The following is a 72,089-nucleotide window of genomic DNA, read 5'->3' as shown; positions in this document are numbered from 1 at the left end:
AAGGCAGCGTAACAGCACTTGTAAAAATAATACCTCATTCCCCTAGTGCTTTTGCTAAAGCACAATAGCTTTTTTGAACCTTAAGACAGCTGAACGTCTTCAAGTGTTTTCCTCTCGTTAGCAAAGCCGTTAACAAACCCATCAAAGGTGATCAAATTGTTTCTTCTACCTTACAGAGTGCACACAGTCCATCTTGATCTATTTATTAAAAAATATTTTTAAGGCATAATGACCAGTTAGTACTCTAAACAAAAGCACTTCATTAGTCCTAGCCAAGCCCTGAAGGAAATCACCAAACCCCCTCTGTCTAATAGTAATGTAGCTAGTATTGACCATTTATGTCGAGTTATTAGTCAACAAACAGATGCATCCATATGCTTAGTGGTATATCATAGGCAACTGAAGAGCAAGTGAGGGGTGAGGACTCAAACTCACAATTTATACTGGCTACTGACCTTCTTCAAAAAGATCAGTAGCAAATAGTTCATGGAGCATATTTTGATAGGAATTTTTTTCAGTCCCAAAATTTAGACCAGTTCTAATCACTAAAGCACCATAAGCATTTATAAGGCCATACTGTCCTTTACAATAAGGCTCCTTTACATCACTCGGGCAATGTAAAAGGAGTGTAAAATGTAAAGTAAAAATGTTTACACCTGTTTTATACTCCTGGGGGAATTCAATAAGAACAATGGGAACAAGAGGAGAGGCTGAGGGAACTGGGATTGTTTAGTCTGCGGAAGAGAAGAATGAGGGGGGATTTGATAGCTGCTTTCAACTACCTGAAAGGGGGTTCCAAAGAGGATGGATCTAGACTGTTCTCAGTGGTACCAGATGACAGAACAAGGAGTAATGGTCTCAAGTTGCAGTGGGGGAGGTTTAGGTTGGATATTAGGAAAAACTTTTTCACTAGGAGGGTGGTGAAGCACTGGAATGCCTTACCTAGGGAGGTGGTGGAATCTCCTTCCTTTTGAGGTTTTTAAGGTCAGGCTTGACAAAGCCCTGTCTGGGATGATTTAGTTGGGGATTGGTCCTGCTTTGAGCAGGGGGTTGGACTAGATGACCTCCTGAGGTCCCTTCCAACCCTGATATTCTACGATTCTATGATTCTATGAATTCACTAAGCAGGCAGGCTGCTACATTCTCCTCTGCCTGAGAGACCAGAGTCTGCCCTATGCCTACCTCTTCAGAAACACCCCCAAAGCCCTGCCCCTCCACGCCAAGCATGCCACAACAGCAATTGAGAGGGACAGAGTGTCTCTCTCACACACATGACTACCCAGACTCCCCCCAGTGGTGATTTACATCTCTACTGGCTGCTCTGGGTGCCCAAACCCACCTGCCTGCACTACCGGGGAGGTGGCGCATGACCATTCTTGCGGTTTCCCTTTGCTTCCCCGTCAGAAGCCATTTTTCTGCGCGGAAGCAAAGAAATCTGTGGGAGTCATGAATTCTGTACACACACAGTGATGCAGAATTCCACCAGGAGTAACAATTTTCAAAAGCTAGTCTTTTCTATACAGATAGTGCCACATCCTGAGGTCTTCACTAGGAGACTGATACCCCCTACTCTTGTTCTGTAGCCTCTTCTGCCTTAGGTAGTCCAGCTGATTTCAGTGGGACTACTCATGGAGATAGATGATATTCAGTGTAAGTAAAGGTTTGACCAGTTAAACATAGCTACCTGTGCAAAAAGTTTCTCTCCATTTATCAACTGCAATAGCCAAAAGTTACCAATCCCTTAAATTGAATAATGTCAACAATAAAGACAAACTGGAAAAACACAGATGTGTTTTATTCACAGATCTAATTAAATCAATGGGACCACTGATGGAGTAAGGTACTGTTCAGCATGAGTAACAATTTTAGAATCTGTTCCATAATTTGATTGTGGTGGCTTGGTGAGCCTGCATGATCCTATTAAAAAAAAACGGGTTAAAGAATATTTATTTAAGTTAGTTGTATTCAAATTGTCAGGGCCTGACTAAATTCATCCTAGGGTATTTAAGGAACAGGCTGAAGCAATCTTGGCACCTTTAGCAGCTGTCTTTGAGAACTCTTGGGGGACAGATGAGGTCCCAGAGGACTGGAGATGGGCAAATAGCTTTAAAAAAGGAGACCAGTCAGCCTGGAAAGCTACTAGCACAAATTATTAAACAATCAATTTGTAAGCACTTAGGAGATAATAGGGTTATAAGTAATAGCCAACATGGTTTTGTCAAGAACAAATCATGCCAAACCAACCTAATTTCCCTTTTTGATAGGGTTACTGGCCTAATGGATCGTGGGGAAGCTGGAGATGCGGTTTGTCTTGATTTTAGTGGTCTAGATGAAATTACCATAATATGGGTGCAAAACTGATTGAAAGACCTCAGAGTAGTTATCCATAATTTGCTGTCAAACTGTGGGGATGTATCTAGTGGGGTCCCTCAGGGTCATTAGTGACTTGATAACGGATATACTTGTAAAATTTGCAGATGACACCAAGCTCAGAGGGGTTGCTAGCGCTTTGGAGGACAGGATTGGCATTCAAAATGACCTTGATGAATTGGAGAACTGGTCTGAAATCAACAAAATGAAATTCAGTAAAGAGGATTGCGAAGTACTACACTTAGGAAAGAAAAATCAAATGCACAACTACAAAATGGGCAATAACTGGCTAGGCAGTAGTACTGCTGAAAAGGATCAGGGGGTTATGGTGGATCACAAATTGAATATGAGCCCAACAATGTGATGCAGTTGAAAAAATGCTAATGTCATTCTGAGGTGTATTCATAGGAATGTTGTAAGTAAAACATAGGAGGTAATTGTCCTGCTTAACTTGGCACTGGTGAGGCCTCAAATGGATCTACTGATTAGGCCTGAACTGGAGTATTGTATTCAGTTCTGGGCACCACGCTTCTGGAAAGATGTGGACAAATTGGAGAGAGTCCAGAGGAAAGCAACAAAATTATAAAAGGTTTAGAAAACTTGACCTGTGAGGAAAGACTAAAAAAGAGTGGGTATGTGTAGCCTTGAAAAAAGAGACCGAGAACATAAGAATATAAAATGCCCATACTGAGTCAGATCAAAGGTCCATCCAGCCCAGTATCCTGTCTACCGACAGTGGCCAATGTCAGGTGCCCCAGAGGGAGTGAACCTAACAGGTGATGATCAAGTGATCTCTCTTCTGCCATCCATCTCCACCCTCTGACAAACAGAGGCTAGGGACACCATTCCTTACCCATCCTGGCTAATAGCCATTAATGGACTTAACCTCCATGAATTTATCCAGTTCTCTTTTAAACCCTGTTATAGTCCTAGCCTTCAAAACCTCCTCAGGCAAGGTATTCCACAGGTTGACTGTGTGCTGAGTGAATAAGAACTTCCTTTTATTTGTTTTAAACCTGCTGCCCATTAATTTCATTTGGTGGCCCCTAGTTCTTATATTATGAGAACAAGTAAATAACTTTTCCTTATTCACTTTCTCCACACCACTCATGATTTTATATCTCTATCATATCCCCCTTTAGTCTCCTCTTTTCCACGCTGACAAGTCCTAGGCTCTTTAATTTCTCCTCATATGGGACCCGTTCCAAACCCCTAATCATTTTAGTTGCCCTTTTTCTGAACCTTTTCTAATGCCAGTATATCTTTTTTGAGATGAGGGGACCACATCTGTATGCAGTATTCAAGATGTGGGCATACCATGGATTTATATAAGGGCAATAAGATATTCTCCGTCTTATTCTCTATCCTTTTTTTAATGATTCCTAACATCCCGTTTGCTTTTTTGACTGTCGCTGCACACTGTGTGGATGTCTTCAGAGAACTATCCAGGATGACTCCAAGATCTTTCTCCTGATTAGCTAAATTAGCCCCCATCATATTGTACGTATAGTTGGGGTTATTTTTTCCAATGTTCATTACTTTGCATTTATCCACATTAAATTCATTTGCCATTTTGTTGCCCAATCACTTAGTTTTGTGAGATCTTTTCGAAGTTCTTCACAGTCTGCTTTGGTCTTAACTATCTTGAGCAGTTTAGTATCATCTGCATACTTTGCCACCTCACTGCTAACTCCTTTCTCCAGATCATTTATGAATAAGTTGAATAGGACTGGTCCTAGGACTGACCCTTGGGGAACACCACTAGTTACCCCTCTCCATACTGAAAATTTACTATTTATTCCTACCCTTTGTTCCCTGTCTTTTAACCAGTTCTCAATCCATGAAAGGATCTCCCCTCTTATCCCATGACAACTTAATTTATGTAAGAGCCTTTGGTGAGGGACCTTGTCAAAGGCTTTCTGGAAATCTAAGTACACTATGTCCACTGGATCCTCCTTGTCCACATGTTTGTTGACCCCCTCAGAGAACTCTAATAGATTAGTAAGACATGATCTCCCTTTACAGAAGCCATGTTGGCTTTTGCGCAACAATTTATGTTCTTCTATGTGTCTGACAATTTTATTCTTTACTGTTGTTTCAACTAATTTGCCCGATACTGACGTTAGACTTACTGGTCTGTAATTGCCAGGATCACCTCTAGAGCCCTTCTTAAATATTGGTGTTACATTAGCTATCTTCCAGTCACTGGGTACAGTAGCTGATTTAAAGGACAGGTTACAAACCATAGTTAATAGTTCCACAATTTCACATTTGAGTTCTTTTAGAACTCTTGGGTGAATGCCATCCGGTCCCGGTGACTTGTTACTGTTAAGTTTCTCAATTAATTCCAAAACCTCCTCTAGTGACAATTCAATCTGTGACAATTCCTCAGATTTGTCACCTACAAAAGATGGCTCAGGTTTGGGAATCTCCCTAACATCCTCAGCCATGAAGACTGAAGCAAAGAATTCATTGAGTTTCTCTGTGATGACTTTATCGTCTTTAAGTGCTCCTTTTGTATCTCGATCGTCCAGGGGCCCCATCAGTTGTTTAGAAGGCTTCCTGCTTCTGATGTACTTAAAAAACATTTTGTTATTACCTTTTGAGGGAGGGACCTGATAACAGCCCTTAACATATTTGAAGACTGTTATAAAGAGGACTGTGGTCAATTATTCTCCATGTCCACCGAAGGCAGGACAAAGTAAAGGGCTTAATCTGCAGCACCTGTCTGGGGTGGTCTAGGTTTACTTGATACTGCCTTAGCACAGGGGACTAGAACACTTGTTGAAGTCCCTTCCAGTTCTACATTTCTCTAAGTAACTATACTGTTTGGTCTGATTCCTAGTTCATTTTTCAGTTCTAATCTTTCATTTAAATCACGTAGTTTGTAAAAAATAACGCCTGTAGTCTGTTTGTTTTGTTTAAGATTATGTACTGTTTTTAGACTGCATGTTTTGAAACTTAAATCCTTCTGGGCTAGGGAGTTAAATTGTTCTTAAATGCCATAAAGGCTGCAAAGTTATAAAGACTTAAATTTTATTTTAACACCTGACAAGCTGATCTTAAAGCCTTAGGGCTCCTTTCAGCAAAAGTCAGAGTTAGATGATTTTGGCCAAGGAGCCATCAGAGGTTTGTGCATCTTGACTGCATGGGTTCAATTAAGGAGCCAAAAGTCTCTCCAGTATTCCAGTGCAATTGGGACAGCAAGCTTTGATGATATCCCTGTAGTTGTAAAGTACAGCTAGTTGGCCTCGCACAACTCATTTCCTACTGAATGAATGTGTGTGAACAATGATGTTAACAGACAGAAACAGAGGAAGGAAAGGACCGGAGCTCAATCATTGAATGTTAGCAAATACCATCTTGGGGAAATCCTGTCAAAATAATCACCTTTCCAATTCTTAAAATAACTTTGCAGGGAATGGCCAGTTCTAAGATATAGCCCCAAATGGTCACATGCTGTTGTGTTGATCTTCTGTCCATGGGAGAGCTGTTGTTCTTCTTGTACCTTTGGTCATACCTTGCAGAGAGCTTTTCCTTATGCAACACGGGTATTTGCAGTCTCTTTTTTCACATTTGATCCACACAGTCCAATTCCTTCTCTTTGCTAATTTGCTGACTCACTTTTCTTTAGGTCCTTTGGCTAAATTGCGTATATTTAAACTTGTTTCCTAAGATCAGTGCTCAAGACAAGTGGGTGGGCTTTTGGTAATGATCTATATATCAGGGCAGATTCACAGTGGGCAAGGTGGGCAGTTGCCTTTCTATCTTGGGACCATGTGGATTCCTCTCTCACCTTAAGATCAAAGGACTGCAGTCATTCAGTCTTTACTTCAGCCTTTTAATCTAGCTCACTTCTCTTTCCCAGTAGCCTCTACCTTAGAGTTGGGTCAAAGTATTTTTCAAAGTATTGTGAAAAATGTTAAAATTGTTTCTATTTTGCAGAGTTTGAACCAGACCTATTTTCCACTAACAAATTGTAAATTTTTGCAATGAAATTTTGTGTAAAAAAATGTTATCAAGGTCATAATTGATATGACTGACATTTTTAATTTAGCAAAAGTCAAGTTTGATTGTAGGTAACTATTTTAATGATACACACACATCTGTGTGTTCAGAGATAATGTCCAAGACTTTGATCCCTGCAAACGCTTGTACTCAGCTTTAACTCTAACTTTCTTGCAGTCCTATTAGCAAAGCTTTTTCCTATATTTTTTTTGGTCAAAAACATTGACTTGTTAAAGATTTCAAGCCATTTTGTACACATTTTCATAATCTCAAAAGTTAGCATTTTCATTGTAAAAACTTCCTGCTATGAATGTTATATTCTGCTCCAGGCCCTAGTCTTACCCAGCAACTTGTATGAGAAAGGTCCCATTGAAGTGCATTTTGTAATAAACTCTAAAAGTCAATGGGGTCGTGCATGGGAAGAGGTGTCAGTTACATGAAACAGCTTTCAGACATGGGGTCCTATTTATCGTCTTTATTTCCAGGTTTCATGTAGACCAGAATATGAAGCCTTTGTGGTTGTATTTTGCCAACAAGAGCAAAACTTACAAATGTAATGTCATTCATGTTTCAGCAGTTTGTCTATCAAATTAGAAAATTGTGTTTAATTTTTACTTAGATTTTGGACACTTAAATACTGAAAAAAATGTTAATGGGCTTTTTCAAGGTCTCACTGAAATAATGACCACTCCCACTGATTTCAGTGGGAGGAGGATCAGATCTTCTTGAACATCTGTGAAGCAGATGGTGGGAATAGAATACTGCAGTTTAAGGTCTTGATTCATGAAAGCGCTTAACTGTATGCTTGAATTATACCTATTCAGGAAAGCACTGAAGCTTAAACTTAACTTTTAACACACATTTAAGTCTCAGGGCTCATCTACACAGTGTGTTAGTCTGCACCAGAGGGTGTCAGTTCTAGTGTACACTAGTAATTGCTCACTAACTGGCCTGTGTGGACCCTGCTGATATACACTAACATTTCTCTAGCATGCATTAATGTAGCATTGTTTGAAACAGGACTATATTAATGTGCACTAGGGAACTTTTAGTTCACATGAGCACGGGTCTTTGTGGGCCAGTTAGTGCACATCATGCTCGTGTGCACTAGAATTTACACACCTCTAGTGCAGACTAATGCGCCTTGTAGACAAGTCCCCCTTGACTTCTTTGGGAATTAAGTACGTACGTAAGTGCTTTCCTGAATTAGAAAGTAAATGACATTTTTCCAAGATAAGAGTAAATGCCTACAATCATTGTAATCTTTAAAATGAACAGAAAACGTATCATAGCCCTGATCCTATATCTGGATCCACTACTATAACCCAGGGTCCATACTGCTGAGTCCCATTGTCTTTAAGTACGTATTACAGAATCACCTGTGTCCTTTAAAAGTTAAAGAGGTCTTTCTGAAAATATTGTAGTCACTTTAAAATGATATTTTTCTTCTTTGCAGACAAAAAAGCGCAAAAATGGCATGTAAACCTATTTCAAAAGAATATAAATGACAAAAATTAATAATATATTTCTTACCTAGCTATAGTTGCAGCAGATTATTAAGGATCTTTTTATTAAATTTATATCATGTTTCTAATAATGACTGACAGCCATGATAGAGAATTTTAGAGTCCTTCCCCTTCCATTTGTAGCTGAGAGAGCTATTTTAGGACATTGAGATACCAAAATAGAGAAGACAGTAGCGATTGTCAAAGATGTGGCCTTTGCAAAAGAACTTTAAAAATGTGCTTCTTTAGTCTCGTCACCCTTGAAAGAACGTTCACAACTTATTGATGAATATGATGTCAAAAGGTTAAACTGGATGAAAAATAATTCATTAGAGTCACATGAGAATTTTGTTTTAACTTGAAAGCTACTTTATGGCGTCAGCTAAACACAGTTGTGGATTGCCAGACTGGATGTCTTTTCTCTTTGTAATCTCTCTTCATGCATATTAATAGAAAAGGTCCCATCTAGTCAGATCAAAGTTCCAATCAACAAAATTTCACATTACAAAAAATTAATTACTGCGTTTAGCTTAAATAATTGGCACCCTCGCACATACTTGTAGACACCAGCCCTAAGACAAGCAGCAACATTATTTGGAGATAAATTTTTAGATAACAATGGAACATTTTTATTCTAACTTTAATTGAAATTTAATTTTGGTATGAAACAAATACATGCAATTTTCAATAAAGCTTAACAAGTTTAATAAAATGATCAGGACAAATAAACAATTTATGTTTGGTGCTGCCAGCAGTTAGGAAAGGCTATTTCCTCATCAAATATACTATCTTTCTGAAAGCTACTTGAAAACCCACAGAAAAATTATTATAATAGTCTATGTTGCTGTTGCACTTATCTTAAAATGGAATTACAGCTTTAGGTTCTTACAGAATATTTTATTAACAAAGAGGTTGTAGTTCAGTGCTTATTTTCTAGTACTAAGATTGAAAGAATGTGAAATCCTATAACTAGAATAGTTACTGTGAACATTGTATTGCTGTCAAATGGTGATGATGGTATTCCCATCAGTGTAACTGACTACCACCAGAGAAGTTTATTTCACAAATAGTTAAAAATATGGTAGTACATTCATCTGTTACATAAGTGGGCAAACTGTAGTGAAATCCATTGAGCGTCACCCACTATATCAAGAGTGCATTTGATCCAGTGATTTTATAACAAGGCTTTCAGTTTTAACATTGTTTGCTGAAAATTCAATTTTTTTTTTAATCAAAGAAAAAGTAGCTGTAAAGCAGCCAAATTTATAATTTCATAGAGTAAACTTCAGAAGGGACCATTGATCCTCTAATCTGACTTCCTGTATATCACAGACTGTTAAATGTCACCCATTACCCCCTGAATTGATCCCAGTAACTTGTGTTTGACTGAAGCATATCTGCTAGAAAGGCATCTAGTTTTGATTTTGAATACACCAAGAAATGGAGAAGCCACCACTTCCTTTGGTAGTTTTTTCCAATGATTAATAACTTGGATTGTTAGAAATGTGTGTCTTATTTCCAATTTGAATTTGTCTGATTTCAGCCACTAGTTCTTCTTATGCTTTTCTTCACTAGGTAAAGAGCCCTGATATTTTCACCAAGTGAAATTATTTATACACCTCTCAATCTTCTTTTTGATAAACTGAATAGATTAGACTCTGAAAATTTCTCACTGAAAGGCATTTTCTACAACCCTTGAATCATTTTTGTGTCTCCTTTCTGCACCTCTTCTGTAAAAGCATTACATACTTTTTAAAATGTGGATACCAAAAAGGAAGACCGTATTCCAGTATTCAACTCACCAATGCCAAATACCAAGTTCAAAGGACCTTCTTTCTCCTACCACTGCTCCTTGGTTTATACTCCAATGATTTCACCAGCCCTTTTTGCCACAGCATCACACTAAGCTCCCATTGAGTTGCTTTTCCACTATAACCCTAAATCCTTTTCAGAGACACTGCTTTCCAGAATACAGTCCTCCCATTCTGTAGGTATGGCCAGCATTCCCTGTGCCTAGATGGTGTAACTTTGCATTAAACTGTATTAAAACTCATTTTGTTTGAATGGGCCCATCTTACCATGCGATCAGTTTACTCTGCATAACAGCCCTGTCCTCCTCCCTATCCGGTGATGTCTCCTCACTGTCAACTACTTTTTGAGATCTCTCAGGCTCCATCTACACTACAGTTGGGATCGACGCTCTGAGATCGATCCACAGGCGGTCAATTTAGCAGGTCTAGTGAAGACCCGCCAAATTAACAGCAGATCGCTCTCCAGTCGACCCCTGTACTCTACCCTCAATGAGAAGAGTAAGGTAAGTCGACAGGAGAGTTTCTCCCGTTGACCCCCCCCCCCCGCGGTGTAGGCCCCACAGTAACTTGACCTAAGGTACATCGACTACGTAGATTACGTAGCGTAGGTTGACTTACCATGGTAGTGCAGACAAGTCCTCAGTTAGTCAATTTTTAATCCATTTAACTTGTGCTTTATTGATATTGTATAGTGCTAATTTGTTAATCAGAATGTCATGTGGTACTAAGTCAAACGCTTACAAAAGTCAAAGTACGTTACATCTGAACAGTTATTTTAACTCATTCTGTAATTTTATCAAAGAATGAAGTAAGGTTTGTTTGACATGACCTATTTTCCATAAAATCATATTGATTGGCATTAATTATATTCTTGTCCTTTATTGACTGAATCCCATATCAGCCTTTCCATTATTTTGTCAAGGACTGATGTCAGGCTAATTGGCCTATATTAACCTGGGTCATTCTGCTTGTCTTTTTTAATTACTGACACAACATTAGCATTCTTCCTTATTTGGATATTTAGAAGAACTATTCATGACTCCCACCTGCCCATCAAATATGGGCTTTTTCTTACCTTTAACATGACTGCTATGAAAACCATAGAAATTGTTTTGTTTTTCCAATTGAAAAATCCCATCAGCAAATAATCTGGTTAATGTTTGCTTAAATAAACAAATTGGAAATCCTAGCTATGACATTGTAAAAGATACTAATTTTACTTTCATTTTTTTAATCTAAATTTCATACTTGTGCAGGAATAGAATGGATATTACACAATTTTACCACAGATTTACAACATGGTCAAGATGTGTGCTCAAATTAGAAAGAAACGAAGACTTTTGCAGTTGCATCCGTAACTCCTAAAAATTATATTTGTACTCACAACTGGCTTGTGAATGGAAAATAAATTAGAAATACAGTACATATGAACATGTGAGCTGATGGGTCAAAAACAAGACCTAAACTTTCTCCAAAGTTTGGGAGTGTTTGGATTCAAGGTTTCGGTTCAATTCAAATCATAACATTCAGTTCTGGGTTTGGGTAGGGATTTTTAATGCCTTCAGTGTTCAGGATTTGGGATTCTGGTTCTGAACCATCTGATTATGTAATCCTACCTGGAGTAGGTAAGCAGAATCAAGGTAGTGGGCAGGAGATGAAGTGTTCTCTGCTAGAACTTATGCCAGCTTTCATTCATCCAAAAGTCTTAGCAATAATCGGCCTGGACTGACTATAACAGCTACAAAAGAATGTCTGGGAGGAGAATCAGTTCTGGCTCATCTGCACATTTCTGTTATCCTGAGTGTTTACCAGTAACATTTTCAAAAACATTTAAGTCACTTAGGAGCCTAAATCCCATCCCATTCCAAAAGTGAGTTAGGCATTCAGTATAATTGAAAGTCAATGGAACTTAGGCTTCTCAATGCTTAACAACTCCCTTCTGAAAATAGGACTTACACTATTAAATTACTTAGCTGTAGCTCACGAAAGCTTATGCTCAAATAAATTGGTTAGTCTCTAAGGTGCCACAAGTCCTCCTTTTCTTTTAGCTGCTTTTGAATAACTTACTTAGTCTCGTTAAAAAAATCATTGGGATTTAGGCTTAAAGCCCAGATTTTTAAAGGGATTTTGGCACCTAAATAGGAAAATGGATACTTAAGTCCATCATGTAGGCACCTCTGACATTTTCAGAACTGGAGCTCAGGTACCACCTAATTGCCCCCCACCCTCCCCACCTAAATCTCCCAGGCACCTACATTTTGGCCAGTCAACATTTTCAAAGCAATTTAACTGCTGATGCTCTTACTAAAGTCCACAGTCTTGCTGGTCTCACTCCAGAGATGTACCAAAATCAGGCTGTGCTCCTGTGACCGTGAAGTAGCACAATTTGCAAAAGGCTTGTTCTGGTCAGTCTCTATTGCGAACTCAGGGATGGTGTGTTTGCACCTCAGGGGTCAGAAGGGTTAATGCCGACTCACTGAGCTGCTGTAGTACACCCAGGGTGGTTGCATCTGTTCTCAATAGTGTCGGTTCAAGAGTCTTGGAACAGAGAGGACAGAGGAAGTTGGCTCCTGGGATTCTGAGATACTTTTTGGAGGACTCCCAGGACCTGAGTCAAGTGGGGCTGCATCTACACTGCTTCTTGAACCTGGGTCAGGGCTTTGACCTGGGCTCATACCTTGCAGCCCATCAGGGTCCTGGGACCCTGGGTTAGTGTGATTTGTGTATGGACAGAAGGGGACTTAGGCTTGAGCCTGAGACAAGGCTTACATTGCCAGTGTAGACACATCTTCAGAGCCCGGGTCAGCTGACTTGAGCTTGGGCTGCAACGCTACAAATAGCAGTGTAGATGTTCAGGCTTGGGCTGGAGCCCAGGCTCTAAGCCCCACCCGCTCTTGTGGGGACTCAGCCCAGGCCCGGGCTCCAGCCAGAGCTTAAACATCTACACTGCTACTTTATAGCCCCGCAGCCCGAGCCCTGTGAGCCTGAGTCAGTTGACCCAGGCCAGCTGCAGCGATGCTGCAGGGCTTTTATCGCAGTGTAGACATATCTAAATCATCTAGGCACTTCTGAAAACTTTCCCTTACCGCTCATCTTTTCCACAATTTAATCATTTACATTTCCTTTTCACAAGTGTTTGAAACAATAAAAATAGGATAAATGTAAACATAGGCCCGACTTCTGTAATTATTTACTTATAGTAGAACCTCAGAGTTACAAACACCTCGGGAATGGAGGTTGTTCTTAACTCTGAAATGTTTGTTACTCTGAACAAAACCTTACGGTTCTTCTTTCAAAAGTTTATAACTGAGCATTAACTTAATACAGCTTTGAAACTATACTATCCAAAAGAAAAATGCTGCTTTTAACCATCTTAATTTAAATGAAGCAAGCACAGAAAGTTTCCTTATCTTGTCAAATCTTTTTATAAAATTTTCCCTTTTTTTAATAGTTTACATTTAACACTGTACTGTACAGTATTTGCTTTTGGTTTTTGTCTCTGCTGCCTAATTTCATACTTCCTGTTCCAAATGAGGTGTGTGGTTGACTGGTCAGTTTGTAACTCTGGTGATCGTAACTCTGAGGTTCTACTGAACATGAGAAACTTTATGCACATGAATAGTCCCTTTCAATGTAATGGTTCCAGTGAACTTAAGAGTTACTCATGGATGTAAATGTTCATTTTGAGCTTGGTTCTAAATCTGGATGAGGTTGTGGGGGATCCCAGGAGCAAAGAGGAATGCTTGTTTTATCCAATGATCCTTTTCCTAACCCCCTGGATTGAGTATTTCAATGCCAATGCCTTTAAATGATTAAAAATGGGCTAGAGCAGTGATTCTCTATCTATTTACCATTATGGGCCACATATGCAGCTGTATATGTGTTATGTGAGCCGCATCCACACAATATATATACTACCTGAATGGCCCTGAGGATGTCGCAGCTATGTGTAGATTGGTTGAGAACACTGGGCTAGAGTGTCCAAGTTTAGATTCAGATTCAAATTTCTCCACAGTCTGTGGTTCCTATCCTTGTGGCCAGGGTTTTGTTCTTAACTGCCACAGAAATAATGAACTATACCCAACAGTTACACTGAAACTCAAAATCAAAATGAAAATTAAATAACTGTTGTCGAAATTACAAACACTAAAGAGTTTATTTTATTCTACAGTCTCAGCTATTCAACAAATCTAAACCGAACATAATATTACTAACATTTAATAATGTGACTCATTCCAGTCTTTTGACATTCCAGTAGAGAATAAATCACAGTTTCCAATCATATTGTGGTTAGTTGCTACATTACCCTCAGACTTGATAACATTTTTACCAAGTCTTGAATTTTCTCTTCTATTTCACTCATGTTGCACAGATATTCTTAATTCTTTTGAGTGCTTGACTTTGCAACCCTAATGTTCTCTTAATATAAAAAGAAAAATTTACGGCCTATATAATAGGGTCAAGATTTTTTTAAAAAAAACGGTTGCCTAAAGATGGACTGGGTACCTTAACTTCAAGTACCCATTTTAAAAAATCTTAGTCTAAAACCCTTCCCACCCAAACAATTTTACTTTCATATTTACTGCTTTTGTAATTTGAACACTTGAGGCCACTAAGAGTTTGAAAAACTATAGCTGAAGTAATGACCATCTCCCACTGGAGGAGCTTTAAATGCTTTCCTGCTTGTGAAATGTCTACTACAAACATTGTTAAGATCTGTTGCTCCCACTGAAAGAAAACCATCCAAGAAAAGCACTGATAATGAGCCTGATTTCTGAATTACTACTGCTCCATGCTTAGTTGATTTTCATTCATGGAAATCACAATGCAATAGGACAGTGACAGAAGTGGTGGTCCAATTCGCAATCGGGTGCCACAAGCGTTCATTGATTATCCTAAAAGCCTAAGAAACAAAAAGAAAGCGTCTTCCTCCTCCACATCATCCTCCCAGGAAAGATCCTGGTAATAAAATCAACTAATTGATTAAATCTCCTTGTTTGCAAGAACAATTTAAATTAAGCCAACATAGACTAATCTAATGAACTGCAAATGCTTTATACATTCCTTTCTGTTTATTTTTTACATCTAGTAGTGTGGTTTCAATATTTCCTGCAGGAATGTTGAAATTTCCAAGCCACTTTTTCATTCATGATAGAGCAATTGTCCTCTCAGTTTAAGAAGAAAGAATATTTGGGCCATGGTATGGAGAGCCTGTGCAAAGTCCTCCTCATCTGTTACACCATGGAAAGGGACTCTGTGGGGGTTCTACTAACAGAACTGCTGAATTTGGGTGTCTGTGCACCACAGGAAGGGTTTCTGCACCAGCCTAGGCAGTGTGGAAGTTCTAGTAGGCTAGGAGAGGGGACATACATTCACTCCTTTGCAGTGGCTCTAGAACCGTTTGTAACTAGTATGGAGGACCTGTGGCTCTTTGTGGAATGACAGCATGAAGGAATGCTAAACAGTAATTCTGTACCCTGGTCCTGGATTGGGGTTAGTTCCCAACCATGCTGCACTCCACTCACAGAGTGTCCAAATTCCCTCGCTTAATGGGCATGGGGTAGATTTTACACTTAGGCCCTAATTCAGCAGTTTATGCTTAAATTTGAACATGGGCTTAAATCCAAATGAAGTTAAAGGGATTTAAGCACATACTTAAGTACTTTGATGAATAGGGATGGATTTAAGCACGAGTTTAAAGTCAAGCATGTCCTTCAGTGCGTTGATGAATTGAGGCCTTAATTAACAGCACCTTACATACTTTCCCAAACTAACATGAAAATTCCAAGCAAGACCTAATTATTTTTATGGGCATACATTTGATCTACTTGGTATTGTTGAAACCTGGTGGTATGATTTACACTATTGGAGTGTTAAAATCAGTGGTTATAACCTATTTAGGAAGGACTGAGTGGGCAAAAGGGGGGCCACTATGTCAAAAATGGCATTACCTGAGTCATTGATAACTCAGAAGAAAATGATCCTGAATGTTTATGGATCAATTTCCTAACATATAAAGCACAAGATGAGGTATTGGTAGCTGCGACAGCCAAAAATCACATCTGGGAAGAGGATGGCCACTTCCTTACATACTTATCTATAATGTATAGGAAAAAAGGCTGTGTGATCATGGGGAAGTTCAGTTTGAGTTACATCAGCTGGAGGTCTCATGCTTCCAATACTAAAATATTCTTGGAATTTCTAAACATTATAAATGACAATTTCCTAACTCAAAAAGCATTGCAGCCAGCACAGGGAAATTCTTTATTAGACCTTGTCTGAACAGATAAAAAGGAACTGACCAAGAACTAAAAATTAATGGAAGCTTAGGTACAAGTGATCATGGCTTGATCAAATTTATAATGTGCACACAGTATAAAGTCCAGACCATTAATATATATATCCATATAGAGATGGATAGATACTTTAATAAGGCCAATTTCACAAAACTGAAAATAATTATGAGCCAAATTATGTAGTAGGAAGAATTTAATGAGAATAATGTGAATGATAATCAGAATATTTTAATAACAGCTTACTAGACTCCCAAAGAGTTCACTATCAAGGAAGAAGGATGTATTAGTTAATAAGTAAATAAATAAATAACTGGTTTCAAGGGGGAGTGAAGGCAGCTGTACAAAATAAAAAATAATATATAACAAATGGAAGAAAGGGGAAGTTGATAGTAACGAATATAAATCAGAAGTTAGGAATTGTAGAAAATTGAGAAGAGAAGCCAAGGGGCATAGATTTGTCCTTGTGATCAGCATAGTTAAGGACAATAAAAACGAGTTTTAAAAATATATTAGGAACAAAAAGAATCCTGACAATAATATTGGTCCATGACTAGATGAAAATGGCAGAATTATCAATAATATTGCAGAAAAAGTGTTCAATACTTATTTCTGTTCTGTATTTGGGGATAATTAGATGAGATAGTCTCATCATATGGTGATAACATTCTTTCTGTTCCCATCTCTGGAGGACGTTAAACAGAAGCTACTAAAGTTAGACATTTTTAAATCAGAAGGTCCAGATAACTTGCATCCTAGAGTTTTAAAAGAGCTGGCCAAGGAGCTTGCTGGACCATTAATTCTGATTTTCAAGAAATATTGAAGCACTGGGAAGTTCCAGAAGACTGCAAGAAAGCTAATGTTATGTCAATTTTTATAAAGGGTAAAGAGGATGACTGGATAATTATAGGCCTGTCAGTCTGACATTGATCTCCAGCATGATAATGGAACAGCTGATACAGGACTCAATTAATAAACAATTAAAAGAGGATAATGTAGTTAATGCAAATCAACATAGTTTTATGGAAAAATAGATCTTGTCAAACTAATTTGATTTTTTTTATGAGATTAAAAGTTTGGATGACAAAAGTAATCTTGTTGACGTAATATACTTAGACTTCTTAAGGTGTTTGACTTGGTACCACACAACAAAAGTAAAACAATATAAAATGAACATGGCACACATTAAGTGGATTAAAAACTGGTTAACAGATACGTTTTAAAATGTAATTTTAAACAGAGAATTGTCATCAAGCAGATGTGTTTCCAGTGTGGTCCTGCAGGGCCTGATTCTTGGCCCTACACTATTTAACATGTTTATCAATGTCCTGGAAGAAAACAAAATCATCACTGATAAAGTTTTCAGTTTTAGAAAAATTGGAGAAATGGAAATAACAAAGAGGACAGGTCACTGATTCAGAGTGATCTGGATCACTTGGTGAACTGGATGCACACAAACAAGATGTGTTTTAATATAGCTAAATGTAAATGTATATCCCTAGGAATAAAGAATGTAGGTCATACTTACATGATGGGGGAACTCTGTCTTATGAAGCAGAGACATTGAAAAAGATTTGAGGATCATGATGCATATCAGCTGAACACGAGCTTCCCCTCTGATGCGATGGCCAAAAGAGCTAATTCGATCCTGGAATACATAAAAAGAAGAATCTCTAATAGGAGCATAGAGGTTATTTTATCTCTGTATTTGGCACTGGTGCAACCATTTCTGGAACACTATCCAGTGCTGGTGCTCATGATTCAAGAAGGATGTTGATAAATTGGAGAGAGTTCAGACAAGAGCCATGAGAATGATTAAAGAATTAGAAAGCATGCCTTATAGTGGTGAAATCAGAGCTCAAACCATTTAGCTTAACAAAAAGAAAGTTATGCGATGGCTTGATTACAGTCTATAAGTACCTATATTGGGAACTGTTAAAGATTCTGTGTGTAGTTCCATTTTGGTGTCCCATCTTTCACCAAATTGTCTCTCCTCTATTTAACTCAAATTTGCCCAGTCTATCAACTTAACAGAAAATGAATCAATCAGCCCTTAACTCCAGGGCTTGCAGTCTTCCTTTACCTCCCTATCAGTTCCCTGGAGCCAGCCTAGGTTTGTAGCCCCTCTATCATCTCAAGCCCTTCTGCCTCCTTTCTCCCTGTTCTCCTTCCTTTATAGCTGGGGTGTTTTCCTTATTGGTCTTAGCTGTGGGTGTGTATCTCTGGCAGTTCTGGCAGCTGTGCCAGTGTGCTCAGCCTGGTTGCCTCTCAGTGAGGAAGGCTCTCTTCTCTCCTCTGCCTATGTCCTGTAAACCCCATTACAGGAATAAATATTTAATAACGGACTTTTCAGTCTGGCAGAGGAAGGTATACACGATCTAATGGCTGGAAGTTGAAGCTGACAACTTTAAACTGGAAATAAAGCATAAATTTTAACGGTGAGTGTAATTAACCATTGGAACAATTTACCAAGAGGTGTGGTGGATTCTCCATCAGTCACAATTTTTCAATCAAGATTGAATGTTTTTTTAAAAAAAATCTGCTCTAGCAGTTATATTTGGGGGAGTTCTATAGCTTGTGTTTTACAAGAGGTCAGACTAGATAATCACAATGGTCCCTTCTGGCCTTGGAATCTATGAATATTTCTTGTGAATTAAATGACTCCAAAATATATATGAATATACAACAGCCATACATAGGACATATGTATTCATAACTTAAAATTATAGGATTGTCTAAACAGCATTCTTAAAATTTTACAGAGATGTTCTACTGAAATGCAATTTAATGTTTTTAAAGCCTATCTCATGTACACTATAGCAATGTATATGTATATTTGTTATTGCAAATCTTAATCTTTTTATATGACTGAAAAATTAGTTTATGGGAGCCACAATTAAAATAATTTGCAAAGTACCAGCATAACACTATTAAAATAAAATAAGTGCTGCAATATTGTACCAAAATACAGCTAATTTAAATGCAAAAGACTTTTTGTGGGCTATTTGTCTGTGCTGATGTATGTTAGGAGAATTAAAAAGAAGTTTATTTAAGTAGAATGAAAAAATAGAGAAAATAAGGGCTGCAAAGCGAGATTTCCTATTGTGGAAGAAATATTAAACATGCCTGCACAAAGGCCGCTTGAGGAAAATTGATTACAAGAAATTTGTGACTAGTCATACCGTAGCATAGAAAGAGAGCCACAGGGCTGAAATGACAGTACAGTTTGTGGTGGCTGAATTGTAGGAATGTGACATTGATCTGAAATGGGACCCATTTGAAGTAGTAACTGTCAATCTGTGCAATTAAAGGATGGCCCAAAGTCTTACTCAATTAGCTCTTTTGGCATGACCACTTAGTTTATAAAGTCCCATCGTCTTCAAAAATAGTCATTCTTCTAGTGGAGCCTGTAGAAGACGGTTTGGTTTGGGGTTGGTTAGTACCCATCTAGGATTGTATCTGGAATTTTCCTTTTGCAAAAATACAAAAATGCCTCATTTGACGGACTGCTCTTATTACAAGGTGAGCCAATCAAATATACTATGAGATTTGATGAATGATTGCCACTGTTTAATTACTCAAACACAGTTAGATTACATGTTGTTTTAGAATCCTTTTATTCATTAAAAGAAAAGGAATACTAGTGGCATCTTAGAGACTAACCAATTTATTTGAGCATAAGCTTTCGTGAGCTACAGCACACTTATAAAACAATATTTTTATTGTGCATACATGTTTAAACATTTGACTGCCATTTTTTGCAGGTATGGTCAGTGTTTTCAATTAGAGATGAATCATGAGTTTGAAAAAGAGATGTACCAGATTATGTACAGTGATTATATTTCTATCCCCTCTTTCCCCCATCCCATCATGTAAACAAATTATATAGCCCTAAGGAAGCAGGAGGGGAATAATGGTATGTGAAGTATCTAATTAATGTATAAGGGAGTGAAATCTACCAAAGATTTGAGATTTATAATAATTCTACAATGCTAATATAAGGGCCAGATTTTCACTTTGTTTAAATCAGCATAGCTCCATTTACTTTAATGGAGCTGCATCTATTTACTCCAACTGAAGATCTGGCCTTTTATGCTCTTCTTTACCGAAGTTATGCTATAAAGCAACATTATGTATAAATAATTGTATTGATAAATATAAATTTCAAAAATTATTTCCTTTTCCCCACAGGTACAAACACACTTGGAAAATCAATCTAGATATCACATACAGCAAAGCCAGAAACATCAAGTGAAACAATACCTGACACTTGACACCAAGCTCTCCAGCCAAACCCTCTCACTGTCCCACTGCCATACAGTCCAGCCTGCAGGAGCTACACCCATACTGAGAAACGGACACATGCCTCCTGCCAGCGATATTGTTGCTCCAGAAAGTCCAGTTACCAAGCTGCTGGGTCTTGGAGGACAACATGAAAATGTGGTATGGCATGTATGTTTAAGATACAGGCAGGGCTGAGGGAAAGTATAGGAGAATGGTGGTTATCTTGCACACCTTGTGTTACTTGTGAATAATAATTAAATGTACATGTACCAGTTCTTTGCTGCAGCACATCAGTGTTCCCTTTCTTATAGCCTCACTTTACAGCCCTTGTTCACTTGGGTACTCCTTGCTTACACAAGCAGTCCCATTGAAGTGCGTGGATTCTGAATGCCAGTGTGACTAGCTGCTTGCAGGATTAGACACTTAAACTTTCAGTTTGCACCTGGATATTTTGTATTTGCAGAACGCATGTCAAATACAAAGTCTGACATTAGTATATTACTGTCCATTTTTTTTGAATATGCACCTGGATTTGCAAACCTTTGTCAAATGGAAGTTATTTCTGTCTAAAAACATTATTTCAAATATATAATAAAGTTAAACACCAGATCAGACTAAATTTTAGATGCAATAACCCACTCATTGATTTTTTCAGTTAATTGCTGTATTTTATATAGGCCCGATCTTCAGCTCGTGTAAATCTGTGTAGCTCCATTGACTTCAGCACTACCATTGACTTCAGTGGAGCTACACCTAGTTACACCAGCTGAGGATCTGGCCTGTACATTTTATACAGTCAGATATAGATCAAGATGTTCTTCAGTACTTCAGTAGATTTCAAGAGATGTTGCATACTAGCAAAAGGAGAATTCATCCAATGGCATAAGAAAGGGAGCAGCTTTATCCCATGATGGGATTTAAATAGAACAAAAAAGACTCATGAATATGCTGTTACCACAGGGTGAAATCCTTTCCACCTACATATGCCCTGAGTAGTTGAGTTCTATGTCAGTGGAGTGTGAAAGGGCTGGGGAAGTGGAATACAGTACCCCAGTGTAGGGCCAATAGGCATGGGTGGGGAGGGGAGGGAGCTGCAGAATAGTTACCCTCTCTCTGGGGATGCTATTGGCTGCAGTAGTGACTGCAGTCTCTCAGTGCCAGTTGCATGGAGCCCCAGATCCGCATAAATATCCCTGGATTGCTCCATTTGTGGCCTTTCATGGTAGTTGACATGTGGGAGCATGGAGTGTGCAGGCACCTCCACACAGCTGCTCCACCCACAGTTCCCCTACCAGCTCCGCTTGTACAAACCCACATGACATGAGTGAATCTTACCTATAGACAACAGAATTAGCAACAGTGTTTGACTATGAGGCCTTCTTCAGGGCTGCTTTGTTAAGAAAACAAGGTATTTGTGTACCAATCCAGATTGTTACTCAAAACTCAAACTGAACCCAAACTGAATCTATATTGAGGTTTCAAAAAGTATTTTAACTGTTTTTTCTGTTTAATTATTTATCAGTGTCACACGTTTCTGCAGTTCCTGATTCTGGCTAGGACCAGACAGGCTGTTTTGGATATGTGTCCAATCTTTGGAATGAATATCCAAACTGAGGTACCATGAATTTCTGTGCTTCAACACACAACACATTACTCAACCTGCTGAATTTTGGCAGCAGCATTATATGCTGCAGCATGAGTGACCAGGATTCTTGAACAACCACAGATTCCTGGCAGCCTTCCTGGACCAGTAGATAAATGTGTTACGGATGTGACTTGAGAGGGGTTGGGATTGATGGTTACTAGTTACCCACAACCCTTCTATCATCTGATCTTGGTGTGACAAGGTGGTAGGCTCAGAAGGGGGGAATGGGTAGAGAGCTGTTGTTGTTCAGGGAAAAAAGTAACTTAGTGAATCACAACCACTTTTACTTTACTCATGGGAACTAATATATATGAAAATCTTGCTCAGATAGGAAAGTTTATATGAGGCTTAAGAATTTGATCTTTGTTTTTAATTCACTTCTGTTGATTGCAGTTTATTTTCTCTTTAGTTTCATATTATCAAAAATATGGGTCATCATTAATAGTTTAAAACTATTATTTTCTTAGATGGAGGAGGTTATTGATGATATCATCAATATGGAATCAAGTTTTAATGACGAAGGGATAGGTTGCTCCGAAGCTACACTACTAATGCAAAGAACTGTAAGTATTTTATGGACTTTCATCCTGCTATTAGTAATATAGATTTGTGATATAGAATTGAATTGTAAACTATAGTTTGACGGAATAAGCAGTATTTTCAAGTGGTGAAGTTTCCTCCCCATTGTCCTGAGTTATTTGTCTTTGTGCCAGGAAATGCCATAGGGGTTGAGGGAATCCACAGCCCCAGGATGTGGCCAGGATAAAGATAGAGGGTTCCAGCACAGTTCCTCTATTGCTATTATTGCAGACTCTGGGATGGAGTAGTAGCTTCAGCTCCTCAATACCCCTGTGCAGGGGTTTTATGACTAAATAGATCCATGAAAACCAGTATAAAGTCTCCCTCCCCCAATAGCATGCAAGAAGTTCAGAGATTCCCCAGTGTAGCAGCAGCTACTCCTACATGCTACTCTGAAGGGAAAGATGGTGGGGTGAGCTCTATTTGTTGCAGAGACCCTTGGGTTTACCTCTAACATTGGTAAACAGCACCCATTTGGAATAATTATAAGCATTGAGGTGAGAATATGAAAAATACCAATTGAATAATAATATTAAAGCAATAGACTCAATTTTTAAAAAATGTGATGAACAGTCTGTTTACATTGTCAAATATGTTACAAGTTTGAGGAAGGAGAGTGGACAAAATTTGGGTTGTAAATAAAATGGAGCATTACGTATATGGGGAAATAATTTGAGTGCTCAAACTTTACTTAAGATATCATCTGTTTTCTCCTCTCAGCCCCGACTCATGTTGTGATCCTTATTTCCAGACTTCACCCTCGAAGTGATAGTGCCCAGATTGGCAATTAGAACTTGGAGTGAGTGTTCAAACATCTCTATGCCAGTTTCAGAGTTCAAATTATTATTTTTATAGCACGTTGTAAATATGCAGAACACTTTACAGATGGTCCTTGATGAACAGAGTTAATACTCTCAGATCAGTCTGATGCATGGGAAGAGCCTTAACTGTTGCAAGATGGTATAGAGGGATGGTCAGTGAGAGTGAAAAGACTCCGTGAAAAGTAGGTTTTCAAGCAGGACTGGAATCCTTCTTTAAAACTGAAGATTTTTCATTAACTAAGTATGCTAATTCCAGCCTCATTAATGTTTAGCTTCAGGCATGAAGTATACACACTCTGTGTATTGTCTATGGCTACTCTCTTCTTGCAGGTGCGAGTCAGCATTTTGGTTTTAATCTGTCAAACACTATGGACCTGAGTTTTCTCTTATTTACACTGTTTTGACTGCAACTCCACAGGGCCAAACAGTGCCATTTACCGGTTGGCTCCTGTTGGAGAAGATGCTGGGAGGCCAGAGAGGTACAACCTCTTTCTGAACAGCCAGGTGTGTGTCCTTTAGGATGGTACAGTCTGCTCCCCATGAAGCACCTGGCCTGCTCCAGGGGTCAAAGTGGAGAGAGGGCAGGCCATGGCTCTGCCTCCTTCCTGCTCCCTTTGGGCGGTTAGATGACAGTTCTTGAGTTCTTCAGATACACTGTTGTCCAGCATCACATAAAGTAGAGGAATATATTATTTTCCTGAGTTAAAACATCTCTATATATTTGGTCATGTTATAAAAAGATGCTCCAGGGACAAGGAGGAGGGAGCATCCAGAATTAAAATCTCAGGATTTTCAGTTTCCCAGAAGAGGCAGGTATCTTCCACACTAGCTATCATCTTTGTGCCCGCAAGCAGAAGGATTTCAGTTGTGTCCCAGCTCCTTGCACAGTGACACAAAGAGCAGTTAGGGAGAATTCTTGTGCCTTCCCCTGTGCTTCTGCACAAGGGCCTGACATAACTCTTACACTGTTGTCAGATGGATCAGAATCAGGCCCTAGGTGATTATGGCTCACTTAGTGGTCTCCCCTCTCCTTATACTCCACTGTGGCAGCTGAGATCTACAGAAGCATTAGAGACACACTTTAAATTTGTGCTTCTGTCATTGTCTATGGTTTGTTCCTCAGTTCTGAACACATTCCCTCTTACGCTCTGCTAGAACTCAGCTAGTTAGGTTTCCACATACCATGTAAAGCTCACCTTTTCAGTGAACTTTGGCTTCACAGGGTCTAATCCACAGACCATTTTCTTTCCTAATCTTAGTGGGTGGTTGATGTGGTTGGGGAATTTGTATTACTGTCCACTGTGTGTAGTTCTAAACTGATGTTTGTTTTAGTTGGATGCATCCATATGCGACTTAAATGTTCACATTAAAGGCTGTGGGACTACTTATGTGAATAATTGATCAGAGGTTCATAATCTGCCCCTTAATTAACGAATTATAGTTGTGGTATTAGTAGGGTCAGAAAAGTGAAAACAGGAACATACTCCTTCCATCCTGTAGGTGCTCATTGCAGCTCCACCTGTGCTAAAGCAGCTGGTCATCTGGCTTTTACTGAAATTTGGTCTAAATTTCCTTATATCAGAAAACCATCTATCCCTGGGCCCCTGATTTAAGAACTACTCAGAGTGGAGAATGCACTAGCTCTATTTCTTCTGCACTTAAGTTTCTACTTTAGATCAGGGGTATCTTTTATCACCAACTTTTTGAAATCACGTATGCAAAGAAAGATAAGGGGACAGAGAACATTTTAATCTAGCTGCCTCAATACTTAAGCAAGTATTTGTAGACCCCAGTTCTGTCTCTGACCATGAAACATTGGTTTCAAATAAAGCATATCTATTACCGTCATGTATTGCTCAAAGGAAATGTAAGACTAGCATTGTTTCAGCAGTACTACAGCAATGAAAGAATAACAAACCCAAAACACCATTTTGCTGATATAACCTAGAACTTTAATTAGAAAAACAAAATTAAAAGTAAAACAGAATATGATCGAGACTCGTTTTTCCATAATCATGAGGATCCAATATGATGAGACCTGTTATTTTGACTGTTGTTAGTGTCAGCAGCACCACCATCAGCAATTCCGGGCCCCAGGACAGAACTGTCAATGGGCCCCCAAGAAAGGGTCGCTGGGGTGGGGAGTCACTGCCACTGTGTATCATGCAGGGCGGGCTGGAGACAGGCCCCACGCTGCTGCTGGCTTGGTGTGGCATCACCACATGGGCGTGGAGCTGGACCACGTGCAGCGGCTGGTGCATGCGCACACAAGCTGTGCCCATGCGGACACGGTCCACCTGACATTTGGGCAATGCTGCGCCTGCACTGGCTGGTGCCCAGCAAGCTGCTGCTGGCTGTGCTCTTCCGGCACAGCCAGGGCTTCCACATGCCCGCCCGGCTGCCTTCGCCTCCGCCAGTACCACCCTGCACGCGCCTAGGAGCCCTGCAACCCGCATGGGCAATTTAAAAGGGCCCGGGGCTCCCAGGACCTTTTAAATCACCCAGGCCCCTGGAAAATTGTCCCCTTTGCGCCCCTCGTCGGTGGCCTGAATGTCAGCTCTAGAAAGTAACATAGCATCCTTGAGCTTTGAACACTGAGGACTGATGCGTTGAATGCAACATGTATATTAAGACAAGCGGCCGACTGCAACTGTAGTAATTATTACTTAGCTGCCACCTGTAATGAAAGAAAGGTTAAATTAACTACAATGTAACCCCAGAGTTATGAACACCTGGGAATGGAGGTTGTTCATAACTCTGAACAAAACATTATGGCTGTTTTTTCAAATGTTTACAACTGAACATTGACTTAATACAGCTTTGAAACTTTACTATGCAGAAGAAAAATACTGCTTTTAACCATCTTAATTTAAATGAAAGACATACAGAAACAGTTTCCTTACCTTGTCAAATCTTTTTTTCTAAACTTTCCCTTTATTTTTTAGTAGTTTAGATTTAACACAGTACTGATCTGTATAGTATTTGCTTTTCTCTCTCTCTCTCTCTTTTTTTTTTTTTGTCTCTGCCGCTTGCTTCCAAATGAGGTGTGTGGTTGACTGGTCAGTTCATAACTCTGGTGTTCATAACTCTGAGGTTCTGTTGTAGGTACAAGTACTGCTATAGCTGGAGATGGTCACAGATGCCAAAAAACTACCAGCTCTCCATCTTCACCAAACTTGCACTTTAACACAAAACCTTAACAGCAACCTCAGCATGGCTAAAGTGTATTAACTTTCCAAATACTTGGAATGTGTGACTGTCACTGTTGATATAAAGTATATGACCTCGCCATTAAGATTTTGCATCAAAATGCAAGTTTGATGAAGTTGGGGAACACATTGCTTTTGGAATCTGTTGGAGATGGAAGTGAAAGTCTTATGGAACCTGTTATAGACAGTGTAGCAGGAAATGTGAAAATGTCAAGGAATGCAAGAGACTTTTTATTTCCAGGCTTTTCAGGTTTTGGATTAACTGAGGTGTCGTGGTGCAATCCTAGCTATCACTAACCATAGCTTTTGTTTGTGTTGCTATATATATATATATATATATATATATAATGCTTCCAAGACTTATGGGAACACTATACTGGTAGTTTGCCAAAAACAGTGGCCTCTATGAAAAGATTGTTATTTGCCAATAGTTATTATACGGGGGTATCTGAAATACCATGAATACTAATACTTTAAGAAATAACTGCAGTATTTTAGATAATTGCAGTGTATCAACTACTGATGAGCACTGACTTTTTTAATGGCTTCTACTTCACATGATTTTCACCAAACCTTACATCATAAGAATTAGAAGATTGTTAGAATCCTGCCATCTGGATTCTTATCTAAAACCAACCATTCTGCAAGGGCCTGAGCTCCACCTGTAAAGTGCTAAGTTGGGCTGGCTGGGAAACAAGAATTCTAACTTGAAAAAAAATAGAGGTTTTGAAATTTTTAATTTCAATACAGAGCAAAAATGAAACCTAGACCTTTTGAATGTCTTCATGAAAAAGCACAGAGACCTACCAAAGAACAACCAATATTCTGGTGATTAGGACACTGCACTCACTTAGGAAATGCAGGTTCAAGTCTCTACTCTGCATCGGGCCAGGGAGGAACTTGAACCCAAATTTCTGATATCCTAGCTGAGTGATTTAACCACTAGGCTATGGAGTCAGTCTCTTTTTCTTTCTCTCTGGCCCAGTGAATATTTAATTATTCATAAATGTGGACTAGCTTCACCAGAAGAACTTGAGAAAGAGAAAGAATGACTTTTTAGATGGAAAAAAGTGTCAATTTTTTTGACCACCTCTAGTGCTAAGAAAGCCAACAAAAAAAGCCTTTGAATATTCCTTCACAATTTTTAATGGTTTTACTTTGTATCCATTTTTTCTATGTATATTCTAGTTAATTAGTTTGCTAGCAGTAATATTTCCTGAGAACAGTGAATTATAAGCAAATACTGGAGAATACTGGTGAAAAGCACATTTTGAATTAGTAATTATAAGTACTTGCACCAGAAACATGATTGCAGGAATTATGCTCATTCATTTAAGGAATAGAAACAAACCATGTGACCTAGACAAATTTAACCTTGTTCACAGATTACTGAAAAAAACCTCTTCTCATAAAATCTACAAGAAGTATTTGCCCAAAATATTCATGAATAAAAAAGAGGTTTAATACATCAAACATTGTGAGTTATTCTATCCGTTCTACAGTTATACCACAAGACTCATGGCCAAAAATCTCTATAGGGGTTTAAGGGTTTATCTGCCCTCTCCAAGATCTTCAGCCTCAACTCTGAGTCCTTTACACTTAAACTTTTTCTAGGGCTTCCAAGTGAGCCCGGTCCACTTCTTGGGGAACCTGGGCCCACCCACTACACCAGGAACCCAATAAACAACAACCAGAAACTTCTCAATTCAACTTGTTGCTGCTACTTCCCTAGGCCTCTTTATCTTCATCCTTATAAGAGGGCCAAAGTTATCAGATCCCTCTCTCCCTGCGCAAACCCAGCTACACAAATGCAGCCAGCAATAAACCTTGGCTAATCCTTATGCTCCTATAACCAGAGAGAAGCATGCTTCTTTAATCCTCTGGTGTCAGCCAGGGACTGGCCTACTAGGGCCCTGCATCTCCTTTTATCTGAGCTTGCTGGGCTCTGATTGGGCTCTGATTGGCTGTTGGTAGCCCTAGAAGGACCGGGCCTTTGTAGTTTCCAAGATGGCTGTTTCAGTGAGGTCCCTCTAAGTAGGCCTGGAGAACTTACTTTTTGTGCACCTTTTTTCCTGTATTGCTGCTTTCTTGGATGGGATGTATTGGGACTGCCGTGTTTTCTGTAGGGAGCTGCAAAGGCTAGGTACACCCTTTCACAAGGGGATAATACACAAGTGCAGAAAAGAACAACAGAACCCACAAATGCAAGCTAGCGTGTTACAAGGGAATAACCCATTAGACAGCCTGTAAGAGAGGAAAGGACATAGATGAGCCTTGTAGCCCTTACAGGGAAACAATTGATTAAGCAATTGTCAGTTGCCTAGTGGCTCAATCCAGGCTAGTCCTTGTGATGTTGATAACCTGCAAAGCAATAGGAATGTTCTGTAGGGAATAATCTTACCCTGACCAAGGTATGGACTAGATGACCTAATAGGTCTTTATCCATCTGTAATTTTTATGATTATGTTAACAGCAGTGGATAAAAAGCTCTCATTAAATCTCTCTGAACCATGATGAATGCACGATTCTATCTATCTGCAAAATCCCATTGCTGTCACAAGGTCTTTGAGGTCACAATTGCTCATCATGGCATTAATAATTTGTATTCATATTAATTATTTGTCAAATACTGGTGGTTACAATTTGGTAATTGAATGGATTACAAAAAAATTACTGTCTGTCCCATTGCTAGAAACCACACAGAAAAAATATCAGGATATTTCTCTAAATCCTTTATTTAATAACTACTGTGATCATTCAAGTAGGTATCCTTTGCGTTAAAGGGTGCACAAAATAATGCTGGACTAGGCAGCCCAGTGCTGCATATTGTATGGGTAGTTTTCAGTCAGTAAGCACTGATGTCATTTGGCAATTTTCATAAACTGTTAGGGTTCAAAACCATTCTAGAGAAAGGTCCAGAGTAAATATTAACAACCCTCTTTGCTTACTGTGGGTAACTTGAAAAAGGTGCATAACGTCAATGTGAATGCTTTGTCAATCACATTCTACACCAGATTAGTCTGAAAGTCCAAGGAAGAATCAAAGTTCACCTAGGTACATAAGCTTCAGCATAGCTCTCCTAGATATTGTTTACAAGATTACTGAAAGAGAAAAATGAAGGAGAAAGACCAAACTATCGATATTGTGGAAATTATAGACTCTTCAAAAATAAAACTGGTGAGCAAATATTTTCTTTGTCTTTCTTCAATAATTTTGAGTTAAAAATATATAAAGCATGTGGATCATGAGATACTAATCTTAGAACAAACAAGATAAAGTACTGGGTTAGAAACTGTCTAATATGTATAGAACCAATAATGCAGTTTGTTAATTTAGATTGTTGCAGTAAACAGTTCTGAGGCAATCTTTGTGGAGACATTTCTTGATATCAGAGAGGACGTTCTCTTGTGTTTGTAACTGAGCTGTCAAAACAAATGCTTAGTACCAGTTTTTCATGAGTTATACCAGTCTGAAGCAGGACTCTGTGGGTAAAACTCATTCATGGTGTGAAAGACTGGTATACAGCTCTCTGTCGGAGTTAAGCCCTTCATAAGGGCTGCATGCGGGTTACTTTGAGGGAGTGGCAAAGCAAGGAAGCTTATGTATCCAGCCTGGCACAGAATAGGTTTTTGTAACAGCTCTACAGAGGCCAGTACAAAAACTAAAATAGGTGTGGTCCAGACGAGGGGCCACAGGTCCACCTCACGGTAGTCAGGTATCACTTCATTAGTTTGCTTTGAATTCACATTCTTAGGTTATCTTTGCACCCAGAAGGGCCAGGAACATTTTAAAAAAGGAATTAAATGTATAGCCCAGCACACAACTCTACAGCAAGGAGTTGATTCCACACCAGATTCCATAGCTATATGGGATACATGAGGCCCTGTTCTTATTTGCCCAAGCCTTTGGCTAGTCCAGTGGTTTCCAAACTTGTTCCGCCGCTTGTGCGGGGAAAGCCCCTGGCGGGCCGGGCTGGTTTACCTGCCACGTCTGCAGGTTCGGCCGATCGTGGCTGCCAGTGGCCGCAGTTCGCTGCTCCAGGCCAATGGGAGCTGCTGGAAGCAGTGGCCAGTACTTCCCTTGGCCCGCGCTGCTTCCAGCAGCTCCCATTGGCCTGGAGCAGCGAACTGCGGCCACTGGCAGCCACGATCGGCCGAACCTGCGGACGTGGCAGGTAAACCAGCCCGGCCCGCCAGGGGCTTTCCCCGCACAAGCGGAGGAACAAGTTTGGGTACCACTGAGCTAGACCATGGACATTTATATGTATGGTCAGTAGTAACATTTCTTCTGGGCATATACAGTATGTGGGAATCTGAAACTAGTTCATTTTTCTCTTGTGAATAATGAACAAGCTTGCTGCTCATTATTCAAAGATAAAAATAGCCAGCTTTCATACATAATATATCTGAGCGTTAAGTACCAGGTCAAGCAGTGTACAATTATTAACCAGGTTAAAGATAAATGTAGAAGGTGCTGCAATTTGTGCTGGGTACAAGTACAGAGGTCTGAAACTTGGAGCACTTGCTAACTTGATGTTTTACATGGAAATAAAGAAAAAAGAAACAGGTATCGTTTTTATTAGTTAGCAATGAAGCAAGTTTATTTCCCAATATACAGTGATTGTCCTTTAAAAGTCAATATTTTTAATAAGTAATTATTTAAAAGTTTAATTACTGGAGTACCTTTAACATCCAACTGCAAAAGCGATCCCTAGGCCCTGGAAATACTCCTAGTAAGAGAGAGCTCTTGTGCCAGAGCACTGATAGTCTAAATAGACCAGCAGACAAAGGGTTGGGCAAAGGGAGTATTGTTACCTGTGATCTTACAGAGTAAGTGTAGAGAGAGAGAGAGAGGTTTACTGAGTTTCCCCAGGTGACACAGCAATTCTATGACAAAACCAGAAGTTGGACTCAGATCTTCAGAGTCCTGTTCCAGTCCTGAATCACTAGACTATATGTCCTATCTATAGATCCCTTCCATTGTGTGAGCTGTTAGCACACACTAAGCCAGATACTGAGAGGTATTTCAGATATCCCAATTTCCCCCCTCTATTTAAAAATAGGATGTATTTCTGACATTTCAGATATTATTGTATAATAATTGTATGAGCAACAATTTCGTCGACAATTTCGTCACTTGATAGTTATGGACTAAAGTGCAGAAAAAATCAATGCATGTTTTGAAATTCATATCCATACTTCAGAGTTTAAAGCCAGCTGAGTCACCTGGTTACACTGAACAAATGAGGTAAACGATAAGGAATTAAATACTTTGTTTTTACTTTTTGAATCTGAATGAATAAAACAAATAACATTTTACATAATACATGAAATGGACAATCAAAATGGTTCTAGCGTTATTAAGGCCCTGTCTGTAGTTATAATTAGAAAGAATTAGCAAGAGCCATTTTTAAGTAGAAAGGTGCTAACATACTTTTCCTGGATAAGGTAGACCGACAAGAATCATTTTACAAAATTGTGCTATAATTTAAGGTCCAATATTAACATGATTTAAGAGGTGTATAGACAGGGTGTAAATGTGAATGACAGATTGTCCTAACATTTAACATGCAAGCACTGCAATTTAGATGTCATCTGATGTATTAATTTCTATCAAGCAGAAATGGAAATTTACAATTACAGGTATTGTTATGATACTGTACACTCAAGAAGATGGACCAAACGAGTATAGCTATTAGAGATACATGTGTTTGTTGAAGGTATCTATTCTTAACAGGTATGACTCCTCCTCAATGGATGGTGACATGAATTTCAAGGTCTAATGGATCAATGGTGGCTGCTCACCATATGAGTGCCTCTTGCCAGCTAATTTTAGGATAAATCAGGGATTATTGATTTTGGTCTAGTCATGTGGGTGGAAAAACATCAGTGCAGATGATTAAAGTGGAATAGATATTATAAAGAAACTAAAACTCTATTTAGAGCTGGGCTTTACTGCATTCAGTAGGACTTTACAAAAGCAAGAAAATCTAGTTTATTTTGGAAAAGAAATTACCGTTTACTTTGTGTTTGTATAAGGTCTAGTAGAATCAGGCCCTGATCCTGACAGAAGACTTTGGATGCTACTGCAATGCACCAAAAAAAAAAAAAGTAACCTGGAAAAATAGTAATGTGATCATGCAATTAAAGACTGTATCATAATTAAGGATACAATTCTGTCATGGAGGTCATGGATTCCGTGACTTTCTGGGATCACTCTGACTTCTTCTGAGGCAGGCCAGAAGCAGTGGCCAGGGTAGGGTCAGCCCCCCTGCGGCTGGAGCAACAGCTGTCTGCCGCTGTTCCAGGAGCAGCGGTGGGACTGGAGCAGCGCCTGGTGGCCAGCCCCACAGCTGCTGGAGCTGTGGTCCCTGGGACTGCTGGAGCTGCGGTCCCCAGAGCAGCAGTCCCTAGGGGTCAGCCCCGGGGCTACCAGAGCATCTGACTGGTGGGCTGACCGTCGGACCAGCAGCTCCTGAACCGAAGCAGTGGCTTGGGTTGGAGCAGCTGCCGGAAGTCAGCCCCCGGCAGTGCTCTGACTTTTAGTCTCCCCCAACCCCCAGGGTATTTTTAATAAAAGTCAGGCACAGGTTGCAGGCTTCTGTGAATTTTTGTTTATTGCCTGAGACCTGTCCCTGACTTTTACTAAAAATACCCATGACAGAATCTTAACCTTAATCATAATACATATGTACAAGGGGGCCAAATTAAGGCAATCTTAATTCTTGGATTTCCTAAATTTTGGGTGCTTGACTTAGCAACCTTAATGTTCTTTTAACAAAGGGTTTTTTTGTGTGTGTAATATTGATATATTATATGTTTCATATATGTAGTCTCCACTGAAAAGACATCTACCAACAGTTACCATGCTGTGATATCTGGAATACCACAATATTTCCCTACATGAGGAAATTAGTTTGCTTAGCAGCATGATATTTTCCTTAGAAAAGGAACTATGGTATTTCAGATACTGAATTGTGGTAACTGCCAGCTCTTCAATAGCAACCACGAACTACATTTTTATAACATTCATGTCTGCAGCCATACTAATTCAAGCTGTAATCTCATTAGATAGCACAAATTCCTCAGGGTCAGGCATAGCTGCTGGAATTAGGAGTGCAGGGGGGTGCTGCGGCACCCCCAGGCTTGAAGTGGTTTCCATTATATACAGAGTTTACAGTTTGGCTCAGTTGCTCTCAGCACCCCCACTATAAAATTTGTCCTGCACCCTGGGGTCAGGCCTCTTCAGTAGTTGGATGGGAGAGCCCTAGCAAAAGTCCTGGAGCTGCAGGACTTGCTACTGGGGGCACTATGGACTTGATCTTGCAAAATGCTGCTGAGTCCTACCCAGAGACTCACTCACAAAGTTAAAATTCAGCATGGGCTGAAGTGCTTTATTGGTCTAGGCTGGAGTGCACTGTTCAGCACCTTGCAGGATTGAGCCCTACAGATGAGAACCACCATCTACAGATGAGATGTCAAACCAATATTCTGATACAGTCATTGAAGATCTAGTGGCCCTTTTGTTATTAAAAGCAAGAGCGTTAAGCCTGGTATCCTTGCCAAATTCTAATTTGGTTAATTACGTTCTGCTTTCATTAATTCCCCTTGCAGTTTCAGTTACATATAGTATGATTCACTTCCAGTAATACACTGTCACTGGGTGTGCCTGGTTAATCATTTCCTGTGTTAACAGTTGCTATCTTTCTCCCACTGCTCTTTTTAAGTGGGTGAAATTATTATATGTGTTTGTACGTGTATAGGACATACATGTCATCTACAAAGTACACTCTCAGACACAAAACTGAGAGCAAGCATGTATATTTAGTACAGTTAGGACATTTTTAAGTGCTTTGGATTCATCACATTTAATGGTGCTATATCACTGTAAGGTCACTTTCATACACATAATGTATAATTATATCATTGCAAAAGTATTTGTGCTTTTTTGTAAGGTTACAAAAGTTTTTGTGAGGTTTAAATACAAAGTTTTGAGTATATTTGGTTCAAGCCATAATTGTATATAAACTTTCAGTGCTACATCATATAACATCATGAAATCCTGTTGTGACATACAGGATCTTAATATATATGCAAGTGGCCTGATATAACGTGAATGACGCCTAATAATTTGTATAATATTTTGGGGTATAATTTTTGTCTTTTGTATATAATTCCAAAATGCCCACATTTTGGGTCACGTTTGAACTAACTTCTGCAACATTTAACCAGGAAACAAAATTTCTCATCTCTCATTACAGCAAAAGTGACCACTCAAGGTTATAGTGCAATTTCTATTTTAACCTCTAATTTGTTTGGTACTAGAATCTTCCATGCTTGGTATCATGCCAGAGGTGAATTTTTTTATAGAGTTTCAGCAAAATCATTTAAGAAATTGTGGAAATTTCATATGGGGGGAAAAAACCCAAAAGAGAAATGTGTATACATGTCAGAGGGGCATCAAATTTGTCTTACTTTGTAGATCCTAATGTGATTTAAACAAGAATCCGTTTTTGAAGGAAAATAGTTCAGAAGTTTTAATATTCAGAAAACTGACAATTTATTTTTAAGATATGTACAGTAGGATTTTCTGAGGTTTTTGTTGTTGTTTTGCTTCATCTATACCTTGTAGTATTGTGGACACATAGTTGCATTAAATTTTGCTATTAGTTTTTTCTGCTCTATATAAAGCAGCTTCAAAGACTGTGAGGCCACTGTGCAATCTATACTTGTAAGGATGTTTAAAATCTCTAGTAGCCTATATATCCTGATGGAGGAAGCAGAACCCCCACTCTAGAAGAAAGCATCTAGAGTACAAATGGAGGAAGAGAGCTCTGAACTCTGGAGTTCTGCTCCAATCTTTGTTTCTGACAGGCTTGATAATATTTTGTATTTATATAGCATTTACTGACATTTCATCCAGGCACTATAAAACCAGTATTTGACAAAAATTAATATATTTATACTCATTTTACAGATGGGGAAATTGGCACTCAGAGAGGTCAAACAACTTGCACATGGGCACACAGCAAGTGAGTGCCAGAACTAGGATTATAACCCAGCACTTTTGATGCTAAGGCATGCTCCTAACCCCCCTAGAACATAGTGGATGACAGTCTCTATTGCCTTGCAGCATGTATAGTCACTTATATCAGTGCAAACTGGGTGTCAAATTTTATCATTCTGACTCAGTGTTTTACATCCATTTTGTGCTGAGGTAAATGTCTACATAAAGTGCAGGAAGAAAAGGAGGACTTGTGGCACCTTAGAGATTAACAAATTTATTTGAGCATAAGCTTTCGTGAGCTACAGCTCACTTCATCAGATGAAGCTCACGAAAGCTCACGCTCAAATAAATTTGTTAGTCTCTAAGCCACAAGTCCTCCTTTTTCTTTTTGCGGATACAGACTAACACGGCTGCTACTCTGAAACCTCTCATAAAGTGCAGGGTAATTCAGAATCAAACCTAGTGTCTTCAAGCGAGATCACTTTGGGTATGTCTACACTGCAATTAAACGCCCATGGCTGGCCCATGTCAGCTAACTCAGCCCAAGCCCTGTGAGTCCATGGGGCTGTTTCATTGTGGTGTAGATGTTCAGGCTTGGACTGCAGCCCAGGCTCTGTGACACCCTGGGGGAATGTCCTAGAGCTTGGGCTCCAAGGTCCCTGAATCACAGTATTGCTATCTGTATAAAAGGGATAACGGAAAATAATATTTCCCCACCTACATCACAGGAACAACCACCTCATGTCTTTTTGCTTAATACAAAGCTGGCATTTAATCTACTGCCATTTTAGTTTGCTGACTTTGGGCATTGTGTGGAAACAACAATTCACTTCACGGCACTTCTGTTTGATAGAACTGATCTGACTGCTTTTGTGGGTGCAGATTTGTCCGACTTTTCTTATAGAGTTTAGGATACTTTTGCTCCCTAAAATGCTTGAGGTTTTAGGGAAACTTTTACCTGTGACCTGTAAATTGGCGTCTAGCCCCACGTGGCTTATAAATTCAAGCAGGGAGTTATGGGATGAATTATAAATCAGGATTGTTAACATCTTCTTTTGGGAGGTTAGGGTGCCATTATCTTACTGATGGTTAGGCCCTTGCTCAAGAAGCCACCTCTTCATACTGTTTTTTCTTCTCTCTATCTTCTATCTTCTCTCTATCTATCTTCTGTTTTTTCTTCTCTCTATCTCTCTATCTGAACATTTCAGTCCTGTTTGTTTGTTTGTTTGTTGTTGGGGGTTTTTTTGCCTGAATATGGCAGAGTGTTTGGTCTAATGTTATTGATCCAACTATTTCCTAGCAAGGGACAAAGGACAGATGTCTATTTTGATTCTTTTAGGTCTATTCTCAGTCTTTGATACCATTGACCACAAGGTTTCATAGAATCACCTTGTTCCTCGGCTGGGAACATGGTAAGTTACATTTGGGTTCCACTAAAGTAAATAGAAATTTTGCCATTGACTTCAATGGGGACCAGATTTCAGTGGTCTCTCTCTCTCTTTAATGGCTTTGTTCTTATCTTTCCATATAAAAGTGGTTTTATAGGGCGAATTGGGGCAAGGTGTTTCTCTACAAGACTTCTTTTGGACACTCCTTTTTAACACCTACATGGAGCTTTTGGGGAGATGGGGAGATTATTTGGACTGCATTGCCATCAGTCTATGAACATACAGATAGTGTGGTAGCTTTGCTTTCCCAGTGCCTCACTGAGAATGGAACGTAGAGGAGAGAAAAACTGTCTGAAGCTTAATCTCTATGAGACAACAGTGATGTTAGTGGGTTGGGAAATGATTCTGGGCCTTTTATATCAGTTGTTGAGACTCAGGCCTGGTCTGTACTTCAGAATTAGGTTGATGCAAGGTAGCTTATGTCAATCTAACTATGTACATGTCTACACTAAAATTTCACTCCCACTGATGTAATTCGCACACTGCACCAACGTAATAACTCGACCTCCATAAGAGGTGTAGAGTCAATGTAGTTAGGTCGATGCAGTGTCAGTGTAGACACTGTGTTGCTTACATCAACTGTTGCTGGCTTGCAGAAGCTGTTCCATGAAACCCCACACTGACAGTTCAATCAGTGCATGCAGTCCTAGTGAGGACGTGTGCCATCTACAAAAGGAGGAAAGTGTAGACATGTACAAGTGATGTAATTTCTGCAGCAGCTGTATGTCGACATAAGTTAGGTCAACTTAATTTTGTAGTATAGACATGCCCTCAGGGAGTTTGTTCACCCTTTGTTGGGGTGATTGTCACTACAGAGGTACTTTTGAACCCCCATCTGCTCTTGGGCTGTCATGTGCAATTCATGGTTACTGCATCATTTTTTATCAGCATCTAGTTAGATGTCTGTGATCTTTTTTCTCAGAGTTGGACCTTGTCATTATAATTCATGCCTTTGTGATTAGATGGTGGATATTTGATTATATCTATATGACAGATATATAGATTATATCTATATGGCTTAACTCTTGAGATTTAGATGTGTTCTTCAATTTAACTCATCTGTTCATATCATCCATCCCATTCTTTGTCATCTACACATTCTTATTTAATGCCATTGGTATCTGTGATGGGGCGGCATGCTGCACTCCTGCCTCTTCCATGAACGCAGAGCACACTGAGACTGGTAATTAGGTACACCTCTGCCCAATTAGGCCTTCTCCATGGGAACCTAATTAGAATTAGTTTCTTCCCCTTTGCTCTTTTTCCTTTAATGGAGGTTCTACCAGGCATCTGCCCCTCCTTGCCCTCAGAGTCTTCATCTTGGATCCTATTACAGGGGCTACCCATTTTCCACCCACAAAAATCACATTTGGTGGGTGTGGCTCCGTCCTATAATTCTGTCTCAGCCTGAGGTCAGCACACGAAGGGCAGCCTGTTGAGCTGTTCTCCCCCACTTACACCTTCTTTGGTGGTGGGGGGGTCATTCTTGCCCCTCTGGTTCCTGGGCCTCTGTTTCCATCTACTATTCTTGCCACTCTACATTTCTTGCAATATTTATCTGTGGACTGGCCCACCGGATCCAAGATGGCTGCTTTAACCACATTATAGTCTCTTGCATGCTCATCACTGAGAGCTGTATAATCTGCCTGTGTTTCCTCAGTTAAATAGGCTGCTAGCCAGAAGGCCCACATTGTTCTGGCTCCCACTGCCACCCTTTCAAAAGTAACCAAATGCATCAGGGTAGTCTCCCTGTTCCATCCTACAGAGTCCTATCCCTAGGTTCTCTTTTCCATTGTAGGACTCAGCAATTTAAACTTTGCAGGAATTGTTGCTGAACCTGGATTTGCTGCCATATAAATTCCTGCTGGATTTTTTGCTGCTCTGCCTGCAAGGCAAGCAAGGACTATTTCTCTGTGTGGTGCGATTGTTGGAAGCCCTTCAGTGTCTTCTACAGCTCTCTTTGCTGCTCCACCAGCCATTGTGGTGTTCCCACATCGCCAAGACTGCCAAAACTCAACACCAGCTTCTCTGTCAGGTTTCCAGACCACACAGATACAGGCACAATCCCAGCCAAGCCTCCAGATCATGACAAAGCAGCATGGTGCACCCCTATCTCTTCCACGAACACACTACCCTGAGATCTTCTTGCTTGTAAACACCACTGCGTTGTTTATTTAGAGTTTTAATCCCTCCACAAATACACAGCATTGTCTGCACACTTACACACTGTATCTCAACTTCCTGATCCAGCCTCCAAAAGCGGGGGAGGAGGTAGGTAAGGTGTTTCTACTCAGGGGATTCCCCCTGCATTTGCCAAGCTTTCCTAGCCTTCTGTTCCTCTCTTTCTCTTTTCCCCCTGAGCACTCCTTCTTGTGCCCTTTTTTACAGCTTCCCTGTCAGAGGAGCTAATTGGTTTATTGACTATTCCCAATCTGGCCTGGTAATCTGGTGCACCTCTTCTAATTAGGCCTTCTCCAGGAGAACCTAATCAGTACCAATGGTGACCAGAGTGCTGGCTCAGTGCTAGCCTTCAGCACTCTGTTACAGAACATTACAAATTATAATGTATTTACCATTACTACGATATTAATACCTAGTTTTGAATATGTATGTATAGGCGTATGAGAATTTTACTGCAGTTATTTGAAGAAATCACATTTGCTGGACTATTTGTATGTAAGAAAACTATTATTTTATTAATAGTTATTTTTTCCCTGTCATTTCACTAAAACAATAAGATTAATCCCAATAAGGGCCTGATCCAAAGCCCATTGAAGTGAATAGTAACATTTCCATTAGGAAGATTTTGGATTAGGCTGTTGGAAGTTACTGAGTTAATCTAGTGTCAGGAGCCCAACTTCTGCATTAATTTACAGTAATGTAATCTCAAAGGAATCCCTAAATATACACCTGGAGCTGATACAAAATCCACTATCATAGTTCAGCTATAGTATGACTGCAACACAGATATTACGAACTTAAAAATATAATAAATACTACAGTACTCTTTGTTTCACTACTCAGGAATGAAATAAAGGTGCTTATGATGGGAATGTGCTTAGCTTTCAAATCCTACATATTAAACGTAGCTTGTTCTTGAGTAATACTCAAGTGAATTCCGAACATTCTTTAAAATTTATTTGCACTGAGAGATCAAATATTTAAGCGGATTTTCAAAACTGACTTGGCTTGGTGATTTCTATATGTGTTTAGGAGCGCTCTGTGCTCTGAAGTATTAGTCTTCTGATAAAGTGCTTTGAAGTACATAGGTGGTGTTATTTGTATGTGTGCAACATGTGCAATGGTAGATTCATTCTGCCACTGGTTACTAGGAGAATTTGCAGTGAACTGGACTCTCAAGTGGAAAATCTTTAAAATTAAAGAGATTTCTTTCCCCTAGAAGATAAAGCTTCTTTGTAATTAGGTACATAAAATGACTCACGAAAGAATGTAGTAACACTAGCATGGGACAGATAAGCATTAAACAAATCTTTACCAAAGTACCTTAGTCCCAAGCAGCTTGCAATGAGGTACGTGCCCAACCTTAGGGAAGGTACAGAAATAGTTAATTAGGGGCTCAGGAACGTAAAGCAAGGGAAGCAAGGGAAATCTAGAGGAGACATCCTGAGGGGAAGAGGTAGAAGAACTGGAAGTGCTTTCCCAGCCCAATCCCATGGTCAGGATGCAAGAAAGAACTGGGACAATGAAGGTCTATACAGTTTAAAAGAGACTTTGTATCTTAAGGACAGTTTACTTTTCCCCCAACTAAAACAAACTGTCTTTGCTTTTTTCATCTATCTTTTTAAAATTTTTTGGACCAGACTGACAAAAGCCCCTAACTTGTTGTACATTGGCCACGGTGGAGAAATGTTGTGCACAGAAGTTGTGTGTGCAATAAAATGGCAGAATACAATATTTGGCATCTTTTCTTCTGCTTTTCCCAGACTTATTGTCTGTTGGGCTGGCTTGAGTCACATTTGTATACAGCTGTCTTCACATGGACACACAACAGTGTTTAATTGTAAGTCTGGTGCGGGGGATAGTGCGCGATGAAGGGTTGATTATATGGGATTGGAGTCTAAACTGCTCATTTCTAGATTTCCAGAACTGGGTTTTATTTTAAAAGGGTTTAGAATTATTCAAAGAAAGGTTGATATCTTGGGGTGCTAGCAGGAATCCATAGGAACACTCTTTCAACCTTCACCCCTTTTAACAATTTTTTTGTTTTGTTTTTTCAAGTACCATATCGCATTTCACAAAGGAAGGAACAATACAATATTATGTACAGCCAGACATGGTAGAGCTGAATCAAGGCCAGTAGAGTTTCTGGTCTATCCTTGTAACTTTGCAAGATTTGCACCAACAGCATGTTCTCCAGTGCTCTGTTCACTCCTCTTTTAAAAGCAATCGGGCCTTAGCCTCTTTATATTGTTAAAGAATAAACAATCCAAAATACTAATTCTGAGTTCAATGGTGTGGTTAAGTACTCACTGGGGACTAGGTAAAGCCCAGCAAGGTTATTTTCCCTTTCAACTTAACTCATGTTTGAAGTGTAGCTGCAGTAATCTTGTTATTGGAAAATAGGCTACAGTATTATTTCAGAATCAGACACCAAGAGCCATATTCTGCCATCACTCAACATACAAAACTCACATTGTCCTCTATCAAAGTTCTGCATGTGGAACAATGGCAGGCTTTGACCCTTAACCTTTAATTTTATTTAATACAAGATGATGACAAATTCTCCTTTAGATGCATATATGCAGCTCACACTGAAGAATATGAGACATGAATACGCATCTGATAGAGAATTTTGCTCTTAGCAAAAAGAAAAGGAGTACTTGTGGCACCTTAGAGACTAACCAATTTATTTGAGCATAAGCTTTCGTGAGCTACAGCTCACTTCATCTGATGCATAAAAATGCATTTTCCACTTTTATGCATCAGATGAAGTGAGCTGCATCAGATGAAGTGAGCTGTAGCTCACGAAAGCTTATGCTCAGATAAATTGGTTAGTCTCTAAGGTGCCACAAGTACTCCTTTTCTTTTTGAGAATACAGACTAACACGGCTGCTACTCTGAAACCTGTCATTATGCTTGCTCTTAGCATTTACTTATGCTTTTTATCTTTTAAGCTTGTAACATATTGTGATTCTTTTTTTCCTATTTTTTCCTTTGTTTCCTTAAGCTGTCCAGTAGCATTTTGGATATATACAACAGTGACCAAGGATTGTCACCTGCTAATATGGGTCTTACAAATGCTTCCTGCCCATCTACTCTACCACTAAAAAGGGAAATCACAGGTAATATAGCTCTGGGATTTTGGAATGTAATAATTTAAGAGGCAGTGATGTTTGTTTTAAAAATTCAGTGAACCTTATCAATAAAATATATGTGAAATACATAGTATTTTTTGCTTAAGAATTTGCAAAGTGTATGTTCTTTCCTTTAAGGAGTTGAGCAAAGAGCAAGGGAAATGTTTACACTGGGTCCTCTACTTTAGCAACTCAGAAACAATGTGTACTCTGTCATTTTTATGAACATCATGCTTCTAATAAACCTAATTATTTTAGGAAACATAGAGGATTCTTCCACATTTTGGCTCCTAATCAATAGCATAAATAAATTATCGACCATTAAATTTGTTCCAGGATTGAACAAATGGCTCTTTTAAAAGCTTACAATACGTCTATTCAAGGAGAATCTATATTAATGGATTAACAACTTTAAAAGTTACATTCAGTTAATCCAAAGAATGCTAACAACCATGTACGGTTTATTAGTGTCACTCAAAAGAAACAGTAAGTTTGTTCAATATGAATATCTTAGAAATCTGATTAACTATTGCATTATGGGATATACAAATCCAGATTCACATTAGTTTATTGTAAAGGTTGGGGGGCAGGGATTCCTCCCACTGTAAAGTACAGCAAATTGGAGAAAAAAGTACTAAATGTAATGTTCTTTCTTACCACTTCTAATTTTTTTAATTAAAATGCATGTTCAATAAAGTCTTAAGAAACCTGTCAGGTACACTGAAAAATGCAGTACTGGTCAAAGGCACAGTCTTCTTTAGTAATGTGGGAATTGATAAAAATTCTAAAGCCTAAAAACTTTGCCTTAATGAAAAGGGGACACTGTAACAGGGAGAAAGTAGTAGAACTGTGACCCAAGGACTGTTTTAATAAATGTTACTTTCTGTCAGAAGCAGATACACGAGCAATGGCAAAGGAGAGGCAAAAAAAGGACAACCACAACCTCAGTGAGTATATGTTCTACTTCTATATCATTATATGTTGTGTCCAGAGAGAACAGAAATGGAGTATGCCAGCTATCTGCTGTTGTCCAAGACTAACAGAAAGGATCTGTTTCTGGGGGGGGAGACAAAAAAGAACTCCATAAATACATTGCTTTCTTCCCAGAGATGATAAAATAATACTGTGCACTTATATAACATTTTTAACCTTTGACATACTTTACATATTTTCATGAATTAATTCTTACAGCATATACTTATAAATAACTTATAATAAATTATATTTTTGTAGTGATTAAAGGTGGCAACCAAGACTGAGGCTCCATTTTTCTAGGCTCTGTACAAATAAATAGCGAGAGATAGTCCCGGCCTCAAAGAACCTATAGTCCAAACAAAGACTGGCAAAGGGTGGGAGGAGACACAGAGATAAAGTGGCTTGCCCAAGGTCACACAGTGAGCTGGTGGCAAAGCTGGAATGCAAGCATGGTCTGCCGACTCCCAGTATGATACACTGTCCACTAAACCATGCTGTCTCCCTTACTTCTGTGAATTACATATGTATTATTATCCCCATTTTACAGAATAGGAAACTGAGACCCAACTATTCAATGACTTCCCAATTCTGTGGTCAGAATCAGACTAGCATTAGATCTCAGGAGTTCTTATCTCTCCATCTGCTCAGATAACATTTGACGTAGGTTAAGCAGGATACTTCCTGGCGTACTGGGAGTGTAGTATCATCCACCCACCCATGCAAGCTACTCTTCACTTGCTGTAGAATACGTTTTGCTCACTTAACCTCCCCCTTCCAGAAGGTATCCTTGTTTCCACCCAGATTTTTGTGGATGGGGCCTTTTGGGGTTACAAACACACCCTGAAAATCTTTCTGATGGTGGCTGTGGCATCCTTTTTGAAGCCCTGCAGCAGCCACTGCCTGTTTCACGATTGGTCAGAAATGAAGAGTTCTTTCTGAAGGAGGAAAAGACACAGGTAGGAAACTCCAGGTGTTGCTGAGTTGTTTGGATTAATGAGAGGGAGGAAAGAGAGTAGCAAGCATACATTTGGGGTGCCAAATCTTGTCTTTGCTTAGGTTGCTCCCTCCGACTATTAGACCATAATCACCTCACGCAAATTAGTTAATTAGGCATCTCAGTGGGTGAGAAGAGTGCATTTAATTGTACACAATATTGGAGGCTGCGTTGAAGCCTAGCTATATGTCATGAGTACAATATTCAGCCATGGGGCATGTTTCACATTGCTTTGGTTCTGTGTGTACACTTTAGCGCTCAGACTCTCTCTGGAGGCTAACCCGACTATCTGTTTGCTTGTATGTATTAAGGCATTAAATATAAAGGTTTTGCTGGAGTGATTTAAAAAATAACCCTTTAAGGTAAGCTCTTTTATGAGGATCATATTTTTTAGAGATGGTCTGAAGAGGATTTGAACTACACTAGCATTCAGATACCAGGCACAATTAAAGTTCACATTTTGTAGTTATGATCAAAATTTTACAAGAACATCTGAAGAGGAACTGGCAAAATAGGCCACATAAATTTCTGGAACCAAAATCATAGAGATAGGTTTGGATCTAAGAAATCAGCTTTAACCTATATGAAACTTTAAGAGTTTCAACTGGTTCCTATAGCTTTTAACTTTGTTTATTTTAAAAATAACCATTGAAGCTTGTTATGTGTTTCGTGCCACACCAGATCAACAGTCACATCTTAGCCAGTGCCATAATGGAAGGTATAGTGGTTGATAGCTTTATTCAGTGTTTTGTTTAGTTATCTCAAAAATAAATTCTATGTGTTCAGTTTGGCACCAAATGCTCTGTTTCCTTGTCCTTATAATATGGACACGCTGATGATATAACTGGTTTTCCTAGTAATGCACACTTCCATTGGCAACACATAGAAGGGAGAATATGGGTGAAATTTCATGGGTGAAATTATTAACCAGTCGACTAAACATCCTATTTTTGTCTGTCTTCTTATTGTTTCAAAAGAATTAATACGATGAGGGAGCGTAAGTTGCCTGATACTTTGACCCACATATTTGTCTTAAGTGGCCAGATGCATTTTCAGTGACTCATCTCTTAGAAGGTGGCAGGCATCCCCAGAACCATACCATTGGCTTGTCTACATAGTGGGCTAAGGTGCTTTATGGGGGAGTGTTTTCTAAAGCTCACTAAGGTATTGCTCATTAATTGGCCCACCTAGACCGTGCTACTGCACTTTAATGTAGTGCTGTTTGAAACAATAGTACATTAAAGTGCACTAGGGTAACTTTAGTACTCACCACTACGGTGTCCATGGACCAATGAATGTGCAACACAGTGTGCTTTAGAAATCATACCCTCATAGATTACAGTATCCCATTGGGTAGACACACCCTCATTGTGATCTTATAAGCAATATGAGCCCAATTCATTCCTAGGATTGTGGGCCCACAGTGGAGGCAAGCGCACCAGCTACCGTGAAGACCAGAGATGGCCATTGCAGGCAGGAGAATGGATGTGGAGAGGGGACAATCACAGGCACCTAGTACATTTGATACTGGGGCTTCTATGGAACCCCAGCCATAGTAAATGGTGGCAACCTTAATATCATCTGCCCTGAAGTAATGGCCTTGCAGGGAGAGCTGCCCCTGTGGGTGGAGGGATATGAACTTGCTCCCTCCTGGACCACAGCGGTAAGTCAATTACATTAAAAATCAAAGCAAACCTACATTACTGAGACCCTGAGACAAGTAGGCAAAGGGATGTTGAGCGATACAGGTTTTGAATTTGACTCGGTAATTTATTATTTCTAAGCTAACTTCAGGATTAATTCTATCATTGTAAATCAGAATGTTTTGCACTGGTCCTTATATTGGTCTGCCTGTTTTTAACTAATTAAAATGTTTCATTAGGCCTTTTCCAAAGAATGTTTCATAATGACCATAGTAAATTGTTCTTTTTTTTAATAGTTGAAAGAAGAAGAAGGTATAATATTAATTACCGAATCAAGGAGCTTGGCACGCTTATTCCAAAGTCTAATGATCCGTGAGTTCAACAGTCATTTCTATAACAATGTCTATAGTATAAATAAAGAGGGAAAGGAGCGATAAGATAACCATGAAAACGGTTAATGGGATACAGAGACTTTCGCTTCTAGGTCACTAGTTCAAATCCAGCCCAGCTGGTCAGATAGGTAGCAAAAATCATTAACCTCTGATGGCTGTAATGAAAAGAGTTGGTGGTCTTATCATTGCGTTTCCTCAGAGAGAAGTCTCCACACCACAAAAACCACCATTACATCTGGGAATAATTGCTATGCCTGTTCGGAGTCTCACCAGAGAGGCCACGGGTAGCATGATAATGGAGAATGAACTACCTTCTCATCCCTAGAGATGGTCCCTTTAATGGGATGAAGCAGTATGTGCACTGCTGCTACCTGCTCTTTAGATAAACAGAATACTTCAGTCTCTGAGGCTGTTGATTGGGCACCTTTCATAAAAACCACATTCACTGAAAAAAGAAGCTGAAAGGCAAGGGAAATTCAGGTACTTTGAATTGATACAAAAATGGCTATAATTTTTATGCCAGTGTATAAATAAATGTGCGGTAACTCAAATTTTATGCTGCTACACCTTACTGCATTCTCTTAATGTTTATATTTTCATCATCCCTTTTAATTTATTTGTAAGAAAATAGTTTGTGTTGTCAACAGTTCTGTTTAATAGATAGTATCTAAAGATTAGCTTTTGGAAAGTCTTTGCAATCAGCGTGCCCTATTAAAAGAGTTGGCTTTAACTCTTTTAACATAGAAAACAGGGAGTCAATGACCTTCAATTTGCCGGCCTTCTCTGGTGCTAGCAAACTTTCAGAGCTCTGCAGTAAACAAAATGGGAGCAGGGGAAGACACACCATAGTGAAGCCTATTGCAGGATGAGCAAGAACAATTCAGTAAGTTATTTAAAGCCTAGACTTTTAGCTTTGGATTTTTCATGTCACTCAGTGAAGCCTAAAAAGTATGCACCAGTATGATTGTAACTTGGATATAATTGGTTATACAAATATTGTGGGTTTCATTTGTTCATCAGTGGCTGCTTCGTGATGCTCAGAATAAAATTCTCTGTTGACACTTCAGCCTTTTTTCCTCAGGGTTAAGAAGTTTTTTATTAAATTAAGGATTTTTATAATAATATAAAGCTGTGTGAGACTTACATAAGTATAAGCGTGGCATGACAAGCCACTCTGAGCAAAATTGCCAGTGAGAAAGTTAACACAGTCACAACCCTTTCTAGGGAATGACCTTTTCACAAGCTCAGCTTGTTCTCTGGCATCAACCCAAAATGGGTAAAGTGGGCATGTTGTTGTTGATGCTACTAATACAATGATGGGTGTACCAACTGAGTTAAAGAAAGACCACCCTTAAGCCCCCAAATAAGATTTTGTTCACATCAGATGTCCTGTAGAGACACATTGGTAACATTGGTTTTAATGTTAGTGTTTTTTCAGACAGTACTTTAGACCATTTAAGTAAAGAATTGTGAGGAAAGATTACTCTGAGAAACAGTGGATGGCACTGTTGGTTTGCAGCTATGAAGTGCTAATGGAAGCAAGTCTTGAACTCTGATTAGAAATGGGCGAGAGCTGCAAACTCCAGATATGAATCAACATTTTCACCCAGATATGTAGGGGTGTTTGGGTTGAATATTTTGGTTTGGATTCAAGTGTTTTGATACTTCATACATTATAGTGATCTCCTGTTAAAACACATAAATTGGCCTTAAATCTGTTTTGGTGCTTCCACAAGCACATGATGGATTTAAACTCATGTCACTCAGTGAAGCCTAAAGAGTATGCACCAGTATTTTCGTGATGTTGCCTTAGTTTTTTGGGAAAAAATAATAAACATGTCACATTTTTGTTTCTCTCAGTACTTGACTGGTTAGATGACGTGACAGTCACAAAGTGACCAATGAATTTGGGTGCCTCCATTTTTAAGTACCCAAGTTGAGGTACTTTGAAGGGGCCTGATATTCATGTGCTCAGTGCTTTCTGAAAATCAGGTCCCTTTAAAGTGTCTCAACTTAGTTGAGCATCCCAAAATGGAGGCACCCAAGATCACTTTTGAAAATGTAGCAAATATAATAGATTATGTATATACATATAGCCCATAATCTAACTTTACTACTGTCTGTCAGATTAAAATGCTTCAAAGAATTAATGTCTATGAACTTCCTTTTATTTGTAATCACAAATTAGCCTGTACCTGGGGCCCATCACATCTATCAATTACTTCTTCCTGGCATGGTACATTGCCAACTCCCTACACCCTCTGTTGAGGCTCTTGTTCTGCTACCATCCACCTTCCTCTTCTCCCAGTCAGCCCTCTTTCTTTAAAACACCCTGCTTTATGCTATCACTCTGTAACTTTCTTCAAATTCAATATTGTCACCATATTTACTGATTTTAAAAGATGTTCCTGACACTGGAAACTTGGTTGCAAGGGGAAAAGCTTGGATGATAGTTGGACTAATAACAGTGGAGCAAATCATCCTTAGCATTGGAAGAACAATGCTACTGCAACTGAGGCAGAGTGATTAGCATGCCTATCCTGGACGGCTTCCTTTGAGATCACATTCAAAATCAGGATCAAAAAGGATATTTACAGAGGCTATCTGGAAGCCTCTTATGAGGAGGGCAAGTCTAGTGGGGTCCTGCCAGGGTCTGTCCTGGGTCTGGTACAAGTCAATGTTTTCATTAATGTCTTGGTTAACAGAATGGATTGTATACATATAAAATATGTGGATGACACCAAGCTGGGTGGGATTGCTAGCATTTTGGAGGCCAGGTTTAGAATTCAAAATGACCTTGACAAATTGGAGGACTGGTCTGAAATCAACAGGATGAAATTCAGTAAAGACAAGTGCAAAATACTACACTTAGAAAGGGAAAAATCAGAGGCATAGCTACAAAATTGGGAATAACAGGGCTCGGTGGTACTGCTGTTGAAAGGATCTGTGGGGTTACAGAGGATCACAAATTGAAGATGAGCCAACAGTGTGATACAGTTGCAAAAAAGGTTAATATTCTGGGGTGTATTAACAGCAGTGTCATATGTAAGACATGGAAGGTAATTGTCCCACTCTAATCAGCACTGGTGAGGTTTCAGTTGGAGTATTGTGTCAGTTCTGGGCACCAGGCTTTAGTAAAGATGTGGACAAATTGGCGAGAGTCCAAAGGACAACAACAAAAATGATGAAAGGTTTAGCAAACCTGACCTCTGAGGAAAGGTTAAAAAAACTGGGCATATTTTAGTCTTGAGAAAAGAAGACTGAGGGGGGCCAGTCTTCAACTATGTTAAGGGCTGTTATTAAGAGGACTGTGATCAATTGTTCTTTATGTCCACTGAAGGTAGGACAAGAAGTAATGGGCTTAATCTGCAGCAAGGGACATTTAGGTTAGACATTAGGAAAATCTTTCGAACTGTAAGGATAGCTAAGCACTGGAATAGGCTTCCAAGGCAGGTTGTAGGATCCTCATCACTGAAGATTTTTAAGAATAGGTTATGCCAGGGGTGGGCAAACTACGGCATGTGGGCCACATCCGGCCCGCGGGACCGTCCTGCCCGGCCCCTGAGCTCCCAGCTGGGGAGGCTCGCCCCCAGCCCCATCCCACTGTCCCCCCTCCCCTGCAGTAACGCTGCCGTGCGGGCGGCACGGCTTGTGCCCGCCCACCTCCCAGGCTTTCAAATAAGCCTGTCCTGCCACTCTGAACGGCATGGTAAGGGTAAGGGGGGAGGGGGTATTGGATAAGGGGCAGGAGACCCTGGGGGGAAGTCAGAGGACAGGGGGTGGTTGGATGGGGTGGAAGTTCGGGGGGTGGGGCGATCAGGAGACAGGGAACGGGGGGGTTGGATGGGGTGGGGGCCCGGGAGGTCGGGGTGGACAGGGAGTGGGGGGGGTTGGATAGGGGGTGTGGTCCTGGGGGGGCAGTTGGGGGCAGTCAGGGGACAGGGAGCAGGGGGCGTTGGATAGGCATGGGAGTCCTGGGGGGCCTGACAGGGGGTGGGGGTATGGATAGGGGGTGGGGCAATCAGGGGACAGGGAGCAGGGGGGGTTGGATAGGGTGTGGGGTCCTGGGGAGGTGGTTAGGGGTAGGGGGTCCCAGGAGGGGGTGGTCAGGGGACAAGGAGCAGGGGGGATTGGATGGGTTGGAAGTTCTGAGGGGGGCAATCAGGGAGCGGGAAGTGGGAGGGGGCGGATAGGGGGCACGGGCCAGGCTCTTTGGGGAGGCACAGCCTTCCCTACCCAGCCCTCCATACAGTTTCACAACCCTGATGTGGCCCTCGGACCAAAAAGTTTGCCCACCCCTGGGTTAGACAAACACCTTCGGGGATGATCTAGGTTTACTTGGTCCTGAGTCAGCGCAGAGGGCTGGACTAGATCACCTCTGGAGGTCCCTTCCAGCCCTACATTTCTATGTTTCTATGATCGACATTTACAAGGCAGATTTTGCTTCTTAGAAGTGTTTGTATCTCACTTTTATTTTCTTGTGTCTTTGCTGAACTTGTTTTGATCCAGTTGAACTTCACAGGGGACTCACTCCTGACTGCATTGAAATCCCTTTTCTTCTTTTTCGTTTAATTTTATGCTTAGGGGCATGGATTACATTGCTTAACTGAATAGATGTTTTGAACTTGCTTTTTCAGTGGGAGAAAACTTGAGGTGGGAATATTGTCTCTATTAAGTTACAAAATACTTTGTCTTTTTAGTTTAATTTTAAGGGCTTAGATATCCAAGTGATAGGTACTTTCAAAATGCAAAACTATTAACAGGCAAGTAAAATCATTTAAAAATAAAACTGGGAAAAAACCACAACCAAACACTGATATTTTGCTGAAAATTCAAAACCAATGCATTTAAATATATGTATTTTTTTCCATTTTCCTTTTCATGTGTCTCAGCACTTCCAAGTTCCGGTTCTGATTGGTTAAACCAGGCTCCAGATGGAACCTGGAAGTACCAAAATAATAACTATCTTTCTCATGGTATCTCCAGTGAAACTGAAGAAGAAATGGAAAGAATATTTCTGACCCCAGAGCTGTGAGCCGCAGCAGTGGCAGGTCTGGACCCCTGCCCCTCCTCTCCTCCAGCAGCAGGGCTCGGGTTCTCATCCCCGTCAGCCCTATTTTGTTACCATTCTTTTTAGTAAAAGTCAGGGCAGGGACAGGTCACGGGCTTCTGTGAATTTTTGTTTATTGCCCATAACCTGTGCCTAACTTTTACTAAAAAATGAAAGTGACAAAATCTTAACCCTACACATAATATAATAGTCTGGGGTAAGATTATTGTTACAGTAGCACACAGATGCCATGGGCAGTACTGAGGTTTCACTGTGATGGGCTAACACATAGGAAGAGACAGTCAGGGCCAGATTAAGGAGCAGGTGACCCAGGCAACTGTCTGGGGTGCTGGGCTTGGGAGACGCCGGGCTTGGGGTGCTGTTTTTGTTGTTAGCGACAAAAGGGAAAATTAGAATGTTGGAAGTAAATGTTTCAGGTATTCCGTATGTGGATTCATGTTTCACTAACCTCCTAGAACGTTCTGGATCTTTGTAGAATCTCATGGAACCTTCCAGACTTTCTGAGAACTACATTTTCCTCAAACCTCCTAGAATGTTGTTAGCCATGCCCTCAAGGATATATAAGGGGCAGGATGGTGCCAGTCAATCAGTGAGATATAAGAACAAACTGAAGTGAAATCCCAGCTGCAATATTGGGAACCTTGTTTTATTGTGTAATTGTGAAAGTGTACTTGTGTTTTATGACTTGAACAGTGAAATAGTGACTAATAGTTTGGCTTTCCAGGGCTCATCAGGTAAGTTGTTCACTTAACATAATGGTAATTTTCTCAGTTTGGTAGAGCTCCTTGGAAATACGACAATGTCATGCGTGAGCACCTACGTCAAGTAGTTTGTAAAGAAGCTATGGACCATTACTGCAGCAAAACAATTCAAAATGAATTGACTGACCTTATGGCAAGTAAGGTGCTTGATAACATATTGATGTGGCTCAGCAAAGCAAAGTACTATACCATAATAATGAACTGCACTCCTGACATTAGTCACAGTGAAAAGATGTCATTTATAGTAAGCTTTGTTGACAATGAGGATGGCTGTATCCAAGTAAAAGAACACTTTATCTGTTTCCAGTCTGTGGACGACTCTACTGGAAAAAGCCTAACAGAACTGTTTATGAATATTTTGAATGGCAGATTGGAAGAGGCCCTGTGGATTTTTCGCCTTCCTCTGTAGCATGGGGCACGGGTCACTTGCTGGAGGATTCTCTGCACCTTGAAGTCTTTAAACCATGATTTGAGGACTTCAATAGCTCAGGCATAGGTGAGAGGTTTATCGCAGGAGTGGGTGGGTGAGATTCTGTCGCCTGCATTGTGCAGGAGGTCAGACTGGATGATCATAATGGTCCCTTCTGACCTTAATACCTATGAATCTATGAATGAGAGTAAAATAAAGCTTCAGGACTGCTGCAGCCACGGTTACGACAATGGTGCTAAAATGAAAGGAAGAAACAGGGTTGTCCAGGCAAGGACCCTTGCGCTGAATCCAAGAGCTTCCTTCATGCCTTTTGGATGCGATTCCCTCACCCGGGTTGTGTCAGATGCAGTGTCATCATCTTTAGATTCAGTATCTTCAGATTACAGCAAAGGATATACGTCCTGTTTTCAGCATCAACTATCAGAAGGAAAATCCTCATGGACAGTGTTACAAATCTGATGTGAAGCCACTAAGTGACACTCACTGGGAGAGCTGCATTGACAGCGTAAGGCCAGTGAGGTACCAAGTGACTGAGGTTTATGACGCCCTGATGGAATTGGCACAGTCAAGTAAAACTGAGGCCGGAATCTGACACAAGATTCATAGCCTGGCAAACTAGAAACTGACTTCAAATTTCTGGTCTCAGTTGTGGTTTGGCATGATCTCCTGGTCTAAGTAAACATTGTAAGCAAGGTATTACAAACTCAGTCGATGGACATCGCGACTGCTACTACTTTGATGAGAAGCTACCTTGATTTTGTTGTGGCCTACAGAGACAATGGATTTGAAGATTCTATCACTGCTGCCAAAGAAATGGCAGAAAACTTAGGAGTTGAATCTTCAGAGAAACTCTTATTCATCGGAAGAAGAGACAGCTTGGCTACAAGGGAAGAGATGAGGTGATGGGAAGCCAGGAAGAAAAATCAAGAGGGAGTTTTTTTGCTCACTCGTTGACACTGCTTGAGTGTCCATTGAAGAAAGGTTCGGATAAATGAAGCACCATGAAAAGACCTGGATGGTTTTTTATGACCTTAGTAAGCTGCTGGTGGACAGGAAAACACTCTTGAACAATTGTACTGACCTTCACTGGATGCTGACACATAGGGAATGTTTGGATGTCAATGATAAAGACCTATACGTCGAACTAGACAACTTCTGTTACATTTTGCCACATGGGAAGCACTCTCCACTCCAAGCTCTCCAATTCCTTCATGATGCAGAGTTGAAGGACACTTTTCCTACTGTGTGGATAGCTTTGAGGATTCTGCTCATGCTGCCTGTCACAGCCATGAGTGATGAGCACAGCTTTTCAAAGCTCAAGCTCATTAAAACATATCTTCGATCGATGATGGTCAACAAGAGATTGACATTGTTTGCTATTTTATCACTTGAAAATTCCATTGGCCACTATTTGGATCTCTCTGATGCTGTGCTTCAGTTTGTGTGGGCAAAGGCAAGAAAAGCGACCTTTTGAACTAAAGGACTTGGGTTAATCTTCTAAGGCTGTCACCTACTGTAATACTATTTAATGCTGGTCCACCCAATGTTCGTGCATAGTTCAATTTCTTGATGTTAGTACATTTCAGCTATTCTATAAAAAATTTCTATAAGCTTAGAGGAAACTAATTTTTTATTTGCTTATATATGACATGAATAAATACAGATTTACAGATCCTAGCATGCAAATTTATCATTTTATATGACAGGGAAAACCATGCAAACAAATGGTGCATCCAAATTGTGAAATGGGCTACATATTACATATGCAATAAAAAATAAGGTATTCAAAAGTTAATAAATGGAAGGGGAGCACTGAAGATGCTCCTCACCTGGGGCGCCATTAGGGCTAGGGATGGCCCTGGACACAGTCCTTATTGTGAAAAGTTTACAGTCTAAGGTCATAGTCCTGTAAGTGCTTAAGTGACCTGCTCTTGTGTCTTGAGTTATATATGTAAGTATTTACAAGACTTGGGCCTAATTTAAGACATTACATGAGTATGACAAGGAATAGAAAAGAATGGGGAAAGAGGACAAGAATAACAAATAATAACTCCCTGAAGGTCTACAGGCTAGTTATATGCACAATTTGATGGTTCCAATTATTTAAATGTAGCCATTTTTAAATATTGTTTTAAAATATTATTTGCAAATAAAATAAATAACAACTAACATCAACTGCGTGACTTTGCAGATTCTCAGATGAGTTTGCAGCACTGGTAGCTAGAAAATCATAATTCTCTCTGTAAACTGAGCAAGGTTGATATAGAAATCACTGGGAGACAATAAACACGGAATTCCACAATGACACTTGCAGTCACTTTTCACTTAACTTTAACTGCATTTCAGCTTAGAATTTCAAAGTTTAAAGAACAGGAAAATGTTATGGGAATTGCTAAATTATTCTGATGTTGTTTTATTTTTTTCTTAAGTGACAATATTTTTCAGATTCCATGATTTTTTGTCTTAATGTTGATGAACTCAGCTCTCAAGGAAGTGAGGGCCAATTACTAACTAGAGCTAAGCATACTGCAGGTAATTGTTATGCAACCTGTTATGCTGCACTGCCAGCAGAAGGTGGTGCTAAAGTGGGCATAGCTGTCCCAGGAAAATCACACTAGTAGAAGGGGAACCTCTGTGATGTAGAGCCAGCACAGAAGCTCTTTCATCAGCTCTCCTCTGTTGATGACATAAATAAGTATGGATGAAGCAAAGGGCCTATGGATGGCACTGTCATACATCAGCTGATCCCCAACCAATCCTTTGTTGTTGCATGCCTTTCCCCTCCCTGCATCAGTCCTAGTGTATGAGGGAACTTCTGTCTCTCTTTCATGCACTGGAAGGATTAGCTATAATACTCTTATTTTGTAAGACATCCCACCATATATATGCCAATTAGGAGGAATTTTGTACTAACTATCAGGTATTGAACAATACACTTATTGGATATCACACTTAAGAAAGTGTGACTGATGTCATTCAGTCCAGAACTTCCAGACTTAAAACCAAGGATTCAAAATTCTTTAGTAAAGTGATATCAGAAGGGCTGCAAGCTTTTCATCAGAGTTCACATTGGTGGGCAAGCCCCTCAAATTTGTTAATGTCACCTTATCTAGTTAACATCACCTGTCTAGCATTTGTGCCTTAACGCTTGTGAGCCATGTAGCAGTTGACTATTTCCATTGTAAATCTGAATGTAGCAATTAGACTCTTAGTGAAGATCTAACTTAAAGAAAGAGATAAAAATAGCACCATTATATCAGTAGAAATGTCCAGCCAGCACAATTAGGAAATGTAAATAATATTCAGAACATTATATTAAGGTTACTAACATTATTCTGTTAAAAAAAAAAAAAGAAGATTTCCAGTTGTTGATTAGTGGGTTCAAAGTATAGTCTATAACACATGGTTTATTCTTATGTCCAGGAGGAATATACATTGAAAAAACTTTTTTGTCAAAATTTGCCTGTTTTTGAATAACAACACTTGTGTGAAACTGTTGCAAAAAAATACTTGACAGTTTTGTATGAATTATTTTTCCACTGTGAGGATGATGCTATCTTAAGAATTTCTAATTTGTTGAACATTGAAGTATCTTGGCACCTAATTTTGCAGCATTATATTCTTTATTTTCAAGCTGAGCCCGTTGGTTGTGAGTGGACACATAATTCTCATGGTATTGTTCTGGCTCCTTGATAGGACAGGCTGACCTTATGTGGATAGGAGGATTGGCAAAAACCCATTTTGGATGTGTTTCTCTGAATATGCTATAAGTATTCTTATTTCAGTCTCACTTTGCAAAATTGCCATGAAAATTTACCAAATCAGGCACAAGATCTAGTCACTCACTCGTTTCCTTGAAAATAGAGAAAATATTAATGATATTTTTGTCACCACAGGTTAGTGGGTGAGTACAGTTTTCCAAGGCTGTCTCTGAAATAGTCAAAAAAAAGTCTCTTTCTGTGCTCTTTTGGTGCCTACAGTCCAAAAAGCAATGGGAACTGATTATTTTGGGGGAGGGATAGCTCAGTGGTTTGAGCATTGGCCTGCTAAACCCAGCATTGTGAGTTCAATCCTTGAGGGGGCCATTTAGGGATCTGAGGCAAAAATTGGGGATTGGTACTGCTTTGAGCAGGGGGTTGGACTAGATGACCTTCTGAAGTCCCTTTCAACCCTGCTATTCTATGATTGATTTGTTTTAAAATTTATATTTCATTTTCACCATTTACAGAGCATATATGAGTATACATTAATGGCCCTGATCCTGCAAAGCAGCCTATATGGGTTACCTCTTACCCCACCTCCAGATCCCAATTGACTACATCCAATCAGTGTCACAGTTCATGGCAACTGAACTAGTACTGCCCCTGTGTGGTCCACGAAGGGCACCCACTCTCAGGCTTGTGACTCCCCGGCTGTCACGTTTCTTGGGAAGAGACATGTGTCTCACTCCCTCCTGACCAGGGTATTTGCAGGTGGCAAAGTTCCTTGCCTGCTCTATGAATTCCCCAGCAAGTCAGACTGCCTGAATAGGCCTGCTTTGCTTTTCTCCTCATAGGCTATAATCAGCGTAATTGCGCATAGTTATAAGGTACCATACACGTTTTCCTAATCAAGCCATTTATTCTTAAGGTGAAAACATTATAGAGAAAATATATTTAAACAATAAAGAAACCTACACACATGCTTATCAGAGCTCACTGCAACTCCAGCAAGGGCTCCAGTCCTTCAAACCCCACCAAGGGCGTTTTCTCTAAAGTTACAAGTTCATAACCACCTTGGCTCAGAATGAACACACTCATGAATGTATGAGCCACTCCTGTATACAGAATGGGCCTCTGATCTTAGAATCATAGAATATCAGGGTTGGAAGGGACCTCAGGAGATCATCTAGTCCAACCCCCTGCTCAAAGCAGGACCAATCCCCAACTAAATCATCCCAGCCAGGGCTTTGTCAAGCCTGATCTTTAAAACCTCAAAGAAAGGAGATTCCACCACCTCCCTAGGTAACCCATTGCAGTGCTTCACCACCTCCTAGTGAAAAAGTTTTTCCTAATATCCAACCTAAACATCCCCCACTGCAACTTGAGACCATTACTCCTCATTCTGTCATCTGATATCACTGAGAACAGTCTAGATCTATCCTCTTTGGAACCCCCTTTCAGGTAGTTGAAAGCAGCTATCAAATCCCCCCTCATTCTTCTCTTCCGCAGACAAAACAATCCCAATTCCCTCAACCTCTCCTTATAAGTCATGTGTTCCAGTCCCCTAATCATTTTTGTTGCCCTCCACTGGATTCTTTCCAATTTTTTCACATCCTTCTTGTAGTGTGGGGCCCAAAACTGGACACAGTACTCCAGATGAGGCCTCACCAATGTCGAATAGAGGAGAACGATCACGTCCCTCGATCTGCTGGCAATGCTCCTACTTATACCTCCCAAAATGCCATTAGCCTTCTTGGCAACAAGGGAACACTGTTGACTCATATCCAGCTTCTTGTCCACTGTAATCCCTAGGTCCTTTTCTGCAGAACTGCTGCCTAGCCATTTGGTCCCTAGTCTGTAGCAGTGCATGGGATTCTTCCCTCCTAAGTGCAGGACTCTGCACTTGTCCTTGTGCTTCAGAATTGATTCCTTGAGGACCTGCTCCATGATTTCTCCAGGGACTGAGGTGAGGCTGACTGACCTGTAGTTCCCCGGATCCTCCTCCTTCCCTTTTTTAAAGATGGGCACTACATTAGCCTTTTTCCAGTTGTCCAGGACCACCCCCAATCGCCATGACTTTTCAAAGATAATGGCCAATGGCTCTGCAATCACATCCGCCAACTTCTTTAGCACTCTTGGATGCAGCACATCTTGCCCCATGGACTTGTTCTTGTCCAGCTTTTCTAAATAGTCCCGAACCACTTCTTTCTCCACAGAGGGCTGGTCACCTCCTCCCCATGCTGTGCTGCCCAGTGCTGTAGTCTGGGAGTTGACCTTGTTCGTGAAGACAGAGGCAAAAAAAGCATTGAGTACATTAGCTTTTTCCACATCCTCTGTCATTAGGTTGCCTCCCTCATTCAGTAAGGGGCCCACACTTTCCTTGACTTTCTTCTTGTTGCTAACATACCTGAAGAAACCCTTCTTGTTACTCTTAACATCTCTTGCTAGCTGCAACTCCAAGTGTCATTTGGCCTTTCTGATTTCACTCCTGCATGCTGGAGCAATATTTTTATACTCCTCTCTGGTCATTTGTGCAATCTTCCACTTCTTGTAAGCTTCTTTTTTGTGTTTTAAGATCAGCAAGGATTTCACTGTTAAGCCAAGCTGGTCGCCTGCCATATTTACTATTCTTTCTACACATCGGGATGGTTTGTTCCTGTAATCTCAGTAAGGATTCTTTAAAATACAGTCAGCTCTCCTGGACCCCTTTCCCCCTCATGTTATTCTCCCAGGGATCCTGCCCATCAGTTCCCTGAGGGAGTCAGTCTGCTTTTCTGAAGGCCAGGGTCCATATTCTGCTGTTCTCCTTTCTTCCTTGTGTCAGGATCCTGAACTCGACCATCTCATGGTAACTGCCTCCCAGGTTCCCATCCACTTTTGCTTCCCCAACTAATTCTTCCCGGTTTGTGAGAAGCAGGTCAAGAAGAGCTCTGCCCCTAGTTGGTTCCTCCAGCACTTGCACCAGGAAATTGTCCCCTACATTTTCCAGAAACTTCGTGGATTATCTGTGCACCGCTGTATTGCTCTCCCAACAGATATAAGGGTGATTGAAGTCTCCCATGAGAACCAGGGCCTGCGACCTAGTAACTTCCATTGGTTGCCGGAAGAAAGCCTCGTCCACCTCATCCCCCTGGTCCGGTGGTCTATAGCAGACTCCCACCACGACATCACCTTTGTTGCTCACGTTTCTAAACTTAATCCAGAGACTCTCAGGTTTTTCTGCAGTTTCATACTGGAGCTCTGAGCAGTCATACTGCTCTCTTACATACAATGCAACTCCCCCACCTTTTCTGCCCTGCCTGTCCTTCCTGAACAGTTTATATCCATCCATGACAGTACTCCAGTCATGTGAGTTATCCCACCAAGTTTCTGTTATTCCAATCACATCATAATTCCTTGACTGTGCCAGGACTTCCAGTTCTCCCTGCTTGTTTCCCAGGCTTCTTGCATTTGTGTATAGGCACTTGAGATAACTCGCTGATCATCCCTCTTTCTCAGTATGAGGCAGGAGCCCTCCCCTCTCGTGCTCTCCTGCTCATGCTTCCTCCCGGTATCCCACTTCCCCACTTACCTCGTGGCTTTGGTCTCCTTCCCCGGTGAACCTAATTTAAAGCCCTCCTCACTAGGTTAGCTAGCCTGCTTGCGAAGATGCTCTTCCCTCTCTTTGTTAGGTGGAGCCCATCTCTGCCTAGCACTCCTCCATCTTGGAACACCATCCCATGGTCAAAGAATCCAGAGCCTTCTCTCCGACACCACCTGCGTAGCCATTCATTGACTTCCACGATTCGACGGTCTCTACCCGGGCCTTTTTCTTCCACGGGGAGGATGGACGAGAACACCACTTGCACCTCAAACTCCTTTATCCTTCTTCCCAGAGCCACGTAGTCTTCAGTGATCTGCTCGAGGTCATTCTTGGCAGTATCATCTTGTCCTCATGTAACAGGCGATCAGCAGACAAAGGTCCCTCCTCAGGAGCGTGGCAATGCTTCAAAAGGCAGAGTTCTTACATAACCAGAGGTATATTAGTATACACCACCCCTAGAGATTTTGTGGGAGACCCACTTAACTTTAAAAGTTCATACTTGTTTGGTCCATTGTTTCAAATAGTCCTTAGAAGCTCATAATACTTCCCAGGGTTTACATTAGCCATGTTTCCCTACTAGAAATGTTACATACAATCCCACAATAATATGCAATAATTTGCATATTTAATACAATGAGCTCCTAAAACTTAATTCAATAAGGTTTGTCCAGAATATTGCAGGAAATTATCATATCTGTCATAATCAGCTATTATATATATAGGACCCGGGGCCATGTGAGTTCTTTCCTCTGTGTGGACTCCTACAGGCATTCTGTCTTTGAAATTGGTGACATGGATTTGCTAAAATCTTGCAATCTGTATCTGTCATGCAGGCTGTACCCATACCTGTATTATAAGATTTAGAACTATATCAAAAATCTGCATGCTTCATAAAATCCATTTTGTTTCAAGGCCACAGATCCACAAAGTCCTTGAGTGCAATGTTAACTTTAAGCACATTGACTTTAATGGGACTACTTGTGTGCTTACAATTAAGCATGTGCTTAAGATCTTTGTTTGATCAGTGCCACAGACAGTCTGATCCTTGGAGAAGAAGTATTTGGGATGTATTTTTATTTGTGCTGCTTAACCAGCTATATATTGATTGAAGTGTGGTCAAAGGGTTTGAGTGAGAAAGTTTTGTCATATTACACTCCATGTGATTGCTAAACTATAATTTGTCTGCTTCACCATCAGTGAGGACCAGCATTCAGCCCAGACAATTTTTTTTCCCGACAAGCATAAAAGCTACCTCATTAGAAAGTCAGGTAAAAGGAGTAGTATATTTGAAATGATCTTTAAAAATTTAGGCTTAAGTCCTAAGTAATGTATATTTCCTAGTTCATTAATGCAGAAATACTGCACAGAGATTTTAATCTTAGAGTTAATAATAAAAGCAATTTTCACTAAAAATATAAAAACTGTAATGGTAGAATCATGATATTGCATTTAGCTCTCCCACAAAAAGTCACTTTATTACTTTCTTTTGACACTTATTTTCATTCTGGGATTAATTTTACTATATAAGGGCTTCTTAACTATTCTATTAAAATTTCCATTCAGAAGCAATAATATCTAAGAGTGAATAATAGTCATGTAAATCATTATTTCATATTAATGTAAAAGATTTTGTAAGTTCTTATGAATTCTGCTGACATGCACAATTGTGAAAAGGTTATCTCTACATTCTGCAGTGATATGCGCTGGAACAAAGGAACTATTTTAAAAGCATCAGTGGAGTACATCAAGTGGCTACAAAAAGAACAACAGAGAGCTAGAGAATTAGAACACAGACAGAAGAAATTAGAGCAGACTAACAGAAGACTTCTACTTCGAATTCAGGTTTGTATAAGAATGTCACTATGAACTACAAAGATTTCTCACTACTTATCCATCATCGAATTTAATTCATCTGTATCATTTTTTTTCTCCTAAATGCCATTTATTAAAAGTGGATTGGCCTTTTTCAGGAATGGTACAATTTTACATAATTTTGCGAGTCTGTATTTATTGCTATGCAAGTTCTTTAGATTTCTAGAAAAATCCTTTGATAATTAGGCCTTATGCAAGGTAACATATTTATAGAGAACTAATACAATATTTTGAAGAAATATTGCCTTATGTAGTATATCTACATTATAACTACAGCAAAAAAATTCATTTGTTTCCCTAAAACTATATTGAACACTAAATCCTCCTCCATATTTTCTTTTCCTCTTTGTAAAATTTCCACGGCATTGCATTGCCTTGGGGTACATTGTGCCATGTTATATTAAGTCACACATCATCTGCTCATGTGACATAAAGTATCAGAATCTGGTCTCCATAGCTTGAAATGCAAGATTTAAAGAAATATATCATCAGGTAAGGTACCCGCTATCTCTCCAGATAGCAGCCTTGAATTTTTGTGGATAATTAATAAGTAGAAATATCTGCAGCATTTTTCCATCACCTTTAAGTGGTTCAGTACTGTAGGTAATGGTATTATGGGGATTGTCATCTCTCTTATATTCCCATAAGGCGTTCACTTAGCTACAGGCTGAGAATTAAAAAGAAAACCAGCCCAGGTTGTTTGTTGTTATTTATCATGGATTGTCCATATATTGTATTTTTAAACATATTGCCACAAGTGGATTAAGAATTACTGTGCATGTACCATCTGTATGCATATTTCTTACCTACAGTGGTTCTAAAGAAATGAAGTTCCCTTCCAAAATCATTATTTAAATCTTTTTTGTTTGAAACCTTAGGAACTAGAAATACAGGCTCGTGCGCATGGGCTACCACTCATGTCTTCACTCAGTGCTGTGGATGTAGCTGCCCAGGTCATCAAGCAACAGACATATCCAGAGGAGAATTCCATAGACTATTCTCAGCAACTGGTTCTGGTACATGGACCAAGTGCTGACCTTTGTGATGGATCCACAGCCTTTTCTGATCCTCTCTCGCATTTCACCGATTTGTCTTTTAGTGCTGCTTCAAAAGAAGAACAAAGGTTAGAAGAAATCTTACTGGATGACACAATATCGCAATTTGGAACAGATCCACTCTTGTCTTCAATATCACCTGCTGCATCAAAAGAGAGCAGCAGAAGAAGTAGCTTTAGCACAGATGATGGAGATGATTTCTAAAACTAGAAAGGGCATAATTAATTTTGATAATCTTTTGTTGGTGCTAAGAGATTGTATTATGAATTTAAGTGTGATGTTTGTACTCAGTTCTAAGAAGGTGGAGAACTGTTGTGGACATAAGCTGCTGCATGGGTAGGATGTAGGTGAGTGCATATGTCACAGAAAGACGAAAGATGGACCTGGATTCATATCTCTTTGCCCAGAATTGACTACATCTGTTCAGAGCTAGCATTTGCACAGACCCTTCCTTGTTCACTGGGAAGGCTTTAGCCATTTCCCCTCACATTCTCACAGCAGTATTAAAATGGTTCCCAGAAAAATGAAGACCCACATTGCAAAAACTCTGTGGAATCTACCACTCGGTTCGCTCAAATTTAACGATGTTTTAGTCAGAAATATTTGTTAATTTCTTTTTAAATGAAAAGGAGAAATTTCAATATATACAACAATTGCAACACAACAATGAGGAAATGTTTGAATGTGATGTTCCTGCAATAGAGAGGTTACAAACATCAAAAAAAAGGGAGCACAGGGTTCTTGTCAAAGTCCGCATAAATTGTGCTTCGTGAACTGCATCTCCTTTTTATAATGAAGCCACAAAGTCCATAAAGTTGTGTTCAGAATCCTTATCATTTCTGTTTTATTCCTATTTAGAAAAGTATCCAATATTTTATATTTATTTTCAAACACTTTAGTGTAACTGAAGAAAAACAAAAACTACCATAATGATACTGATTTAAAAGAATTAAGCAGACAAAAACAGATGCACGGTTTAAGCAGCTTCAAGACAGATTCTGTTCAGGCAACAGAACATACTAAGAGTGCAGGTATGTTCAAGACACAATGAATATATTCAGTGTTACAGTTAGTACAAATAAAAACAGCCATTAGTGCTAATATGGCTAACACCAGCTCTTTGTTGCAAACTCTTCTCTCTACTGTTTTTCTTGAGAAAGCTTTTTCCAGATGTGAATTGTACCTTGTTTCCGGTTGTGGCATAATAAGGTTTTTCTAAAGGGACTATATCTAAATTGATACCTACGTCTTTGAGCCAGTTGCATATGGAAGGCAATGCACTGGATTCCCATTATATGCATTTTGTCAGAGAGAATTTCACTTTAAATTCATCTCTAGATTCACTATAAAAATGAAGTAGGCAGACCTTGGAATCATAAGGGATATTCCTGATACCTATTGATATGATCCACTGCTTTCTAACATGCTAGTACTGGGCACTCACAAAACATGTGGATTGATAACCCCACAGAGGTTTGGCAGTTGGAGGGCAGGGAGAACACACTTGATTTTTGTACATAGTGGGATTTTGGAGAGTGATGTATATACTTGGAATAGATTAAGTGCAATCATTCTAAATCTAATAGTAATACACCGGAAATTGAGCTGACCCGAGTTCTTCAGAGCTTTCCGCAACTGAGTCAAAAGAGCATTGTGGGGGTCTTGGTGCAAGTCAAAAAATGTTTCAAAAGTAAAAGTGTTGTGTTCCACTTTGCTCTGCCAGAGCCTGCCTAAAAAAGGTATCTTATAGATATGGGTAGTGGAGTAGCTAAGGGAGAGTCAATCAGGCTGCTAGGTGAGTGAATGCTTTACATTTATTGTCCAAGAATGATGTCTTTACCCTGATAGATTCATTTTCTTTAAAAAAAAAAAAACAAATTGTGCCCAGAAGTCAAATGAGATCTCCTGGAATATCCATTCAGGTTGCTAAATGGATCGTTCCCTTAGGTAAATGTTTGTACAGGGGCCATAGCCCAGACCTGACTAGTGTGCTACAGCATATCCAAACAGTTTGAGGGCTACAGTTTCCTTATCTGGTGTACTCTTGATGGTATTTTATCTTCTCATTCCATGTCACTTGGACTGACTTCAGTGCATTGCTAGGAGTTTAAGACATGGGTTTATAAATTGTATAATTTCATGTGAGGTTTTAGGAAGCATTGCAGACATGTAGTAAAACCAATCTCTATCTGTCTAAAGGAAACATTTGAGTTTTTCAGTCAACTCAAGGAGTTCTATTAGCTAATATAAATCAAATTATTTAAACTGTAAGTGCTTTGGGGCAGGGACTCTCTTCTTGTTATATGAGTGCCTATTACAACGGGGCTTTGATCCTTGATTGAGGCCCCTAGTTGTTACTACAATGCAAATAAACAACAACAACAACTGACATGTTAAGTTTTTTTTTTTAAAGAACATCGGGAGTGGGGATGGGAGCATTGAAGGGATATTAACCACAGGTAATTGAATACAGGAAGAAGAGCCTACTTCGCTAGAGTTCACAGCTTTGTCAGGGACTAGCTCAGCAGTTTCCAACCCACGGGCCACATGCAGCCCAATTAGCACACAGCTGTGGCCCAGCTCAGCTGTGTGCTAAAGGCCAGCTCCAGGGGTCTGGGGTGGGGCAGCCACCTGGCCCTGTGAGCTCCAAGGTCCAGGGTTGGGCAGCTGGCCGGACCCGTGAGCTCCGGGGGTAAAGGGTCGGGGTCCAAGCTGCCACTACCTTGCCACCCGGCCCCTGAGGCCCAGGTAATGCATTGTGGGCTGCAGATGTAGCCCACAATGATAAATAAGTTGAGAACCACTGGACTAGCTTGTAGTGAAAGTCAAATACAAAATTGGATATATCCAAAGTAACATTCATGCACAGATTCCTAATTTAGGATGGATATTGCCCATTTCAGCTGCCAAAGGGAGGGAATTGGTGGCTGATGTCAAGTATTTTCATTTGTCTTTGTACTGTAGTTTCTACTACATTAGTTTCAAATACACCAATGTGAGTTTGCTCATAATGGAGAAAAAGAAATTAAATATGAATGTGTTACATGATTTTCCCATTGAATTTTTAGACCATACCTAGGAACCATATTGACTTTAAGGAAGATCCTGAATTTAATCACTTCTACAAGTCCTGTCCTAAAAAAGGATTACAGTGCATCCATGAGTTTTTTTAAAGTTCATTTTTATTCATCTTACAATGCCCTCAATATGAAACACCAGATGTATTTTCTGCATGAGAAATCTAACAGGCAGTGGTTCTGTTTCCAGATACTGAACTGCTGTCTCTGCAAATAAATATATTGACAACAACTACACTCTCATCAATTTGTAGTCATTCATGAAAATGCTTATGTTAATGCACATGATGTTAATGCTGTGTCAATGCCATCAAATTATTTTTCCAGTAGAAATTCATCATTTCAAATAATCGTTAGTGTTTTTATGAATTACTACAACTTAATAAAAGATATAGTGTCACCCCTGAAATCAGTGGTATAGAGTGGGAAATACTTCTCTGACACATATGCTAGGGGATGAATCTTTGGGGAAAAAAGAAAATTAAGTTGGCTCCTCAGTGGCAGAGTCTATAGTTTCCTGGTTTGATCTATTAATACAAACATGTTAATGCTTACAAAAAAAGGGCAATGGAGACATGCCCTACTGAGTTAAGGAAGCTTCTGAGAAGGCTAGATGGCCAGAGCTCTCTACGTGTTGGTCTCACTATCCCAAACTTCCTAGAATAACAAATTCTCTGTGTCTGTTCAGCTTTAGTGAGATGGTACTAAAGCTTAGTACTTTTTAAACCAGGGCACAATGCTTTCTTCATTGCATGCTTGTGCAGAGGAAAGGGATTTGATGAATATGGGGACAAATCCTGAAGCAAAACTCCTGTTGATGTCAATGAGTAAATTATGTACCGGGACTGCAGGTTTTGGTGCATGAGCAATATGGCCAAATTATTTCTAATACAGCCTTGTTTGTTGAAGTCTTATACAAGAGGTGTGGAGTGGGTCTATGACTCAGGCCCTAAGAAAGAAAGACTTCTATAGTTCTTCTAGGATATCCACTATCCATAGATACTGGAACTAGGGGTGCTGGGGGTGCAGCAGCACCCTCAGACTTGAAGTGGTTTCCATCATATACAGGGTTTACAAGTTCGTTCAATGGCTCTCTGCACCCCCGCTATACAAATTGTTCCAACACCCTCTGCCACTATCTTCATTTTTTACAGATGAGCTTTTGCCCGTTTTCAGTAGCAGATATTAAAAACTGGTCGTCATAGTCTTACAGTATACATGAACCAGTGAACTGATAATTATACAAAAGAAAAGGGAGTTGAAATATTATCATCTTGTTTAATTCATGAAATGGATATAGATGCTATACTAAGAAACAAGACCTAAATTATTTCACTGTCTGGAGTGGGGCTACTGTTTGAAAAGGTAAACTACGTGCAAACATTTTAACAAACAGAACTGCTGTTGCTTTATCGGATAAAGGACTACATATAATTCAGTCATTTAATCTTAATAAGAACATTGTTATTATAATACCTTTTGACTTTAATAGGGCTGTATATATGAATGGAAGCTGTAAAATTATTGTAATTTAAAATTATGTTAAGTCTGTTAGATTAGTAAAGGCATTTACATTACTAGCATGAGACTAGAATATTTTTATTATAATTGCTATTTTTCATTGTTAACCATACAGTATCTTGTTTTCTAAGTAAATGTATGTGACAGAATATACTTTATTACCTACTGTATATGCAATCTTTATAAAAATACACTTTATATGTCCTGGTACTTTATGTTTATTATATTAATACAATTAAAGAACTAAAATTAAAACATCTTTTTATATATCCCTTGTGAAATATCACTGTCCAGACTCACTAAGAACCCACTACCAAAAAATATAATAACATCGGCCAAGAGCATCTGAGGAGATACCTACTAGACTTCACAACTGCTAAACATTTAGTCCATTAGGATACATCATGATCCATAAGCCTTCCATTAATGAATATAATTGATATATTCTTTAATATGTTCTCCTGCCATCTGCTTATTCTTGCGGCTAAGGCTTTGATTTATGGAAAGTGTTTTCAGAATGTTGCAAAATTGCTAGCAGGTATGATGGTATCCGTTAAATCACAAAGATGCTCTACAAAAATCTTTTACTATACTAGAAGTTCCCCAGACAACCTAGGGTAAACAGAATATTGTGTTTTTAAGATGTAAAACATTTTTAAAACTGATAATTAGACAACATTTTGAATTAGGTTAGGATTTGGGTTTAACATTTTGAATTACTAATATCAGAAGTGCCATCTCAAGAATATAGCTGGCATTTATGTACATGAATAATACAAATATTGTTAAATAGGAATATATATTTCAGCCCCGTTTTGGGAGCACTTTTGTTTATTTCTTTGAAAATAAGGATTTTCATTGTTTTATACAGCACTAGATAAACATTTTATTTTAAATGAAGATAGTATTGTCATCTTTATTATTATTATTCCATTAGTCTGTTCATTAAGATTTCCCTAATTAATGTTAAAAACTGAACATGCTAATTATTACTTGCATACTAAAGTTCTGTGATTAGCCAAAAGGAAGGAAACTTTGCTTGTGCATACATTATACACAGATCTGATTATAAAAGATTCTCTGTGCAGTGCTAAGAGCTCTCAATTCCATTTCATGGAGGTGCTCAGCATCTTGCAGAATCAAGCTCCTAATGATTAAATAAATAACATCAGGAAAATCCAATCAGAAGTTATTAAAAAGATTAGGAAAGACACTGTGTGTTAGACTGCTTGATTAAAAATGGTGATGTTAGCAAATGATAGCCAATCAGGTTTGATGTAAGCATCACTTGTATTGACAACCGATGGGAGATTAAAGGAAAACCCAGAAGTTTTGATACTAATCAGTTGCAGGGCCAAAAATCTAATTATAGCGGGGGAGGTACAGTAGTGAAGCATGCTAAAGCTTATTGGTTAAATCACTGATACCCATCAAGTTAAATATATATCAGTTTCATTAATTGGCAACCACAAGACAAGTGTACTATATTCCGGATGATGATGATTTTGATATAATCCACCACATTGTGGTTAAGTATATGATTCATGTAATAAGAAAAAGGTGCCTGCAGGCTATTGTTCCTAGCATGGATTAAAATTTACATATTGCTTCTCCTTATGTCAAAACATCTGGTGTCTGCAAATGCTAACGTTTCGTTAAAAAGTTTCATGAGCTAGGAATAGTGGATTGGAAACATTGCCTGTGAATCATTCAAGCATTATAATGGAATAAGAGGCTATGTTAGGAAAAGGCAGATTGCTGAAAACAATACTATAGTCAACGTTGCCGACTCCTATGCTTGTCAATTTGATGAGTAACTCTATGTTTGTAGGAGAGGGGAAAATGTCCCAAATCTTAAGAATTAATTAGTAATTTTCAATGGTTATGAAAAATTTCTCTTACTTTCAAAACTAAACAAAACAAAATTTTCATTTCATTTAAAAAATGTTCATTGAAAATTGCCACAAAATTTGAACCAAATGAAAAATGTTAATTTCCTTTCCAATTTTTTACTGAAATTGATTGATTGTTTCCACCAGTCCTATTCTGTAGCAAAAAGTGTAATGAGTCCCAGTGAAGGAGACTGGCAGTGCCTGGTGGAATCAGATAGACTGCGGGACGCACGCCAATAAACTGCCTATTGAAGAGAAGATGTAAGTGGCTTTTAATGCCGCCTTTTCTTCAGCTCTGTGTTTTAGTATAAGAATGTCATGCTTCCTCTGAATGAAGCTATCATTCCCATTCATTGCATAGGCTGAACTGCTATACGGTGTTTAGCTATCTATCGTTCAGACATCATTTTGTTTACAACTATGCATTCACTTTAACCTCTAAAGTTGTTTGCTTGTGACAGTGTAGATCCAATGGAAAGTGCATTGGAACTACCAAAGCAGCATAATTGTGGCAGGTACTTTAGAGGAGGTTTTTGGCAGATGATTTGGTTCAGCCTGTCATCCATATGCGCTAGATGTGCTTTAAAGTGTGGTACAACTCACCGATACAACTGATCATAAAACTCTAGTCTTTTTTACTGTTACTTATTGTTACCCTAGATGTAAAAAAATATTAAATATGTCTACATTTCAATTAAACAGACAGAGCTGGCCCATGTCAGCTGACTTGGGCACACTTGGCTTGGGCTACAGAACTATAAAATTACAGTGTAGATGTCTGGGCTTGGGCTGAACCCTAGGCTGTGGGACCCCATCAGGGGGAGGGTCCCAGAGCCTGGACATCTACAGCCCCGCAGCCTGAGCCCACTGACATGGGCCAGCCATAGGTTTTAATTGACACACTTATAGTGGCTCCTGAGGGTATGCCTACGCTCCAATGTAATCCCAGTGTTCAAACTCAGGCTCAAGCCATCTCCCCCTTCCTTCTACATACAAATCATGCTAACCGAGGGCTCAGAGTCAGGGGTTCAAGCTCTATTGCTTTGCAGTGTAGATGCAGCCCTACTGGCCTCGGGCCCTGGGAGTCCACCAAAAGTATCCCACAATCACATGGGCTTTTTGTCCTCTGCACAGTCAGGTTTGGTGGACAGTCAAGTTTATCCACACTGTACAACGAACAAAGGCCTAGAGCGGCCACATTTTGAAGGGGCACTAAGAAGTGGATATGGGTGGTTGGACTCGGGCACAGACAATGAACTGTAGATGCTGGAGCCCCAAGTTGGGAGCCAGGGTTCAACAATTCCTAACCTGGGGTTACAAAAGAGTGTAGATGGTCAGGCTCTACGTTAACAAATCCAGGGTCTACTAACTCAAGTTCTACTAACATTGCAGTGTAGATGTACTCTGACAGGCAACAGTGGATGGATCACTTGATGTTTACCTGTTCTGTTCATTCCCTCTGAAGCACCTGGCATAGGCCATTGTCAGAAGACAGTATACTGGGCTGGGTGGACCATTGGTCTGACCCTGTATGGCCGTTTTTATGGTCTTGCCTTTTTCCTCCTGACTGTGGGTAGAAGCCCCACCTAGGTAGATTCCTACATCACTGCAGGGCTGTGGTAAACTGGGCAGCACGTGCCTGAAAACGCTGCAGCAACACCATTCAAATGAGTTGACAAAAAAGCTGTGGGGGGTAATTAACACATTAGCTATCCCAATGTAAAATCATAGTAGAGACAAGGCACTGAGTTTTGCTGTGAGGTAAGCTAAGCGCAGCCAACAATTGCTGGGGAGTATAGTGCAAACCTCACCTCGCTATCTCACAGTGAGCCTTGGCTATGCTTAGGATTTTACAGTGCGATAACTATGGGGGTTTGTTAACTCAGTGTAAAAAACAAACACAAAACCTTGGCATCAGTGAAGACAAAGCCCAAAACATCTGAGGGCAAGGAGTGTGGAAGAAGAAGGAACAAAAATGCACCAACTGCCAAATTGGGATCTGGTGCACCTTTAAAGGTGTCAGGAGAGGAGAGGGGGAAAGAGTGGCAACTGAAAGAGCTGCTAGGAAATGGGCACTGAGGGGCCAATGGCAGCTCTTGATCACAGAATATCAGGGTTGGAAAGGACCTCAGGAGGTCATCTAGTCCAACCCCCTGCTCAAAGCAGGACCAATCCCCAACTAAATCATCCCAGCCAGGGCTTTCTCAAGCCTGACCTTAAAAAATTCTAAGGAAGGAGATTCTACCACCTCCCTATGTAACGCATTCCAGTGTTTCACCACCCTCCTAGTGAAAAAGTTTTTCCCAATATCCAACCTAAACATCCCCCACTGCAACTTGAGACCATTACCCATTGCTCTGTCATCTGCTACCACTGAGAACAGTCTAGATCCATCCTCTTTGGAACCATTTTTAAGGTAGTTGAAAGCAGTTATCAAATCCCCCCTCATTCTTCTCTTCCGCAGACTAAATAATCCCAGTTCCCTCAGCCTCTCCTCATACATCATGTGCTTATAATTTTTTATAATTTTTTATAATAATAATTTTTGTGCATTCCGCTGGACTTTTTCCAATTTTTCCACATCCTTCTTGTAGCGTGGGGCCCAAAACTGGACACGGTACTCTAGATGAGGCCTCACCAATGCCAAATAGAGGGGAATGATCATGTCCCTCGATCTGCTGGCAATGCCCCTACTTATACAGCGCAAAATGCCATTGGCCTTCTTGGCAACAAGGGCACACCGTTGACTCATATCCAACTTCTCGTCCACTGTAACCCCTAGGTTCTTTTCTGCAGAACTGCTGCCTAGCCACTCGGTCTCTAGTCTG

The 72,089-nt window shown here is 39.8% G+C and overlaps 1 protein-coding gene across 3 annotated transcripts; it reads left to right on the top strand.

Annotated features, from left to right (window-relative positions):
• Positions 1-20,375: 20,375 nt before the first annotated feature.
• TFEC (transcription factor EC) lies at positions 20,376-67,693 on the top strand. 3 transcript variants are annotated; one of them, XM_074942287.1, is made up of 7 exons: positions 20,376-20,430; positions 22,384-22,479; positions 42,168-42,282; positions 43,185-43,241; positions 46,203-46,278; positions 61,539-61,686; positions 62,595-67,693. In XM_074942287.1, exons 2-7 carry the CDS (start codon positions 22,384-22,386, stop codon positions 62,973-62,975), a joined length of 873 nt encoding a protein of 290 aa, XP_074798388.1. In that variant the 5' UTR covers positions 20,376-20,430; the 3' UTR covers positions 62,976-67,693. The 3 variants fall into 3 exon arrangements, with proteins under 3 accessions (XP_074798388.1, XP_074798390.1, XP_074798389.1); XM_074942289.1 differs by lacking the exons at positions 20,376-20,430; positions 22,384-22,479 and adding an exon at positions 29,574-29,702 and having other exon boundaries at positions 43,188-43,241; XM_074942288.1 differs by lacking the exons at positions 20,376-20,430; positions 22,384-22,479 and adding an exon at positions 29,574-29,702.
• Positions 67,694-72,089: the final 4,396 nt, after the last annotated feature.

This window comes from Natator depressus, chromosome 1, assembly GCF_965152275.1.
Source record: "Natator depressus isolate rNatDep1 chromosome 1, rNatDep2.hap1, whole genome shotgun sequence".
Classification (NCBI taxonomy): domain Eukaryota; kingdom Metazoa; phylum Chordata; order Testudines; family Cheloniidae; genus Natator; species Natator depressus.
This window is presented reverse-complemented; position numbering and strand designations above follow the sequence as displayed.

Coding starts and splice junctions, on each gene's coding strand:
- TFEC (XM_074942287.1), top strand. CDS start 22,384: ATGGAGGAGGTTATTGATGATATCATCAATATGGAATCAAGTTTTAAT. Junction 22,480..42,167: donor CACTACTAATGCAAAGAACT/GTAAGTATTTTA, acceptor TGTTTCCTTAAG/CTGTCCAGTAGCATTTTGGA. Junction 42,283..43,184: donor ACTAAAAAGGGAAATCACAG/GTAATATAGCTC, acceptor ACTTTCTGTCAG/AAGCAGATACACGAGCAATG.